The 62,478-nt window shown below is 36.0% G+C and overlaps 1 protein-coding gene across 2 annotated transcripts; it reads right to left on the reverse strand.

The window, feature by feature from the left end:
- Positions 1–24,304: 24,304 nt before the first annotated feature.
- Positions 24,305–57,099, reverse strand: LOC114685245 (probable alcohol sulfotransferase). Of its 2 annotated transcripts, none has more exons than XM_028859830.2 (6): positions 56,878–57,090; positions 55,603–55,811; positions 53,559–53,685; positions 37,849–37,943; positions 26,454–26,631; positions 24,305–24,440 (listed from the first exon to the last, which is right to left on the reverse strand). In XM_028859830.2, exons 1-6 carry the CDS (start codon positions 57,008–57,010, stop codon positions 24,328–24,330), a joined length of 855 nt encoding a protein of 284 aa, XP_028715663.1. In that variant the 5' UTR covers positions 57,011–57,090; the 3' UTR covers positions 24,305–24,327. The 2 variants fall into 2 exon arrangements, with proteins under 2 accessions (XP_028715663.1, XP_037057969.1); XM_037202074.1 differs by lacking the exon at positions 53,559–53,685 and adding an exon at positions 44,566–44,656 and having other exon boundaries at positions 24,315–24,440; positions 56,878–57,099.
- Positions 57,100–62,478: the final 5,379 nt, after the last annotated feature.

The following is a 62,478-nucleotide window of genomic DNA, read 5'->3' on the forward strand; positions in this document are numbered from 1 at the left end:
ATGTTACTTTTTTACATTACATTTGTTTAACTTTGGGAAGTTATGTTATGGTACCTGTCTAAACAACTGATGGTCTAATAAAGATCTGAAGCCAAAAGGGAGGCATGAAAAAGGACAGAAGGGGCTGGCAGGCAGAGGACATATAGAAGAATTCTGGGAGTAAAAAGGATCAATGAATGAGAGAGAAGTAGGAAGACGTCAGTGTCAGCCAACCAATACACAGCCAGTGCCAGAAGAAGTAAGAGTAAGACTAAGATTTACAGATGTAAGAGAATGGGAAAATCCCAGAGGCAAAAGGTAGATGAGTTAATTTAAGTTAAGGAAAGCTGGAAAGAAACAAGTCAAACTAAGGACAGGTATTTACAAGTAAGAATAAGCCTCCTTGTGTGATACATTTAGGAGCTGGGTGGTAGACTACCCAAAAGAGGAAAAATGAACAACAAAATTTTGTCCCAGAAGTTAAGCTAGCTCAAGTTATTTTAATCTTAATGTTGAGTGATATGACATGGGCCTCAGTGTGCATCATAGCCAAAACAAAGCTTTCAATGTGACTTACAGAGAGGATAAGATATTTTTGTTAAAACATTGAGAGAAAAAAACTGGGGAAACATTCTAAAGTTTAGAAAGGCACATAATTGAGTGAGGGACTCATTGAGGTCAAGAAAGAAGAAAAAAGCAGCCTAGATATTATTTGTAGATGGATCTTTCTTGTTAGGATGGTTTGGTAATCCAAGATGATGATTGATTCATTAATCCTTAAATCCTGATAATTAATTCAAAAACAGTGATTAATTAATGCCCATTTATGCCCTCTGCTTCCTGATATAAAAAAGCTACTGATGAGTGAATACACAATCTGAGTATTTAAAAGACAGAAGACTAGTTGTTTTTCATATATAATAATTTAGGTTTGTGATTCTTTTAAGATTGTTTATAAGATTATCGTTTGAGATAAGTAATAAAATCATTGATCCTTCTTTTATAACCACAAAAATCAGCCTGGCCAGTAAATTAATGGCTGAGAAATATATCTTACTTGCTTATATTCTGTTAATCTATACCAAGTTGCTTGTATATGCATGTATGTGGGTCCTTCCAATAATTTGTTTTACATCCATGACATGTAGGATGTTTAATCATTTGATGGAAATTGGAAATCCTGTTTTCTAACTATTTTCATTTTAATCATGCACTTGAAAAATAGAATGTAACCACATTGTAAGTTTTATAATGCCTGAGAGATTTTGTTCAGATATATAAACCTTAAGAGAAACACAGAGAAAATGATGGAGAAATATAAATTTTTGTACATGATTCCTCCTTTTTTGTTGGCCCCAGAGAGTTAAATTTTGTCCTCTCTCTGGCCCCAGTGAATTAACTTTTACACCCTCAGATAGAAAAGTCAAGTTAATTGATTAGTTTGCTGACTCCATGCCTTCCCCTTCAATTCTTGAGCTCCTGAAGGCTGGTCAACATTTCAATGATATCATTTGCCACACACACAGTTAGTAAGCAGATAAAATCCAGTTCATTAGTGAACTCATCACCTCACATATTTACTACTGATGCCATGAGGAGACATCCTATTGGCAAGTAGCAGTGGCAAAGGTATGAGATGGTAAAATGTGATCACAATAGCACAGGAAGCCAGAGGATTCTGAGCATTTCCAGCTTGGGACTTTTTATTACCATCATGTCTGCTGAACTCTATTAACCCTGTCTCAGGGAGATCTCTTCCCAGTAACATTCACCCCTCAAGTCCACAGCTTGTGGATAGTGACTCCTTAAGACAAAAGCACCAAAACATAGACAGCTAGAGATGCTCAAGGCATAGCCTTCCATATTCAGTCAAATGCTTCATTTACATTCCTAGTACTACTGTGATGTGTTTTCAATAGTCAGATAGTCCTAAATGATCCTGGTCTAGTTGTGCTGTCTCTTCATGCCTCTCCCTCCATTGCAGGCTTATATTGTTCCTCATTATCTCAAGAACCAGCTGAATCAATTCAGGAGAGAAGGTAAGACTTAAGCCAGTGCCAGAGAAGTAGGATACATGAATTCAATGAATCTAAGATTTGATTGAAACCTGGTAGTGATAAATGATCTACAGAGAATGTGTAGCAATAAAGTAAATTACATAATATATGAGAAAATTAAGTTACTTAAGGAGATTGAAAGCTTGGCTCATATGATAGCTCAATGGAAATCAGCTGCCTTGTATGTCACAAGACCTGAGTTTGGATCCTCAAAAAACCTTCAAACATGGTGATGCAGCCTGCTTTTTTTATGCCTAGTATACCTTCTATAACATGAGAGGTGGTGACAGGAGATTGCCTACAAGCTTAGGACCTGCCAATTTGCCACACACAGGGACACACAAGAAGAAGGAGATTGTCTCAAACAAGTTAAAAATCAAGGTTCAAAACCTGATATTATCATCTATCTTTAGCATAAGAACACATACATTCTCACATTTGCATGCACTTCATCGTAAACACAAATATATACATGCATAAAAGGAAAAGCTAGGAGCAAAGTGAAATGTTTTGTCACACCTATATAATGCCAAAATTAAGAAAGGAGAGCCAAAAGACCAGGGATTCAATGTAATTTTCAATTACATGATGAATTTCTTGTCAACTTGGGTTATAACAGATCCTGTCTCAAAACCAACAAAACCAAAAGCATGTTAGTGAGTGCACCAAAAATAAGTCAGTGAGAAATACTGATAATAATTAATATCAGTTCTACTTTGGGAGTTGTTTTAAAAGGTATTTGTTTGGGGACATGAATTACAAAGTGTATGTCAACAAGGCTGTAGTTGGAAGATTTCCTGTATTGACCTGCTGGCGGTAGAGACCCATCTCTCCCACTCACATCACCCAAGTAAACACACAGAAGCTTATATTAATTATAACTGCATGGTCATGGCTCAAACTTTTTGCTAGCTAATTTTTTATAACTTAAATTATCCCATAACTATTAATTTGTGTATCTCCACTGGTTCTGTGTCTTTAACTGCATCCCATTACATGTTGCTTCTTGGGTGGCTCACTGGCATCTCCTCCCTGTCTCTCTGTTTTAATTTCCAGCCTTCCTCTAAGCTGCTTTGTTATAGGGCAAATTGCTTTATTTATCAACCATTCAAAGCAACACATATTCTCAGCATACAGAATGACAGTTCTTCACTATTTCTCCTCTTCTGTCTCAAAAAAAGGAATGTTTTAACTTTAACCAATTAAATTTATGAATAACAAATGAGTTATCAAGCAATAATAACATTTATGATATCTAGTCTATTTGTATTTTGTAAAATTAAAAAATATATATTCTATCTGTCCTATAGTTGTGAGTCTACGGTTTCATATGTAATGTGTCTTTTATCATAAAAAAGAATGGAAGGAGAGATCAAGATCTGCAGTTAGTCTACTTGTTTCCTGATTAGACTGGCTAGTAAGTGCTTAGATAGTATCTTCTGGATTTCATCATTTGTTAGACAAAAAAATGAGTAGGGGGAAGAACTTTGGTTGTTAATATCTGTGTTATCTATGTGAGACAGGGACATATGTGGGTGGAAGGCTGCAGCAGGTGTTCCACATAGAGCTTGAAAGATAAGACTAGCAGATTGGACATGGAGATTCAAATGGAGAGGTGAAGATCTGAATTTAACCTGTGTCCTTTCCTAGGTTGTTTTGGATGTTTTTAGGGAATAGTTGATTGAGTTGAGGTATGGGGCAAATCCTTGCATTGTGGTAGGTATGTTAGCAGGGATATCAGACATCCACTAGAGATGTGGGTGGCTAAGGCAAGTACTCTGCTGCATAATGCATGTGCTCTTCTGCAGAGCTGGGGGTGAGACTGGGGGATTGGACTCAAAGGAATAAGGAGGAGTGAAGATCTGTATTTAGGTTAGCTCTTCTTTGGCACAGTAGTTGGTGGGTTCCCAAGGAGGCCACGTTGGAGTTAAAAGTTGAGACAGTACTCCGAGTTTGATTATTGAGTTTAGAAATTTTGTTGGATTCAACCTAGATGAGGGAGATACGACAGATTATTCTCTATCATAAATGAGGATGAGACAGGGGAAATGGAGCTGTAAAAGCACAGGAACAGGTAAAAATCTTCAGTCAGCCTATCTGCTTCCCTAGCAGGTATTCAAATTTTAAAAGGTCTCATTAAAGCGGGGCGGTGGTGGTATATGGCTTTATTCCCAGCACTTGGGAGGTAAAGGGAAGTTGATCTCTGTGAGTTCGAGGCTCGACTGGGTTACTGAATGAATTCCAAGAAGGGTGCAATTCTACAGAGAAACCGTGGCACAAAATTAAAAAAAAAATGTCTTATTAATAAAAATTCATTAGCCAGATAATGGGGTAAAAGCTGAAAGATCAGAGAAGCAGAGAAAGCCACAGCCAACTTCACCTCACCAACTCCTCAGCCAGTCCTGAAAGCCTCTGAGTCATAAATGTAAAGGCATAGGCCAAAAAGAGCCTCTAGTTCCTGTGTCCTTGTAACTTGAACTTTTTTCATCTTGACATAATATATCCTGGGATTAAAGGCATGTGTACTTCCTCACCTAAGGCATGAGATCTTAAGTGTTAGGATTAAAGGTGTGCACCATCATATCTGGCTCTGATTCCTCTCTGAGAATGAGTCAGTCTTCTGTAGTCGAAGGTGGCCTTGAGCTCACAGAGATGCAGATGAATCTCTGTGTACCTGGAGAGTTCTCCAGTCCTGCTTGGCCTAAGGTCAGGACAAATCTCCCTCACCTGCCAGTACTGCAGCTGCTTAGAAACAGCTGAGTAAGCACACAGAGACTTATATTGTTTACAAACTGTATGGCCGCAACAGGCCTTTTCTTATCTAGTTCTTATATCTTAAATTAACCCATTTCTATTAGTCTATAAGTTGCCATGTGGCTTGTGGCTTAGTGGTACCTTACATCTTGCTTGTCATGGTAGCAGCTGACTGTGTCTCTATGCATTAGCCTTTTAATTTTTAGAATTCTTCTCCCTCCTTTCCCCACCTATACTTCCTGCTTGGTTACTGGCCAATCATTGTTTTATTTATTAACCAATCCGAGCACACATTTAACATACAAAACATCTCACAGCATCTCTGCCTCCCAAGTGCTAGGATTAAAGGTGTGTGCCACTACTGCCGGATCTAGTGGATGGCTCTGCCCTCCGATCCTCAGGCAAGTTTTATTTGGTGATACAATATATCACCACATTTCCACATTTTCGTCTAAAGTAATAAAAGAAGATTATAACTAATATAAGAATACTATATTCAGTAAGTATAATAAGTATATACAATATATCCAGTCAAGAATTACATTAACATTGTCAAGTCCATTAACATTGGACAGATTCAGAGAAATTATTCCATTATTTATTCCATTTTGGTGAGTCCAGAATATTGTACCTAATTCACTTTCTATCCTAACTTTTACTACCAACTAAATATTCTCTTTCAATGCCTTTCAAACATATACACTTTATACCTTTTTAGTGAGTTTCTTTTCTCAATTAGTTAACAAGTAAAACTATAACTATCTAGTCTTGAATTCCCTCATAGACCCAAGAAGGAAGTAATATTCACTAAGTAAGCAGTAAGTGCAAGCAGGCAACTTCCAAAAAATGTGAGAAATGACAGAAACTGATGGCTGCCTGGACATTCACCCAAGGTTTCTCAGTTGTGGTATCCATCTTTGGCTCACAGGCCTAGTATTTAGGACAGAGTCATCCATGAAGCAGGATGTTCTAAAGGACTTTCTACCTTGTCTATGCAAGGTTCAGCAGTCCTGTCTTTGTGTCCTCCTTGTCCATTCAGACAGTCTGCTGTCAGCACTTGAGGCAAGGGCCCTTTCTTACCAAGTGGCTAACATTTTGAAACAAAGGAAGTAAACTCCATAAAGAGTTAATAAGTGCCCCTCATGTTCTCTGAAGTAGTTTAATGCTGCCAGGAGTGCACATGTCTCACCGACATGAAACAGAATATATGTTATTAAAACATCACAAATACAATATTCTGCAGATCTCTGATGTGTTTGAGATGACCTATCCAAAATATATTTCAGTTTGAATTTGAAAATGTACCTAATATAAATACAAGTTCAAATGTAACAGGTGACTAACAACTAACTTTTATATCTTTATATGCTAAATACATGGTAATAATAAATTTCAGGGACTAGCAATTTGCATTACATTTTAAAGGATTTGTATAGGTACAAAGCCTTGAACAAGATTAGAATACTTTGTACAATATGGTCTTGTAGACAAATTTCTAAAGGGTCTTATTAAATAAAAACAAGGAACCTAATATAGGGGTAAAGAGTTAGATCAGAGAAATAGGAAAAGCCAACAGCCAACCTCACCTCACCAACTCTGTGGTTTCCAAATGCAATCTACTTCCTGTCTACCCATGCCTCTTTATGCCTTGCTTTTCTGCCCTCTTATTGGCTCTTATACCAACTACCTCACTGCCTTGTCACTGTCTGTCTGTACAGACCTCCAGATGTCTATAGTTGGTAATGGGTTTAAAGGCATGTGTCAACACACTTGACTCTGTTCCCTAGTATGTCTTTGAAAACTCAAAGACTCTGCCTGCTAATTGATCAGATTAAGGGCATTGTGCTGCCTGACTTTGTTTACTTAAAATGGTTGGCCTTCCACCCTGATTTCCAGGAAAACTTCATTTCTAAAAGCACAAATAAAATATCTCAACACTTTGCCTATTCTTATCTAATAAAAATTTTCAAAATTAAAAATTTATAATTAATATAAGAAAAACTATATACTATAAGTACAATAACTACATACAATACATACAAGCAGTAAATATATCAATAATTTCTAGTCCATTTACATTGGACAAATTCAGAGAAAATGTTCATTTATCTATTCTATTTTGGTACATCCAAAATGTATCTTATTCACTTTTTATTCTAACGTATATTACCAAGAGAAAACTATCTTATGATGTCTTTCAGACTTATACAATTAACACTTCTTAGTGAGTTTCTTTTCTAAATTTCTTAAGTAGGAAATTTTTAACTACACCTATCTATTGTTTAACTCCCTCAGAGACCAAAGAAGTAAATAATATTATCTATGAAAACAGGAAATGTAAACAACAACTTCCAAAAAATTGAGAGTTTCCAGAAACTTTCAGCTGTGTGTACAGTCATCTGAGGTTTCTCTGCATGTTAGGGAATCATCTTCAGCCTATAAGCTTAGAGTATCTGACAGACTCATTTGTGAAATAGGATGTTTGCAAGGCCTACAGCTTAACATCATATTTGCTGCAAGTGTTCCATGTTCCATATAAACTTGAATTCCACTGGTGTCCTGTCCTGATTCAGGATTTTAAATTCTGGAAATTGTTGTTGTTGTTGGAATTTGGTTGTCCATTCTTCTCAACTAGTTGGTGGCTTCATCTCAGAATCCCATCATTCTTAGCTTATGGGTGGTTTCATCTCCTTTCTTCAATGCCATTCTATCTTTGAGAGGATGGATGCCATCAGCCTTGTTACTCCTTCGGGAAAAACTGTTTCATTTACTGTTTCACTGCCCACAAGAAGCCATCAGGCCACTGTTTGTTTGGTTGACTTGCAATAAAGGGCACTGTAGCTTTTCTGGATTGAAAAGCCACTTTGGTAATGGTACCACATTGTCCTTGTCTCAGAGGACATCTGTTGACAAAGCTGCAACTACACTTGTCTTGGCAAGAATTGGTCATCCTCTGTTTTGTGTACTATTTGTCCCTTTTGGACATAACACTGTCAGCAGTCAATGTGAGGTCACTTTTTTTGTCCAGTGACTAAGTGTTGCTACAAAATAGTTAACTCGCCGGGCAGTGGTGGCACATGCCTCTAATCCCAGCACTAGGGAGGCAGAGGCAGGCAGATCTCTGTGAGTTCCAGGGCAGCCTGGTCTCCAAAGTGAGTTCCAGGAAAGGCGCAAAGCTACACAGAGAAACCCTGTCTCAAAATACCCCAAAAAATAATAGTTAACTCTATATGCATTTCTTTCTTTGCCCATATCTTCTCTGAAGTAGATTGGTACTGCCAGGAACTGACATGTATAGGCAGCTAAATGAAGCCTTTTTCTAGAATAAGTTTGTACATTCTGACCATTAATATTATGACATAAGTTTAATATATATGTATATGTATATATATATGTATTTATACATATATATTAATCTTATAAATTTTGGCATAAAATGCATACCTTAAAAAAGTTTAAAGAATCAAAATAGAACCAAATAGTTGAGATCAATGGCAGTAGAAAAGTTCCTTAAATTTTTTTTTCTGTCCCATATCAGAAGATGGTTTTTTCTTCTGACACGATACAGAGAATTTCCAATGCCCTTTTTACAATATGCTTGGGTTTAGAGAAGGAAAGAACCATTCTCCCAGGTTTAATTTTTAATTGAACTGGGACTACATAAAGACCATTTGTGTTAAGTGTCTGTAGAGAAGAGTAAAAACAAACATTTAAGGAAGATTTATGAAATTTTACATGTGATATACCAATAGGCCAATTTTCTCTGTCCTATTTTTTCTGATGTCTCATTTGTCCAGTATTCTTCAGATCCCTTAGCCTTTATTCTTCTGAAAGTCAAAAACAAAAACCTTTCCCCTAGCCTTCCAGCTAGTTATATCTGATTAAATGAAAAATGAAATGAAAAGCATTTGTTACTTGACTAAGTTAGTTTTAAATTGGATGGTCATACTGGTTGATGAACTGTTCCCCCTTCTAATTAAGAGGTCTCTCCTGTTCAAATCAATCCTTCATTACTTTTAATGGTATCCATAGCTTTTCTTCTCCTGTAGAAACAAAGCAAAACATTATCCTCAATGTAACACATATCCTGGTTTCCATTTTGGGGTCATCATATCTTTAAACTATATAGGCTAATTTAATACTGTAGATTTTTCTATTATCCAATGTCTCTCCTGTAGATGTAACCATTGTGTTAAATAAGAAATACAGAGCCAATTGCAAAGTTAAAAAGCCCAAGAGGTCAGAGAAAATGCTAAGAGCTAAAAACCTTACCCTTCGTTGTTGCTGTTGTCCTCCTCTGCAAGAGACCCCCTTCCTGTTTTTTTTTGTCCTTTTTATTGACTTTCTATTCTGCCTTCTCATTTGTTGTAAACCCAACCACATGACCTCCTCATCACTGCCCATCTATACAGACCTCCAGATCTTCTATGGTTGGTAATGAGATTAAAGGTATGTGTCTCCATGCTGGCTGTATCCTTGAACAAACAGAGCTCTGTCTAGCTCTGCCTCCCAAGTGCTGGGGTTAAAGGTGTACACCACCACCACCAGGCTTCTGCTATGGCTTGCTATTAGCTCTGACCCCCAGGCTACTTTATTTCTTAAGTCATTTCAATACAAATAAAATATCCCCATACTCGCCACAGCTGTTGCTCCTTTCTTATTAGCACTGAGAAAATTCAGTGCTAATAGAGCATAATGTAATCTATTTATTGGGGTTGTGTTTCATTTTTTCTGTTTATTTAGCATATTCTTTAGAGTTGTATTTGATCTTAATGTGACTGCTTGGCTTGTAGGATTATGTGGTATACCTGTAATATGCTTTATCTTGTAATAAGCAAAACACTGTTTCATTTAGACATAGAGATATGTTGGAGCATTGTCAGGTTAATTTTGTATACGTGTACCCACAATAACCATCACTTCTAGCAAATGTGTGATTTCAGAACAACTTCACTTATTTTTTTTTATTTGTATCCTGCCTTTCCTTGTTTGTTTTCATCTGAATAAAATGCTTGTGCTTCATTATGAGTGTTTTCCTGAAAAATGTAAGGCAGAATCCAATCAGCTCTCTTAATAAGTTAAACTCTATCACTTTTGGGATATTTACTGTTAATCTCTCCCCAAAATTTACAGAAAGTTCTTTGCCAAGGTTCACTTTCTGCCCATAATTTGTCATTTTTCTTTAGTTAAAGGTACTACAATTTCTGCTGCATCTATTCATGCTAATTGACAAAGTCTGAATTTTCCTTTTAATATTAAGAGATCTTCTCCACATAAATTTTTATTTTTTTTTACCCATTTGCTTGGTAGAAATATTCATTCCAGTATATTATCTTCCCTCTTCACTAAAATTCCTGTAGGATAATGCTTAGACTGCAAAATAACCAAAATTGATCAAGTTTTGGATCCACACGATATACATGTCCTTCCTGTACTATCTATTAAAACAAGGCTAATTCTCTCAGCTTCGCCTGAAAATTCTCTTGGAGTATATAAATTCTTATCACCTTCTAAGGTTTTGAACAAATTACTCAGTTCATCATTTTTTTACCCCCAAAATAGTTTGTGGATGGGAAATTTTTCAAAATAAACTTTGAAATTTATTAAGAATCTATAATAGATCTCTCCTAATTTGTACCTATTGGGGTCTAATTTTTTGTAGACCTGTGTTATATTCTAAATACTTAATAGAATCTCCTCTTTGTATCTTTTCATGAAAAATTTTCAATACCCAATAAGGCAAAATTTTATTTACTTCTTCAAACATTTGTTCTAGATTATCTGCATTTGAATCAGAGAGTAAAATATTGTCCATGTAATGATAACTTATAGATTTGAGAAATTATGTATGTATTACTTCCAATGACTGTTGTACAAAATATTGGTACAGGGTTGGGCTATTCTACATTCCTTGTGGGATAACCCTCCATTGATATCTTGTAACCATCTGAGAATTATTATAACTAGGCAACATGAAGACAAATTTTCTCTGTCCTTTACTTGTAAGGGTATTGTACAGAAACAGTCTTTTAAATCAATACCTATAATAGGCTAGGTAACAGAGTAAGCAAAAGAATTCCAGATTGTAGAGATCCCATTGGCAGAATTACTTTGTTAATTGCCCTGAGGTCTGTTATCATTCTCCATTTACCAGATTCCTTTATAATACTACATACAGGAGAATGCCAAAGGCTGTTTTATTCTTTGATATGCTGAGATTCAACTGTTCTTGTATCAGGTTTTCTAAAGCCTGCAGTTTCTCTGTTGTGAAAGGTCATTGCTAAACCCATACATCTTATCTGTTAAGCATTTTAAAGGTAGACCTGTTGAGGTCTATGGAAGATCAACAGTTGTTGAGTCCTGTACTTGTACAATCTGGAAGACCAGTGATCTCTCTTTGTAATAATACCTCTTAATATTTCTCTCAGAAACATGTGTTAGTTTATGGTTTGCTTCTGAGGTTGGAGGAATGTTAATCTGAGTATTCCAATGTTGTAATAGATCATGTCCCAATAAATTCATAGATATATTAGTCACATATGGCTTTAATTTTCTTCTATGTTCTTTTGGACCTATACATTTTAGCCATCTAGAGCTCGGTTTCACTTGAGATAATGTTCCAGTCTCTAACAGCTGAACATTTACCTCCTGAAGAGGCAAATTTGGATGCCAAAATTCTGGTGCCGTTAGTGTAACATCCGTGCCTGTGTTTAACAAATCTTCCAAGAAAATGACATTTTTCATATTTTTAATTTGGTATTTGTTCCTTTATAGAATTTTGCTTAAAAAAATTGCTTTATGGTTTCTCCTGAAATTTCTGTTCTCTCTACTACAGCTGATCTGTTATTCTGAGTACCCTGGTTTATTCCAATAGGCATTTGGTTATTTAATTGCTCTGAGAAGGGGTTTCTTCTATGTTGACAGGAAAATTCTGAACTTAATTTGCTGTGGGTACCTTCATGAGACCGCTCTGGGAGTTTTCCAAGGGCAGATTAAAAGGATTACCTTGTCTGTTCATTGTTGATCTACATTTGTTGGTCCAATGTTTATTCTTACCACACTTTCTCCATAATCCAGAATGGAGGGCCATCTGTTGCTGCTGTTCCTTGAATTAACATTCTTTCTAGGAAAACCTTGTTTACACTCCCATTTAAAATGACTTTCTTTCTTAAAGCCAAAACAGCTCACATTATATTTCCTTTCTTATTCACTTCTCATCATGGTCATGAGACTCAATATTAATTGTATCCCTGATCCAATACTCCAAGGGTGCTGATATGGCTTTTTGTGGCCTGATTATTCTTTTCCACACTGCATTCTCATTCTCAAAAGCCAACTATTCAATTATTTTCTGTCTGTCTTGTGGATTTTGTATCAATCTATTTACAACTGAAGACAGCCTTTGTAACAAATCCATGAAGGTTTCTCTGGGGCCCTGTATAAATTTTGTAAATGATTCAATTTTCTTTCTTGGTTCCTCAGTTCTGTCCCATGCATTCATGGCTGCCACGTAACATAGAATTAAGGTTGGTTATCATATAAACATTCTCTTTGTATACCAGTGTATTTGCCTTCTCTACAAAGCTGATACTGGGAAATTTCCACACCTGCAGGCCTACATTGTTGCTATATTGTTTTAGCTTCCTCTTTGAATAACATTCTCCATTGTAATTGTGCCCCGGCTTTTATAACAGCTGCAACAAATACTTTCAGGTCCAGGGGGAAAATTCTGTTACAAGTTGACCAAAAAATTAACATATGCTTTACAAATGGAGAATGCATACGATATGAGACTATATATCTGCTTAAATCTGATATTTCCACTGTAGTCCAATTAGCTTGTACAGGCCCTTGAACAGGTATTTCTATAAGGTTACCAGTAGATTGAGTTTGTTTGTTTGAAAACAGGCTGTATCTCTGTAACCATATAACTCAATACTGAAATAATTTTACCTTTAAATTCTTCTGTCTGGCTCTAAATTTCTCTATAAGGCATTTAAACTGGTTTTTCTAAAGTCAATCGTAGATGTATTTCTAATCAGTCTTTTAAATAAGAAACACAGAGCCAAATGCAGGAGCAAAAGCTGAAGAGATTGGAGAAATATGAATAGCCACCAACTAACCTTAGATCACCATGCTGCTGTAGCCTCCAAAGTGAACCAGCTTCTTCCTCTCTAACCTGCACCTTTATTAACTTGATGTTCTTCCTTCTCATTGGCTTTTAGCACAGCCACCTCACATCCTCATCACTGCCTGTCTGTAAAGACCTCCAAGTCTCTATGTTTGGCATTGGGATTAAAAACTTGTCACCACACTTGGCTGTGTCATTGAACACACAGAGATTCTGCCTGCCAGGTGATCTGATTAGGAGTGTGTTGTACATTTTATACAGATGCCAACAAAGAAGGAAAGGCAGGTTACAAATCAGAAAATTTAAGTAAAGTGGTTCAAAGTCCACATAATTCAGTTCAAAAATCAGAATTGTATGCTACTCTGTTGGTATTAATGGATTTTTCAGAAACTCTCAACATAGTAACTGACTCTCAGTATGCTGAAAGAGTGGTGTTACATATTGAGACTGCAGAATTTATCCCTGATGCTTCAGAATTAACTTCACTATTTATTCAATTACAAGATACAATCAGGAAAAGGAATCATCCTTTATATATAACTCACATTCAATCCCATACTGGTCTGCCAGGCCCTCTAGCACAAGGCAATGATGAGATTGATAAATTATTGATAGGAAATGTGCTGGAGGCCTCAGAATTTCATAAAAAACATCACGTCAATAGTAAAGGTTTAAAAAAGGATTTTTCCATAACCTGGCAACAAGCCAAAGAAATAGTAAAGAAATGTCCTACTTGTTCCTTCTACAATCAAACGCCATTACCAGCAGGATGTAACCCAAAGGGTACTCAGAGAAATGAAATCTGGCAGATGGACGTGTTTCACTTTGCAGAATTTGGAAAACTGAAATATGTACACCACACTATCGATACTTATTCAGGATTTCAATGGGCAACTGCTTTGAGTTCTGAAAAAGCTGATTCTGTAATCACTCATTTGCTGGAAGTTATGGCCATCATGGGTATACCTGCACAAATCAAAACTGACAATGCTCCATCATATGTCTCTGTTAAAATGAAACAGTTTTTTGCTTATTACAATATAAAGCATATTACAGGCATACCACATAATCCTACAGGTCAAGCAGTTATAGAAAGATCAAACAGAACTCTAAAGGATATGCTAAATAAACAGAAATGGGTAACAAAACCCCCCAGAAATAGACTGCATAATGCTCTTCTAACTTTGAATTTTCTGAATGCCAATGAGAAAGGAACAACAGCTGCAGAGAGACATTGGATAATAGAAAAAACTACAGAATTAAATCAGCCTACATACTTTAAGGATGTGCTGACCTCAGAATGGAAACCAGGGTATGTATTACATTGGGGACGAGGTTTTGCTTTTGTTTCTACAGGAGAAGATAAGCTGTGGGTACCATCAAAATTGATAAAGGTTCGATTTGAACAAGAGAGACCTCTTAATTGAGGAGGTGATAGTTCATCAACCAGTATCAACATCCAATTTAAACTAACTTGTATCAATAACACATGCCTTTTCATTTAATCAGATAATAACTTGTCAAAAGGAAACATCCCCAAAATTAGTCTTGGGGAAAGGTTTTTGTTTTTGTCTTTTAGGAGAATGAAGGTTAAGGAATCTGAAGAACACTGGACAAATGAGACAACTGAAGAAAAGTGACAAATCATCTATCCCAAGAAACAGAGTGAAACGGTGTATGGGTATATATTATCTAAAAAAAAATTTTATGTCTTCCTAAATGTTTGTTTCTGCTTTTCTCTAAAGATTTAACACTATTGGTTTTCTAATAGTCCCAGTTCAATTAAAATTTAAAGCTGACTTTGGAGTTGGAGAATGGCTCTCTCCTTCTTTAAACTCAAGCATGTTGTTAAAAGGAAAATGCAAACTCCCTGTATCATGCCAGAATAAGAGCCATCTTCTGCTATGGTACAGGACAAAAGCAAAATTAATTAAGGGACTATTCTATTACTAATCTCAACTCTTTGATTCTATTCTGATTCTTTAAACTTTTCTTAAAGTATAAATTTTATATCAAAATTTACAAGATTAATATATATATATATATATATATATATATACATTTTAAACTTTGTTAAGATATGAATGGCCACATAGAGTACTAACTAATTCTAGAAAAAAGGCTAGCTGCATATATATGTTTTTGTGTTCGAGTCTCTTATCAGTTTTCTGCAGGAAATCACGGCCAGGCCTAACATCAACTGAAGTCTCCAGAAAGAAGATGGGGCCCCACAACAACAACAATTCCACGTGGACAATAATAATATCATTAAGCTGACAAACATCATCCACAGATCAGCTTTGAACTACAAGGTACTCAGAGCAATTTTGAGATGACTAGCTGAGATGATCCAGTCTCAAAGACTACTTGAATAAGGACTTGAGATAAACCCTGAACTTTGGCATTATACACAGACTGGATAATGAAGGATATAGTTACATCTCCTAGAATTTGACAATAAACCTAAAATTTTTCTTTCAGGATAAAGAAAACTTCGCCCATACCCAGCAGGAAACAATTTTAAGAATACGACGCCCACATTCCCAAAGAGGTGGTGTGGGGCGGGTGGTTTTTTGGTCTTTTTAATGGGTTTTGGGTCTGGGATAATTTTCAGTATTTAGGGGGGTTGGTTACAAGTTATTGTCAAGGGTTAGGAAAAAGGCTAAGCAAAGGAGATTAGATTTAAGGTTCTTGTTTAAAAAAAAGAGAGAGAAAGAAAGAAAAGAAAAAGACAATTACTAGTTTTAAATACTTTACATTGGATTGAATTGTTTTATATTGTATACAAATTTGAAACTGATATTGTTAGAAAATGCTATATGTATATTTCTAATTGCATTTATACCATCATTTAACAATGTAATGCAAATTTCTGATCCTTGAATGTTATTATTATCAACTATTAGGATATAAAGAAATGAAAGCTAGTAGTTCAGAGATGTTTTAGACAGGTCATCTTCAAACCCTTCAGAGATCTACAGAATATGGCATTTAAAATGTTTTAATAACTTTGAAAATTTTTCTTTTTTGAGACATGTCGGCTCCTGGCAGTACCAATCTACTTTAGAGAAAATATGGGCATTGAAGAAACTGCATATGGAGTCAACTTTCATTCTGGCAAAAGTTAGCCACTGGACAACAAAGTATCCTCGAATCAACAGGACAAAATGGACAGACAGATCACGAAACAAGGGACTACTGATTCTTGCCAAAACAAGTGTGGTTATGGCTTTATCAAAAGGCATCTTCTGAGGCCAGGACAATATGGCCCCATCCCTGAAGTGGCCTTCGCATCCGGAAAAGGTACAGTGCCCTTTTCTTCGAAGGCAGCTTAACAGGCAGAGGGCCGATGGATTCTGTTGTACAATGGAACAGCAGCTGAAAGCTCATGCCTCTCAAAAGTAGACTGGCATTTAATAGAGGGATGTGGAGAAGAAGGGGATGCTTAGCTGAAGCCATATATACACAGCCAAGAAGAATGGACAGCTGAATTTAAAAACTGTCAACAATTTCCAGAATTTAAAATCCTGAATCATGACAGGACACTGTGGAATTCAGGTGTTTCTGGTACGTGGACTGCTCTCACCCAATGTGAGGTTGAACTGTTGACCTTGCGTACATCCTACTTCACAAATGAGTCTGTCAGATACACTAAGCCTATAGGCTGAAGATGATGCCTCAACACTGCGGAGAAACCTCAGGTGACTGCACAGGCAGCTGGCTGTTTCTGTCAACTCACAAATTTTTTGGAAGTTGCTTGCATGCACTTCCTGTTTTTATTTTTGTTAGCTAATATTATTCCCTTCTTGAGTCTCTGAGGGAGTTGAAGATTAGTTAGTTATAGTTGAAGATTAGTTAGTTATAGTTGAAAATTAATTAGGATAGAAAGTACATTAGATACATTTTGGAATTACCAAAATAGGATAGATAATGGAATTATTTTCTCTGATTTGTCAAATACCTGTTTAGGTATTTATTACTTGTATATATTGTATATAGTTATTGTACTTTGTATATAGTTTTTCTTTTGTTAGTTATAACCTTTTGCTTTTTTTCTTTTTATTAAAATAGAAAAGGGGAAATGATGTTGATGTAACTAACCATCTTATTAAATAAGAAATACAGAAACAATGTAAAAGAGAAAGCCGAGAGGTCAGAGCTCAGAGCTGAAATCTCACCCTTCCTCCTGCTGTCCCAGCTTCGCGAAAAGAGACCTACTTCCTGTCGGTTCGTTTTTTTTATAGTATGTTGTTCTGCCTTCTCATTGGTTGTAAACCCAAACACATGACTGCCTCGTCACTGTCTGAATGTACAGCCCCCTAGGTCTTAAAGGCATATGTCTCCAATGCTGACTGTATCCCTGAACACACAGAGATCTTATGGGATTAAAGGCGTGTGCCACCACCGCCACACTCTTGCTATGGCTCTAATAGCTCTGACCCCCGGACAACTTTATTTATTAACATACAATCAAAATAATATTTCAGTACAATTAGATTACCACCACAGTGTGTGCTACCACTGCCTGACTTTTCTTTATGGCTAGCTATGTCCTCTGATCTCCAGGCAAACTTTACTTATTAACATACAAACAAAATATCACCACAGTCAATCCTGAGTTAGGTTCCCATTTTAATTCTCCTCTCTGGGTCTGACTTTATATGATTCATTTTAACAAGTTTTTCTAAAACTCTTATATTGGCACTTAAGTTGATCAAACATTTTAATACTATGATAAAGATGATTAAAAAAATAATATTCAAAATTGATGTTATGTGCATCTCATGAACATTAATTATCCTCTCATTTTAATTGTTCCATGTTCAGACTGCCTAATGTGTTATCAAACTGCAACCAAATTCCATCCCTTTTAAAAATATTTCCCATTTTTAATGTGGGAAAAATTTCTCTTTTAACTAATTTCATCCTATAAGATATCTTTATTGACTTACCAAATCTGTCTTTTGCATAGAACAGTAGAAGTCTGAGGAAATTTCAAAGCAGTTACCAAGTGTTGTGGCAGTACAAGATGGAAATCCAGAGAGAGACAGAGGTGATGGAAGTCTGCTACCCACAAGTAGAGAAAACACCAAAGAGATTCTGGCCACATGCTTGGGCCTGAGTCATGCAACTGTTGCTGGAGCCAGGGCCTCTGTAAGCCCAGAAGTAGTCTGGCAGCATGTAGCTCTGGCCACTTGCAGCTCCAGCTGAGGGCACTGCCCAGCTCTGGTGGAGCTGGGACCCTGCAATCCACAGGCAATTGGATTTTCTGTGAATTACTGCCCCACAGTTGGATGCAAATGTAGGTGACTGTCTAAATGGTCTTTTTTGTTTTGTTTGGTTTTTTTTTTTTGTTTTTCGAGACAGGATTTCTCTGTGTAGCTTTGTGCGTTTCCCGGAACTCACTTGGTAGCACAGGCTGGCCTCAAACTGACAGAGATCCACCTGCCTCTCAAAATGGTCTTCTTAAAATAAAAACATGAAACCAAATATAGGGGTGAGAGCCTGTATAACTTTAGCAAATGACGCATTTTTTCCTGTGTCTTCAGTTCTGTCCCAAACACTCAAGTCTGCCATTTGGCATAAAGCCAGGGTTTGGTCTTTATATAAAGTTTGGCTTTATATAACAGCATAATCACCTTCTCCAAGAAGTTTGTCTTCAGAAATTTCTACACCTCTAGTTCTATTTTGTTGTTCGATGGTCTTAGTCTCATCTTTCCACCGATTCTCCATAGTAATTGAATACAAGCCTCTAAACTGCTATAACCAAATTTCTCCAGTCTTGTGAGATAATTCTATTACAGGTTGATTATGGGTTGAATGTCGGCTTCATGAAAGATGAATGGATGCCATATGAGATGGTTGCTTCTAAGTATCTCCTGAAATTTAACATTTGCTCATGAGTCAAGTCAGTTCTTACAAAGTCTTGAGGATATCAAATCACTTGGCAGTTCCTGTAAGGTTTCTAGATAGATTAACATTGGCTGTTGAAAGACTTGGGCTGTTTCTCTCTTACTGTATAATGCAATATTGAGATTGGTTCTTTTTTAAAATCTTCTCTTTGGTCTGAATATCTCTACAATCTGTTTAAACATGTTTTCTAAAACTTTTGTCTTTGAAACATATTAACCAATTTTTTTAATAATAAAATAGAAATGATCAAAGAAATAACATTTATCAATGATGTTATGTAAATCCCATCAGCATTAATTATCATATTATTTTATTGTTCTATTTTTAGAGCATCAATTGCATTATCAAACAGAGACAAAAATTCCCCCATTGAAAAATGTTTCACATATTTAATATGGGAAGAGACCCTTCTATTAACTAATTTCTCCTTAAGAAATCCCAACTGTATCATCAAGACTGCTAACAATGAGATTCAGATGACTGTGTGGCAGCAGCCAGAAGAGTTTGCCAAGAGAAAGCCAAAACCTGCAAGGAGAGGAAAGAAGCAAAATATCCAGCCATCTGCATGGGTAAAGTGTTTGAAAGCGGCTAACTCCTGTCATTTTTGGAGTCAAAAATACCTATGGAATTTGCTGCAGAATGTCTGCAACAAAAACTTACCCAAAGGGTATAGAATCCAGCCCAACTAAGGTGAAGACTCTGGCCATGTTTAGATCAGGCCTGAGGAGGGGACTGCAAGACCACAGGCAAGTGACTTTTATGGGAATTCATGCTTCACAAGCTGTATGCCAGATGTTACTCAAATTCTAAAAGGTCTTTTAATAAAAACCTGGAGCCAGTAATTAGGGTAAATACTAAAAGTTCAGAGAGACAAAAGAACAAGCCACCTTTTACAACTAGGACTCCTCAGCCAGAAAAAATTTTCTCAATTGAAAGGTTTTAGATCCTGTTTTCTTAACCCCTGTAGATTTGTTTTGCTACACCATATTAATTCTTGGAGTAAAAGGCACTTTTGCTTCCCAAGCAAAGGAATGAGATCTAAAATTATGGGATTAAAAGTGTGTGCCACCACTGTCTGGCTCAATTTTTCTCTGAGATCAAGTCAAACTCATGTAGCCCAGGGTAACCTTGAGTTTACAAAGGTGCAGATGGATCTCTGCCTACTGAGAACAAGGTTTAAAGGTGTGTGCCACCACTGCCTGACTTCTATGTCTAATCTAGTAGCAGGCTCTTTCTTCTGATCTTTAGACAAGCTTTTTGATGGTACAGATTATATCACCACAGCCATGAGTAACAAAAGCAAATTTGTTTTTAATGACAAATATTAAGGAGAAATAAACACAGAAAAACTGGATCACTCAAAAGAAATTGATATTAATCTTATCATCAAGGAAAGAATGTTTCCATGGAAGTAGCAATACCAACAATTGTTTAGTCTATTATAAAACAGTGTACTTTCTCATTATAAAATTCAATATTCCCCAGGAAGCTTCCTTACACAGCTGTCTCTGTTGTTTTGTAGTGCATTTTCTCAAAGGTCCCCTGTGCAACCATTCAACACATTCTTTTCAGCTATTGCCATGGTTTTTTCCTTCCCAGGAAATAGTAACTTAACTTTTGATAAAATATGAAATAAAACTATTGAGCCAATAATAACTTGAGGACTCAGGACAAGGTCTAGAATTCAAATCAATTCAATAAGAGATAAAATACAGGCCTTAGAACAGGTGGTACAAGAAACGTTAAATTGCCAGCATATTGAAGAATCAATCAGCCCTTGGAATTCTCCTATATCTGTTATTTTAAAGATATCTGGTAGGTGAAGAATGGTAACAGATATAAGAGCTTATTAGAAGCTAATTAAGCCAGTGGGCTCTCTACAATCTGGAATACATTGCCTTCTCTGTTACATAAAGGGTGACCTCTTATAGTTATTGATTTAAAAAGCTGTTTCTTTTCACTGGACAATGAAACATCTAAAAGAAAAAGACAAAACATCCAAAAATGTCCCAAGAAAAAGAGTAATTGGCCTATTGGTATATGATATATCACATATTTAACAATATAAAATTTCATAAGTCTTCCTAAAAGTTTGTTTTAGCTGATCTCTATAAACATATAACACAAATAGTCTGTATGCAGTCCCAGTTCAATTAAAACTTACACCTATATTTGGAGGTAGAGCATGGCTCTTGCTTTTTTTTAAACCCAAGCATGTTTGTTAAAAGAAAATGAAAAATCTCTGTATCAAGTCATAAGAGCCTCTGGAAATTGGATAGCAAAAACAATAAGGGACTACTCTATTGCCACTAATCTCATAATTCCTTGGTTTTATTTTGACTCTTTAAAACTTTTCTTAATATATAACTTATATATATATATATATATATATATATATATATATATATATATATAAAACTTTTGTCATGGTATTAATGGTCATAGAGTATTATCTAACCCTAGAAAAAAGGCTTCATCTAGCTGCCTGTACATGATTTCAGGTTTGAGTCTCTATCAGTTTTTTGTAGCATACCATGACCATACATAACAGTGATTTTGAAGTCCAAAAATGATGATGGGGCCCCACAACAAAGATTCCATCAGAAAAATGATAATACCACTGAGATGATAAACAGCACCAAAAGATCAGCTTTGGACTACAAAGTGCTCAGGACAATTTCAAGTTGGCTAGCTGAGATGATCCAGCCTGAGAGTCTACTTAAACAATGACTGGAGAAATAAACTTTTAGTATTTTATACAAAAAGGGGAAATGTGGTTATACATTGTACACCCCAATAAAACTTATCTGGGGATCAGAGAACAGAGCCAGGCACTAGATTATGAATATAGACTAGACAGTGATGACACACACCCTTCACTATCACTCAGGATACACAGATCTGTCAGGTTTTCTGTGAGTTTAAGGCCACACTGGGAACAGAGTCAGATGTAGTGGAACATGTATTTAATCCCAACACTTGAAATCTCATATCTTTGCTTGGGAACTATACATGGCTTTAATCCCAGGAAGTAAGATGCCAGGGCAGAAAAAGGATATATAAGGCCTGAGTAAATAAGAAGTCTCTCTCTTGAAGCAGAGGATTTTGTACAAGTAAGAACATGGCTGTCTTGTTCTGTTTCTCTGATCTTTCAACTTTTACCTCAATATTTAGCTCTGTATTTTTTATTAATAAGACCATTTAGTAATTTGTGTTACACACCTGTTAACTGACTTTTCAACAGTGAAAATTTAAGTACAGATTATAAGCAGCAGCAATGATAACATATCCAAATATTTTTTGAGACAGGGTTTCTCTGTGTAGCTTTGCACCTTTCCTGGAACTCACTTTGGAGACCAAGCTGGCCTGGAACTCACATATATCCACCTGGCTCTGCCTCCCGAGTGCTGGGATTAAAGGTGTACGCAACCATTGACCAGTTAAATTTTCATTTCATTGTGCAAATTTAAGAAAATTTAAAATTTTCATCTCATTGTGTAAATTTTAGAAATTCATGTATGCTTCAATGATTAACATCTTGGATTTATCTGTCACAACTCATACTCTAGATAAGTACTTCTGTCAATAAACAGCAGAAATTTCCCTACTTACATACTATCAATTCCTAACATTGGGATCTATTTATCTAACTGTCTACCTCTGATACGCTTAGTCTTTAGCCTGCTTGCATACCCTATAGATCTGGAAATTTCAAGCATATACCCAAGAAAAAGTTTTTCCACTATGCTCATTAGCTTTATTTTTTCCTCCAGTCTATATCTCTCCCATCAGATTTCTAATTATTTAAAAACTATAAACTGCTCCAAATTAAAAACAGCTACCCCTACACTTGCTGTAAACCATATAAACTTGACATTTCTGATGGAATTCCAAACTGGCCTTAGCCTCTGGCTTTAACCAGAATTTTCATACTACTCTAAAGCTCTCTATATTTTGCCTGCCCCAGGTTGTCCCTATAAACCTGGATATCAAAACAGATGTCTCCAACCTTACCTCAACTCCTTCCTTCCAATCTTTGAGAAGCACTCCAAACATCCAAGGCCCTGACAACACCATCATAATTTCAGCCAAGAAGCAGTTACAGAACAGATTACATAGGCCTTCTCACCAAAAAACAGTATGGAATGTCAGGGTCAAAAAAATTCTTAGGACACATGGCTAAATTGGTGCCTGTTAGCATACCAAACTGTGGTGCTGGCCTCCATGCTCTCATGGCAAATACTGTTACATAGTTCACACAAATATCCAGTATCCTGACTCCTCTCTGCTCTTCTCACCCCAGTCCCTATCCTGAACTTATCCAGGTCATAGACTTCTATTCCCTAGCCTCTCATTTGTATATAAAACAGTCAATTTGACAATGTCCACTCTTGGTTCTCATGATCTTCTTGGCCACTCTCTTTCATCTTATTCTGTTTTAGTCTTGCTTTTTTGATCCCCACTTAGTGGCCTGACCTATTCTGCTGGCCATGTTCTGTCTACTACTTTCTCTCTCTGCTCTGGACTCTTCTAGATGCCCCTAGGTATATTCTCCATGATAGTTAAAATAAATAACTTCCCTGTAATCATAAAAAGGAAAGAAAATATTGCATCATTTTCTCCATTCTGAATATCCATATTTAAATATAAGTGTGTCTATAGGACCCCCAGGCAGAGAGGTGCTGTGTGGGAGGAGAAAGTACTAACATGAGAGAATGTATGGCACTTGGCAGTAGAGGAACAATACTGAGAAAATGTAAATGATGTGCATGTATGAAACAGTTATATAATGAAACCCATTATTGTATACACCCAGTACAAATTAAAAAAAGAAGGAAAAAACTGAAATACAAATACACAATTGTGAACAGAAATGTAAGTTTTAAAGATCTTCTACCATAGACTAGTTAAATTAGCGTTGGATGTCTATAAATACAATTTATGTATTTTTCACCCAAATGTCACAGAACAAAAATTGTCTACAAATTTTTGTAGAGTGTTTTGCATTTCAGACATTACAAGGGTTGTTTTAAGCTGCAATTCTGTGAAGCACATTGGACTTAATTGGCTATGTATAGCAAACAAACATTTCATGACTCAAGACTACAATATTTAGGGCTGGAGAATTGATTCAGAGGTTAAGAGAACTGTACTACCCTTACAAAAAACATGAATTTAGTTCCTAGGATGCAAAGAAAGGATGTTACAGCACACATGATGTCAACTTCATGGGAACCAATGCATTCTTCTTATCCCTAAAGGTACTACACAAAAATCTACATTCACACACACATGTATACACACACACACACACACACATACACACACACACACACACACACACACACACAAATACATATAAAACAACCACCACTACTATACTACTATGGCCACTAATATTACTGCTACTATTACTACTAATACATTTTAGGAAAAAAACTATACAATTCAATAAACACCAGTGTTCATGTAAGATTATGAAGTTTTAATGATTTATTTCCATGGAAACAGCCCTGGAGGGAAACCAGCCATTTTCTCCTGGAATACTTTATCAAAGGCTTCTGCTTGGGCTACTGTAAAGTGATTCTTCCAGTCCCCAGTTGTGCCTTGAAAATGTGAAACAGACACATAGATCGTTAAATGTTGATTGTACATATGCTCTTACTCCTTTAGTCACATGATTTTACCATCAGCTTAAGTAGGACTACACAGTCAATAAAGTAGAACTAACAGTTATTCTGTGGAGAACAATTCTTATGCTTTGAAAATATGCAAACAGTCTTGTACCTCTGTGTAAATAATGTCAACCATCTCCTATACCAACATATCCACTAAACAATCTAACAGCTTGACACTGGATCTACATTTTTTAATGTCCAGATTATTTCTCCTTCTCACTAGATATTCCTCAATCATTCTCAGAAAGATACAGCTTGCTGAGAGCAATCCAGTATGTCCGTTTTCAGTTAGTATGGAGTTTGGTGTTGCATAAAAATGATTTCATCCACGGTCTTTACCACCATATCTTGGTTCTCATAACCACATTATAGGAAGTCTTTAGATTTGGGCTTAGAGATCTCAAGTAGTCCAATTTTTCACATTGTATTATGTGTTCCTTCACCATGAAGTGCTGATGTGTTCCACATAGTCACTTCTTTTACTTTTGTATCATTATTTGTGTGACTTTATCCATCTCTTCCTATTTTCTTTCTCTATAGAATTCCACAGCCCCCATCCTTCGTGTATTTTATTTCACAGCTGGGTCACTTTATGCATTTCCTTTTTGTAAACATGGTTGAAATATACATCTAATACATTTGAGAAGTAAAATATTTCTTAAGTTCCCTAAGGTTTCATACACATACTCTTTCATCTCTGCCCAAATTTGATTCATTACAGGAAATCCAAGAATGGCCAATTTCTTTTCTTACTTGAGGTTCTCAGTTGTAGTACAGAGAACACTATGTCCACAGAACCTGGAGCACATGAGTTTGAGGTTATGGGTCAATGGCAGTGGATCCTCAGATAGGCCTCAGTCCTTAGTGTATAGATGACCATTTTCTTGAGTTGACATTTTTGTGTGCCCAAATCTGAGTATAATTTCCTCTTGTGAGGAAACCAGGAGTATTGAATTAAATGCAACCACTACTGACTTTAACTTACTTATCTCTATGTATATTCCTGATGTCTTACAGTCTTATGACCTGATCCTCACACTGTATGTTGGAGAGGGACTGAAGTTTAAGGCTGAAGCATGTAAAAAATGGAAGAGGAAAATTAAACCCATAACTCTCCACTTCTGCGTTTATACCCAGGTATTTAATCATCCCCAAATACCTCACATCTAACTCATTCCTTCTTCAACCTTGAGTCTCACCTCACTAATTATTCACTAATTCGGTGTGGTGTAGTCTGGCAGTCACTCCTCAACTGCACGGATATGAAACCACACCCACAATTTGCTCCTAGTATAAAGTGGTGGCACAGACATAGAGAAGATGGATATTCCTATTCCAAGAGAGACAATCCAGAACAAAGCCAGTAACTATGATCGTGAAGCAATCGAAATTTTGCTTGGCAAATGCCATCATATGTTAAACCTGGAGGACAATTTTCTTAATCCTTGTAAGGTCTGCTCTTTGCCTGTGGTGGATCAGCAGTTTTGACCTGTTGAACATCATTTTCAGCAGTGAAGGGAAGTGTATTTTGTGCTGATCATGCAATACATATATGTGTGTGTGTGTGTGTGTGTGTGTGTGTGTGTGTGTGTGTGTGTGTGTATCTTTAGTTCTTTTCATTAAATATTTTCTTTTGAGTTTAGGGCTATGCTACAGGGAGCCTAACCAAGCCTCACAAAACCATGTCTAATTTCTCAATTTCCATTGGGGATATTGGACACAACACTCTAAAATCCCAAGATCATCTGCCCAAAAAAATAAATATTTTGAGTTTCTGAAGTCCATGTCATCACCATGGAAAGATCCCCCTGGAAAGTCTGTGAAAAACTATGAGTAATGGGCAGTGACTGCTGACATATTCCCAATTTTTTTTAGAGTCTCATGTGAACAACAAACCCACCACAGATTCTGACATATTTTGGAACTAAAGAGTTTCTTCACCTTTTCTCATGTGGACCAAACCATTAGTAAGCACATCTTCTGGGTTAAGACTAAAATTAGACATTTTGATTTCTTTCATGGCTTGGAAGGAGCTGTACTTGAGGACCAGATCTAGCTCATCTGGTTCCAATTTCTTTCCTAGGAAGTCACAGATCTTCTCTATGGTTACCCTTGTATTCTAAAAGAAGAAAGAAAACAAAATGAGGTTAATAACTAGAGAGCTTAGAAAGAACAGATGCAGGGAAAGTAACTACAGATGGACGATGGAAAAAGAAACATGAAGAAAAAAATGGCACCACAAAATGAGAAAGTATAGAATGTGTTTTAGCAAACAAACAGGCCTTGTATGGAGGGCAAACGTCTCACACAACATTTGTATATTTAGTGGGTTGGAATGTGACTGATCTCTGGCCCCTAAAATACAGAGGCTGGGATTTCCTTTATGGGGGAGTTGATACTAGATGGGTCTCATATATCTTAGACTGTCCTCAAATTTACATTGTACTGAATGAGGACCTTAAACTTCTGATCATTTTGTCTTCATCTGTGTATTGCTATATTCACAGGTGTATGCCAACCCACCTCCTAACTACAATGGAATATTTTGTCCGGAGACAGAGTGTGCTATGTCCTATAGAGGGGGGACTCCTATGTGGTGTGATGTAAATTGCTGTGGAGACCAGAGGACCTCACACAGAAATACACATTTCCTCTTAAGAGTTAGCATTAAAGGTTTGCACCACCATACCCAACCTACCCTGTGATGTTTAAAAATACTTATAGAAATACTTCTAGAAGGCTTTCAAGGTGAATGAAGGCCATATGCACAAATAATTGAATGGAGGTTCATGTTTATGCCAAATGAAACATTTTCCTATGGGTAAATGAGAATTAGACAGTTTTAAAATACTTTCATAATAATGTTTTAAATAATTTTTAGTAAGGGTTACAGCCAAACTTTAATTTTGTTTTGAATTATGCTTTCATGCTGTTACTTAGATGGGCATTAAATACACAATCTGTTTACCTCAGACCCACGTAGACTGGGATTATAACTGTGCACTGCCACAGCTGGCTCACTTCTAGGGTTGTTCATAAGAACTCAAAGTTTTGGAATAAGGACGACTTTGCTTAGAATTCAAGCCCTACACATGGGCTCATAAAGGTTCTTTAAGCTCTAAACTTGTATCACAGATTCAGGTAACTTTTAATTGAAAGTAAACAACCATGCCAATAACTGAAAAGAATGTGTTGAATGGTTGGAAGGGAGACTTATGGGAAACTGAATAAGCATACGGCAGAGGTGAGTAATGAAGCTACCTGGGGAAAATTGAATATATAATGAAAAATTAAAATATTTTTCAAAAGGCAAGGAATCTGATGGATGGCTTTGCTTCTTACATGGAAACTTTCTATCCCTGGAAAATAAAATGAAGAGAGCAAATTATTTTTGGAATAATTCAATTTCTCTGTTTTTGGTAATCCTTAATTGTTTTTCTGACTCCTGCCAAGGAAGTAGGTAGACTGACCACATTTTTTTCACTTTTTCCACTCTTCTTCCAGATCCAATCCCAAAGTCTGATCCAAATTTCTGCTGCAAAATATCTGTGTCATCCCTCACCCCCATCAAGAGTAGATCCCAACGAGCTTCTCCTCCTATCCTGCTCTTCCAACTCATAGCATTATCCCCACGCCCTACTTCAACTAGCCCTCCTTGGGAACCCACAGATTGTTCTGGCCAGGGAAAAATAAGCTAACTATATATTTTTGGCTTAATCTCCATTCCTTTGAGTCCCATCCACAAGTATTATCCACAGCTCTGCATCAAAACACCTACATCAGCCACCTTCATCTCTAGTGAATCTCAGAGATACCCTTAAACATCTGTACCATAATCTTTGCTTTGTCCAACACCTCAACTCCATCAAGCATTTCCCAATAATCCACAGGCAATGGTGGGCTTGAAAGCAGTAGGCTCAATAAAGAGCTTTACCTCTCCAATTTTTTCCTTGAAGTCTAGTCTCCTAGTTTCATCATCTCTCTAAAGAACACCTGCTATTGTATCTCCCCAAAATTCTCCAATATAATGTGTATAACATAGGTCTATTCTCAAAAGTTCCCTCTACATACACATTGCTTTCCTGTACACTGTATAAATTATGCCCAGATTGATTTAATGAAAAAGCTGACTGACCAATAGCAAAGCAAGATATGGTTAGGCAATAAAACCAAATTATGGATGAGGAAATGAAGGGCAGAGTGGGAGTGAGCCACTGAAGAAGCAAGATGTTATAGGCAGGTGAAACCACAGGACATGTGGCAATTCAGAGATTAATAAATATGGATTAATTTAAATGTAAGATCTAGTTAGTAACAAGCTTGAGCTATTTGCAGAGCATTGTGTAAATAATAGAAGCCTCTGAGTGTTAATTTTAGAACTGGCATGTGGGAGAGAAATATCCATTTACATATGGCACACACTGTGAGTCCCACAGTGTGAGAGGCCTTAAAAAGGCTTCTAGACACACAAAAACAGAGCCAAATCCAGCATTATCATTCATGCTTCTCATGTGTGTCACTATACAGAGACACATCCCCTGGGTGTGACATGTGGGCTTGAGCTGCAGCATGGCAAGTTATCACATTCTCACACAGGATGAGGTACATAGAGGCAACTCCCAGCCACATGGTAGGTGGCAAATTAAGGGTTTTTGATCATAAAGACAGGAAAGGTTAGAGATACACAGTAAGGAGAAATTTATACATAAATTCCTCTAAGTGGATCACACCATGTTTGAAAAATGTGTGTAGGCTTGGGAGAGGAAGAGAAAGAATAGAAACAGTCATAGATTTAAACTATTTTAAAATTAATTAAATAAAATCCCTAAAAATGAATAGGAATAATAAAATTTATGCTAAGCCATATACAGATAAAAATACACATATCGTCTAGATTCTATATTATGCAGTATGTTGTGTTTAGATTGTTTGACTGTTTATTTGTGGATCATAACATCTGAGAGACAATTGATTGTGAAAGGTATTAAATTAATCCAATCTATATAATTTAAAATTATCTTGATTTCAAAATTTAAGTCAATAGCTATGTATATGCTTTTGTTTCCACAGAAAATAAGAGTCTATGGATTCATCCTGAGTCAATGAAAATCAGGTTTGAACAAAAAAGATCCCCTAAATTCCTGACTACAGACATGAGAAAACAAACCTAAATACAAGAAAAATGGTGTTTATTTTACCGATCCAACATAAAACAAAAAAAAAATTATTTTTGGCTAGTGTGTGTATAATGCACAGTTTATATTTTTAATAAAGGTATATATATATATATATATATATATATATATATATATATATATGTATGTATATACACATACATACACCTTTAAAAGGTTACATATTTTCAGACCAAGGGAACAAAACACCAATAAAATGTGGAGGGTGATCCAACATCCAAAATAATTTTAATATTGCCTGCTGTGGTGATCTAGCCTCACAAAATATTCAAGCCAAAACTTAGCAATTATCCTCATTTTCTCTGAGTTCTGGAAAGTTTACCAGCACCCACCAAACAGCAGGAAGTAGTCTAGAAATCTAGACCTACAATCCCAAAATATTGGTTATAAATGTTTGCTTTCATTTAAGAAGAGTTGGTTACAAATTGAATTTGGTCATAATCTCTTTCTAAAAAAAGAAAGGGGATATGATATAGAAATGATGGAAAACAGTTACGTTATTATGATGGGGAAAAAGAGCAAATTATGTAATAATTAATCTCCATAAACAATTGTTAAACCCTAAATATTTTATATTGGAATGAATTTTCCTTTATTTATACAAATTTAAAGTTACTTTTGTTATAATGTATGTATACTACTACTATTGCTTAAGGTAACTTTTGTGCAACTCAATAATAAATGTATAATTAAGCAATGCAGATCAGTAGTCATCTATAATAGTCAAATTTATAGTCTTGTTAGTTAGATGTTCTAGGCATACCAACAGGTATTTTAAATAGATAGGCAATCTTCAAAACATTGAAAGAACAACAATATATGACATTTTAAATGTTTTAATAATTAAAGCTTTTCATGAATGTGAGATATGTCTGTCCTGGCAGCACTAATCTACTTCAGAATAGATGGTGAACATCAAAGAAACTCTATGGAGTTTTTTTTTTTCTTTTTTCTTTTTAATGACTAAAGCTAGCAATGTGGGCAAAGCAACGGCCTTTGCTTCCATTTCTGACAGTCACTGTAAAAACTAGATCAGGAGAATGCAACAAGTGGTTACTGCCAATCTTTGCCAAGACAACATAGGAAGTCTTTCAGAATTCTCTGCTCACAATAAAGTTTGTAGGATATTCCAGGCCTGTATGGGAAAGATGGATGCCCCATCATTGCAGAGGATCTTTGGGTGACTGTTGATATAGCCTGATGTTCCTGTCATTGAGTAATATTTCATCTTTCTGGGATTTGATGGAGTTGAAAAATAAATAGTTATAAATGAATATTCCTTAGTTATAACGGAAAGTAAATTAGATATAAAACTTTAGACTAAGATAAGTTACATAATTATTTTCTCTACTTTTGCTAAACACAAATGGATTGGGTATTGGTACTGTAATTCTTAATAACTTTTTCAATTTTATATAGCTTTACTATGTTAATGCTAAAACCTTCCTATTAATTTAGACAAAAGAGAGGAAAATGTTTTTGAATATTTCTATACCCTGTGTAACTATGTTCTGATTGGTTAATAAAGAAGCATTTTGACCAGTACCGTGGCTGGATGAGGTTAGGTGGAAAAACTAAACTGAAGAGGGGAAGAAGAAGGGCACAGTGGAGAGACACAGCTGAGATGCCCAAGGAGCAAGGTGCTCGAGGACAGGTAAAGTCACAGGACTTGTGACAATAAGAAGATTAATAATGATGGGTTAATTTAAATGTAAAGGTGAGAAATCAAACCAAAATTATTCAAAAAAGAATTTGGAGGATATTTTATACTTATTAAGGTAAATATCCACCACGATGACATTTCAATTCTTAACATTTATTCTCCAATGCAATGGCACCCATATTTGTAAGAGAAACATGAGTAACACTTAAATCAAAAGCCAAATCCCAAACATTTATACCAGGACACTCAGCTGCTCATTCCTACAAATGGACATGCCATCGAGAAGGAAATTAAATGGATAAATAATGGAATTATCAAATATTAATGTGCAAATGACCACAGGACATAAATCTATAGTACATTTCACCCAAACACAAAAGGTTATACTTGTTTCTCATTCCCTCATGGAACCTTCTCCAAAATTGATCATATACTCAGTTACAAATCAAGTATCCACAGATTAAAACAATTGAAATAACCCACTATATACTATGAGACCACTGTGAGTAAAATTTGCATTTGAAAATAACAGAAACTATAGAAAGCCTAAAAAATCATGACAACTGAAAAACTCCCAACTGAAATGACAATGAGTCAAGAAAGAAATAAAGTTATTGAACACTTCTTAGAATTCAATTAAAATAACTCCATGACCTACCAAAACTAATGGGACACAATTAAAGCTGTGTTAAGAGAGGGCTCATAGCACTAAGAACCTGAAAGCAGAATTTAGAGAATTCTCATACCAGAGAATTTACAGCACAATTAAAAGCTCGAGAACAATAAGAAGCAGACACAAATACTACAAAGAATTCAGGAAATAATCAAATAGAGGATGAAAATCAATACAATAGAAACAAAGAGAACAATGCAAACAATCAATGAAATTTCAAGTTGGTTCTTTGAGGAAAAACAACAAGGTAGACAAACATTTATCCAAACTTACTAAAAGGCAGAGAGAGAATATCCAAATTAACAAAATCAGAAATGAAAAGAGAGACATAACAAGTGACACCTAGGATATTAAGGAAATCATGGGGTCATACTTCACAAATGTTTACACTGCAAACTTGGAAAATCTAAAAGAAGTGAACAACCTTTGTGTTAGATATCACTTACTGAAGTTATATGAAGTTCAAATCAATTTATATAGATGCATAATCCCCAAGGAAATAGAAGCAGTTATTAAAAGTCTCCCAACGAATAGTAGCCAGGACTAGATTGTTTTAGTGCATAATTCTACCAGACATTCAAAGAAGTGCTAGTAAGCATTCCCCTCAAATTATTCCACAAGATAGAAATAGATGGAATATTGGCAAATTATTTTATGAGGCCACAGTTACCCTGATATCTGAACCACACAACATCCTTCACAATAGCCAAAGTAAGATAAAATATCTTGGTGTAACTGTAAGAAATCAAGTGAAAAACTGGTATGACAGAAACCTAAAGATTCTGAAGGAAGAAATTGGAGAAGATTTCAAGGCATGGAAATGTCTCCCATATTCATTGATCATCAGGTTTAACATAGTAAAACTGGTCAGCTTATCAACAGCAATCTACAGATTCAATGCAATACCCATCAAAATACTAACACAATTCTTTACAGATCAGAAAATAACAATGCTCAACTTTGTATGAAAAAATAAAAAGAAAAGCAGGATAGCTGAAGCAATCTCGGACGAGAAAATAACAACACTATCCCTGATTTAAAGCTATACCACAAAATACTAGTAATAAAACTCATATGCTTTTGTCATTAAAAACAGAAATATTGTTCTTTTGATAAGATCAAGGACCCAGAATTAAATACATACTCCTGTAGACATGTGATTTTTGACAGAGAAGCCAAAATTACACAATAGAAAAAACAACATTTCCAACAAATGGCACTGGTAAAAGTGGATGTTTGCATGTATAAGAATGCAAATAAATGCATATCTATCATTGTACAAAAATCAAGTCCAAGAATATCAAAGACATCAACATAAATCCAGATACACTTAACTTGATAAAGGAGAAAGTGGGATATAGCCTTGAACACATTGAAACAAGAGACAACTTTCTGAGCAGAATACTAACTGAGCAGGCAATAACACTGACAATTAACAAATGGGATGTTATAAAACTGAGACACTTGTGTAAGGCAAAGGAAACTGTCAATAGGCCAAAAGGCCATTAACAGAATGGGAAAAGATTTTAACCAGTTCTATATTGGACATAGGTGCAATGCCTAAAACATATAAAGAACACAAGAAACTAGATAACATTAAAATAAACAATCCAATTTAAAAATGAAGTACAGATCTGCACAGAGAATTCTCAGCAGGGGTGTATCAAATGGCTGCGAAATAGTCAAAGAAATATTCAAATCCTTAGGCATCAGGGAAATGCAATAAAAAACAACACTGAAATTTTATCTTACCCCTGTCAGAGTGGCTAAGATCAAAATTACCATTGACAGATTTATGATGAAGAGCACATAGAAAAAGGGGAATGTTCCTCCACTGCTGGTGGGAGTGCAAACTTATATAGCCACTTTGGAAATAAATATGGCAGTTTCCAAGAAATTTGGGAATTGATCTACCTCAAGACTCAGTTATACCATACCACTCTGGCCATATGCCTAAAGAACAATCCATACCACAGGACCATTGTTCAACTATGTTTATAGAATCTTTATTTGTAATATCAAAAACTGTAAACAAACTCAATAGAATAATAGATACAGAAAATCTGGTTTATTTATATAATGGAGTATTACTCAGCTCTTAAAAACAATGACATCATTAAATTTGAAAGGCAAACTGATGGATGTAGAAAAGATAGTCATGATTAAGGCAATTCTGACACAGAAATACAAGAATGGTATGTACTCAATCATAAGTGACTATTACATAGGAATTAAAGGAGAACCAAGCTACAACTGACAGACCAAGAGAAACTAAATAATTTGGTATGCCCAAGGGGGGGGTTATGCATGAATGTCACTGTGAGGAAGTAAAATGGACATTGCTAGTGGATAGGGGAGAGTCTTTGAAGGGATATGGGAACAGGAGGGATCATGTGGGTGGAGGATGGTTTGAGAGAGAATTAGGAGAGACAATGGAATATGGGGGCATCACTGGGATGAGATGAAAACCTAGAGCAGTAGAAACACCCTCAGGAATCAATGAGGGTGACCTAGTAACATAGAGTATGGCAGCTGAACTAGACATCTCCTCTAACCAGGCAAGATTTCCTGTGGGAGGACTGGGACACCAGGCCAGCCACAAAGCCTTCAACCTACAATCTGTAATGCTGAGAAAATTTGTTGGGTAAAGATGTGGCAGCATTTGGGGGAATGAACAAGTAATGACCAGCAGAGCACAGACCCATATCCTGAGAGGGGCTCCCATCTGAGGGCCAGCACCCAGAGGCAGTATACCCCATAGATTTAGGATAGCAAAAATATGAATGGCAAAGGAAGTAAATGAAATGATATTCTATTTTCTCATAGACTAATATCTAGTATTACTGTCATCACATAAGCCTCACCACAAAGCAACTGATGGAAAAATATGCAGAGACTACAGCCAAACATTAGGTGGAGCTCACAAATACACTTCAGAACAGGGCAAGGCTGGACTGTAGGGGCCAGTGATATCAAAAATACAAAAAGAAAATCCATAAAATCAACTAACCTGGGCTCTAAGAGTCTAAGAGCCAGAGAGGAGGGAGGACATATAGAAACAAGGCCCTCCACATCAGCATGAGAAAAACACATATGAAGCCACATTCTGAAGCATGCTGCATTGTGCTCCATGTCTAAATCAGTTCTCTACTTATAAATTAGAGTTTCTAGTTTCATGATTTTTTTTGGCTTCCCATGTGATCAAACATTGAGATCTCTGATTTTTGTGCCATTTCTTGAGATACTTTTGTTCTGTTGATTTGTCTTGTCTAACTCTAAGGTGATAGTATTGATGCATCATATTGTACTTTATTTTGTTATAATTTCTAAAAATGAATGAATGAGTGAATGAATGAATGAAAATCTAGCCACTGAGGTAAAGGTTAACACCTAAACTGTCATTTATACCTGCTGAGAGAGGGAAAATCAGGTTTCTGCAGTGCAGTGACCCTGTATATATCAATCACTCCAGGGCAGGGTTCATGTGCAGGATTAATTAACCAACATATAATAGACTCCATAGTTTTGGTTTTTGTGTGTGTGTGGGGGTGGGTGCTCACAGTTAGTTACACTTAGGTGTTTTTCTTTTCCTCCTTTTTTATTAGTATTAGAAATTTTCTATTCATTTTACATCCTGACCACAGATCCCCTTCCCCACCTTCCTCTGACCACCATATCCTTCCCCCTGAACCCATACCTCCATTCCCATCTTCTCCAACACAAGACCTATGATGGGGAGTCAGCAGAGCCTAATACACTCAGTTGAGCCAGGTCCAAGCCCCTACTCTGCTGGGGTTATCACTCTGTATAAAATAAACACTGATTGGCCAGTGGCCAGGCAGGAAGGATAGGCGGGACTAACAGAGAGGAGAAAAGAGGAAACAGGAAGGCACATGAGAGACTGCATGTAGCCATTCCAGGACAAGGGAGATGTAAAGTAGCTTTAAGCCATGAGCCAAGTGGCAAAGTAAATATTAATAGAAATGGGTTAAATATAAGTGTAAGACCTAGACAATGATAGGCCTGAGGTAATGGCCAAGCAGTTTAAATAATGTAAGAGTCTGTGTGTTTATTGTATAAATGGGCTCTGGGATTGGCAGGACTTGGCAGCGGGAGCTGGAGAGATATTCTCCAACAACACTACTCCTGCACCAGGGTTGTTTAAGTTGTCCCACGCTAGGATGTGTGAACTCTCAAAAGCCTGCTATACACCAAGGATGGTTCCTGATCCCACTGTCAGGGGGCCCATTAAGTAGAGCAAACTAATCAACTGTCTTGCCAATGCAGAGGGCCTAGTCCAGTCTCATGGTGTTTTTCTCTTTTGCTATTGTTTTCATTTGGGGATTTTTTTAACAAGTAATTTGAAGTTGGGTGTGTAAGGATGGGGAGATGATTTGGAAAGAAATGTGTGAGGGAAGAATCTGATGAAAATATACTTAAATTGCCATGTGTGGTGGTGCTTACCTTTAATCCCAGCACTCAGGAGGCAGAGGCAGGCAGATTTCTGTGTTCAAGGCAAGGCTGGGCTACAAACTGAGTTCCAGGACAGGCTCCAAAATAATATATAATTAATATTTGTTTTAAAAAATAAAAAATATAATAAGAGAACATAAAAGCAACAAAAAAGTTACAACTATTAGCAGCCTTTTCATCACCAGAGTCTACTTCTATAAGGTTAGCATTGTCTGTAAGATTGCTTCTCCTTAACTAAATTTTTGAAGAATTCTAATGGTGGACAAGTATTTTTTTCTGACAGACTGTTTGCTCAGGACAATTTCGTTTTGCTCAGTAAAAAGTACAATTGATATCTTTATCATTGATTATAAATGTGTAAATAATGGTTGCATTTCACATGTAACTTTCAAACTACTTAAATTTTTGAGTTGCTGATCAAATGATAATACTTTTTTGCTTATATGCTTGGTTTCATTATTATGTGCCCAACATTATAGGGACGATTTTTTTCTATGTACATGACAATAAATTAGGCAAATGAACTTCAAAATTATTTTCCTTAGTAGTCTTTTGAAACAAGGTCTCTTATACCCAAGGTTGGCCTCAAACACACCAGACAACCAAGGATGGCCTGTGGTTCTGAGTCAGTCTCTAACTCTCAGTGCAAGGTTGACAATCGTGTGACACCCTGCCAGGATTTTTTTTAATTTTTAAAGTAAGAGATATTTGTGACAAGCACATATTACTTAAACATATTTATGACTTTCAGTGGGACATTTCAATGAAATGAAACCTGCAAAATAACATAAGGTTATGGCCTATCAGAGTATTTAGATATATTTCATTACTTAGTGTTGAAACATTTTGGATATTCTCTTCTAAAAGGATTGAAATTTTCAGTGTCTTCTAGCTCACCATGCAGAAACCCTCAGTACTTCAGAGCACAGGAAACCCTCCTCCTGAAAGATTGCATGCCATTGTCCCTCTTCTTTTCACCAAGGGGAGATGGCATACATTTCAGCACACCAGTGGTATGACACTGTTTACCCCTTCCCCACTACCACTGGGTTATCAGCTGTATCAAAATTATTGCATAGACAGAATTGAAACACCACTAGGACAAGTTTGAGCTGCCCCAATCTACTTCAGGGTCAAGTAGGGTGGACTAGGAGGCTGGAGAGTAAAGACAAACCACCTTGATAAAGGAAATAGGGTATAATCTCACATTTAGTGACTCTTCATGATCCTACCAGTGATAGTATAGTTGGAATAGAGATATTGAACAATGTGGGGTACTGCATGAGGTGAATTGCTAAAGAATTTTGTGATTGCTATAAGAATGACAGTTACCTTTTTCATGTCTTCATAGCTTATTAACAGGAAGTTGTCATTTTCTCTCATAGACAGCCAGTTACGGGTGTGCTCAAACCATGATCCACATGGCACTGTATGAAAGGGGAAGGATATTATTGATTACAAAGAATAAAATTGAGGTCTGACTATTATTATTCACTTTCTGCAAATGGCAGACAACTTTACTAAGAAAAACAAAACCAGTATTTACAGCATTTAATGTGATATTTTATGTAGCCATATCAGAGGAACAGTACATGGCAACTGAAGATCAGTAGGTTGGTCCACCATGGAGGAAAGTTCTAATGGGTTAATCTCAGATAGGTAATGCCCCAAGGCTTTGGCCCTAAAATGTCTTTTGCTAATGTTGCACCTTTAAATTTTTGCCACTGGTATTTTCCTATGTTATCTAGCATGACTCGAATGCATGGGGGACAATTCCCACTTTCATTAATTTATTATGACTATTTCTGGGAAATATCCCATTTTACTGGGCATTTTTATTTGTGGATTATTATAAAAATGATTTCCTCCTAAGCTATTCTGTTAAAGCAATGATTTTATCCAAAATAATTGTGTTGGTTTAAATGGGATTTTGGTGATTTGGGTTCTTTAATAAATGTAGTAATTGATTATGATAGAGTTAAGTTTAGTGGGGAAACTAATAAAGTCAAAAACAAGATATGGTGTTTCCCCTGCCCATGATAAAGCATGGGATTCAGAGGATAGAAAACCAGAACAAGGAAATTTCACATCCTAGTTTTATTGAGGATCCATATGGATTGTGGTTTAGATTAATGATTAAGGAAAAAAATTGTGTTGTAGAAATTTTTAAAGTATGTTACTTTTTTACATTGCATTTGTTTAACTTTTGGAAGTTGTGTTATGGTACCTGTCTAAACAACTGATGGTCTAATAAAGATCTGAAGTCAATAGGGAGGCATGAAAAAGGTCAGAAGGGGCTGGCAGGCAGAGGACATATAGAAGAATTCTGGGAGTAAAAAGGATCAATGAATGAGAGAGAAGTAGGAAGACATCAGAGTCAGCTGACCAGATACACAGCCAGTGCCAGAAGAAGTAAGAGTAAGACTAAGATTTACAGATGTAAGAGAATGGGAAAATCCCAGAGGCAAAATGTAGATGAGTTAATTTAAGTTAAGGAAAGCTAGAAAGAAACAAGTCAAACTAAGGACAGGTATTTACAAGTAAGAATAAGCCTCCTTGTGTGATACATTTAGGAGCTGGGTGGTAGACTACCCAAAAGAGGAAAAATGAACAACAATTTTGTCCCAGAAGTTAAGCTAGCTCAAGTTATTTTAATCTTAATGTTGAGTGATGTGACATGGGCCTCAGTGTGCATCATAGCTAAAACAAAGCTTTCAATGTGCCTTACAGAAAGGATAATATATTTTTGTTAAAACTTTGAGAGAAAAATCCTGGGGAAACCATCTAAAGTTTGGAAAGGCACTTAGTTGAGTGAGGGACTCATTGAGGTCAAGAAACAAGAAAAAAGCAGCCTAGTTATTATTTGTAGATGGATTTTTCTTGTTAGGATGTTTTGGCAATCCAAGTTGATGATTGATTCATTAAGCCTAAATCCTGATAATTAATTCAAAAACAGTGATTAATTAATGCCCATTTATGCCCTCTGCTTCCTGATATAAAAAAAGCTACTGATGAGTGAATACACAATCTGAGTATTTAAAAGACAGAAGACTAGTTGTTTTTCATATATAATAATTTAGGTTTGTGATTCTTTTAAGATTGTTTATAAGATTATCATTTGAGATAAGTAATAAAATCATTGGCCCTTCTTTTGTAATCACAAAAATCAGCCTGGCAGTAATGAATGGCTGAGAAATAATCTTACTTGATTATATTCTGTTAATCTATACCAAGTTGCTTGTATATGCGTGTATGTGGGTTCTTCCAATAATTTGTTTTACATCCATGATATGTAGGATGTTTAATCATTTGAGGGAAATTGGAAATCATGTTTTCTAACTATTTTCATTTTAATCATGCACTTGAAAAATAGTATGTAACCACATTGTAAGTTTTATAATGCCTGAGATATTTTGTTCAGATATATAAGCCTTAAGAGAAACACAGAGAAAATGATGGAGAAATATAAATTTTTGTGCATGTTTCCTCCTTTTTTTTGGCCTCAGAGAGTTAAATTTTGTCCTCTCTCTGACCCCAGCCAATTAACTTTTAGACCTTTAGATAGAAAAGTCAAGTTAACTGATTAGTTTGCTGACTCCATGCCTTCGCCTTCAATCCTTGAGCTCCTGAAGACTGGTCAACATTTCAATGATATCATTTGCCACACACACACAGTTAGTAAGCAGATAAAATCCAGTTCATTAGTGAACTCATCACCTCACAGATTTACTACTGATGCCTTGAGGAGACATCCTATGGGCAAGTAGCAGTGTCAAAGGCATGAGTTGGTAAAATGTGATCACAATAGTACAGGAAGCCAGAGGATTCTGAGCATTTCCAGTTTGGGACTTTTTATTACCATCATGTCTGCTGAACTCTATTAACCCCTTCTCAGGGAGATTTCTTCCCAGTAACATTCACCCCTCAGGTCCACAACTTGTGGATAGTGACTCCTTAAGACCAAAGCACCAAAACATAGACAGCTAGAGATGCTCAAGGCATAGCCTTCCATATTCAGTCAAATGCTTCATTTACATTCCTAGTACTACTTTGATGTGTTTTCAATAGTCATAGTGTCCTAAATGTTCCTGGTCTAGTTGTGCTGTCTCTTCATGCCTCATCCTCCATTGCAGGCTTGTATTGTTCCTCATTATCTCAAGAACCAACTGAATCAATTCAGGAGAGAAGGTAAGACTTAAGCCAGTGCCAGAGAAGTAGGATACATGAATTCAATGAATCTAAGATTTGATTGAAACCTGGTAGTGATAATTGATCTACAGAGAATGTGTAGCAATAAAGTAAATTATATAATATATGAGAAAATTAAGTCACTTAAGGAGATTGAAAGCTTGGCTCATATGATAGCTCAATGGAAATCAGTCGCCTTGTATGTCACAAGACCTGAGTTTGGATCCTCAAAAAACCTTCAAATATAGTGATGCAGCCTGCTTTTTTATGCCTAGTATACCTTCTATGACATGAGAGGTGGTGACAGGAGATTGCCTACAAGCTTAGGACCTGCCAATTTGCCACACACAGGGACATACAAGAAGAAGGAGATTGTCTCAAACAAGTTAAAAATTAAGGTTCAACACCTGATATTATCATCTATCTTTAGCATAAGAACACATACATTCTCACATTTGCATGGACTTCATCATAAACACAAATACATACATGCATAAACGGAAAAGCTAGAAGCCAAGTGAAATGTTTTGATACACATATGTAATACCAAAATTAAGAAGTGACAGCCAAAAGACCAGGGATTCAATGTAATTTTCAATTACATGATGAATTTCCTGTCAACTTGGGATACAACAAATCTTGTCTCAAAACCAACAAAACCAAAAGCATGTTAGTGAGTGCACCAAAAATAAGTCAGTGAGAAATACTGATAATAATTAATATCAGTTCTACTTTGGGAGTTGTTTTAAAAGGTATTTGTTTGGGGACATGAATTACAAAGTGTATATCAACAAGGCTGTAGTTGGAAGATTTCCTGTATTGACCTGCTGGCGGTATGGACACATCTCTCCCACTCACATACCCAAGTTAACACACAGAAGCTTATATTAATTATAACTGCATGGTCATGGCTCAAACTTTTTGCTAGCTATTTTTTATATCTTAAATTATCCCATAACTATTAATTTGTGTATCTCCACTGGTTCTGTGTCTTTAACTGCATCCCATTGCATGTTGCTCCTTGGGTGGCTCACTGGCATCTCTTCCCTCCTTCTCCCTGTCTCTCTCTTTTAATTTCCAGCCTGCCTCTAAGCTGCTTTGTTATAGGGCAAATGGCTTTATTTATCAAACATTCAAAGCAACACATATTCTCAGCATACAGAATGACAGTTCTTCACTATTTCCTCTCTTCTGTCTCAACAAAAGGAATGTTTTAACTTTAACCTATTAAATTTATGAATAACAAATGAGTTATCGAGCAATAATAACATTTATGATATCTAGTCTATTTGTATTTTGTAAAATTAAAGAAAATATTCTATCTGTCCTATAGTTGTGAGTCTACAGTTTCATATGTAATGTGTCTTTTATCTTAAAAAAAAAATTATAATTAGAACTATCTAGTCTTCAATTGCACCAAAGACCACAGAAGGATATATTACTTAAGTAAACAAGAAATACATTGTATGCAGCTTCCAAAAATCTAGAATGACAGAGAGAGCTGGCTACCTGGATAGTTACCATTAGGGCATCCTTATTTAGTCTAAGAGCCTAGTGTCTCTCAGTTGCTTCTCTCTTTGTCCTGTTGAAGGCCTGACTGTCTCATCTGTTAAGTAGAAACCTAAAAAACCATCTTATCTTGCAAAGTTCAGTGGTCACCTTTTATGGTTCCTGATGTCCACTTTATACAACATATTTTCAAGCAGTCCAGGCAAGGGCAATTTTTTTTTGTACAGTGGCTAACTTTTGTAGCAAAGAAATCAAATTTCATAATGAGTTTCTTCAATGACTATTATCTTTTCTGAATTAGATTGGTGCTGCCAGGAGCAGACATGTCTCAATGTCCAGAAAGTCAAATATCTTAAAAGATTTTAAATGCCATATTCTGTAGTTCTATGAACTGTTTGAGGATTACATACATAATTGAAATATATCTATGTGTATCTAAACAACTTAACTAAAATGACTACAATTTTGATATCATAGATGATTAACTATAAATATGCATTTCTTTATGATACATTACAACATTAAATGAGTTGCACAAACAAAATACTTCCAAAAATTGTATAAATATACATACAGCATAAAAAATTAACTTTAAATTTATATCAATAAACTAAAATCCACAGCAATGTAAAACATTTTTAAACAATCTACCCTTTCACCCTATCATATCTATAACATTCCCTTTTCCTGTTTAGAAAGAAATTGCATTCATAACAATGTGCTTTAAACAAAAATAAACATTTATAAACAATATTTTGGGAATTTGGGAGTAGCTTCTTATACTACCCATGCTAGTTGAGGGTGCTGGTAATCTTAGGGGAATCCTGAGTAAATTTGAGAAAATGTTCAAGTCCTGGGAAGCCTAGTTATAACCTTTCTTCATAGCTACCATCTGTTAAAGTTCAGGATGTCTGGCTTGATCAATTATGAACCATCTTAACATGGAACAAATCCATAGCCTCTTGCTTTCTGTGGAAACAAAAGCAAAGCCTCATTTCCAAAGCAATATATCCTTAGTCCAAATTTTGAAGTCAAAATACCTTTAAAACACATATATTGATTTAACATAGCTACCCATATAATCAAATGTCTTTCTGCATTAAAAATCCCAATAACAATATAATCCAGATTCTGTGTATGATTTCCATCTTTATGTGGCTCACTTTTTATATTACTTTTACTGTCTCTTTAAAGACTTTACTCTTTAAAACTTTTTATTTTTTATAACTCTCTATATTCCTTTCCTCTCTCTTCCAAGCCTATGTTTATTTTTACACACACTGTAAACTCTTTAAAGTTTATCCCATTTGAATTTGTCTCATTGTGAATTTATTGCTTTAAACTGAAGTGGTTAGTACTGAAGGGAGAGTCTTGGGTGCTGACTCTGCCCACCTCAGCTTTTCAACATGGTGGAGATAATTCATCACTGTCTCTGGGAGCCATGCTGTCCACTGACTCCAGGGGGCCGTAGGTCTGTGCTTCCATCTAGAAGTGTGTAACCCAAAGCATCTTCCTTTTTCTCCTTGTGTCTACTAGCAAAAGCTAAATCCACCATGCAGCATGGAGATGCCTCTGTATATCTGGAGGGAATCTGCCATGCTACTGATCAAGACAAATGCCACAAACCTGCCATACTCAAGCGCCCAGCCTGCTGTTGGCCTGACAGACACACTAGGAAGCTGTTGTTAGCCCCTTTTTAGAATCTTTTTTTTAAAGCTCTTTCAAATTTTGGATGGAAACTCTTGCTACATGTTGGGCACCAAATGTAGGTTGAAGCTTTCCTGTGTCCTGTCTAGCCCACAGCTGCTCAGACCAAATTTAAACACACAGAAGATTATATTAATTATAACTACAAGGTCATGGCTCAAGCTTTTTTCTAGGTAGATAATCTTAAATTATCCCATCAACATTAATTTATGTACCTTTACATGTTCTGTAGATTTACCAGCATCCCAATACATGTTGCTCCTTGGATGGATGGCTGGCATCTCTTCCTGTCTCTCTCTTTGAACTTCCCGCCTGCATCTAAACTGCCTTGCCATAGGCCATATAGCTTTATTCATCAACCAATCAGAGCAACACATATTCACAGCATACAGAAAGACATTTCCCCATCACAAGGCTGTCCTTAATCTTGGTATGTAAACAAAGATGGCCTTGAATTTTTGATCTATTCATCTCCCTCCAATTATTACCTTCATCATCCCACTCAGTCTGTAAATTTATTATTTGTTACATTTGAATAGATAGGTATCAATTTTGAGACCTAGTGGCTGTATCCACAACAAACAACCACAAAATTTTAGTGTCATTGCTGAGTAATATTCAGTAAGCTGTCAAGTATGTACTTGCCACGTGGAGAACTTCTGGAGGAAGTCTGAAAGCTCCAGTTAGAAATATGTAAAGCATGGCATAATATGAAGATTCCCATCAATAAAGCAACCTGTTGAGTGAAATCAAATGAAGGTATGTATCAAGGTTTTATGACCACATTAATAAGTATATTAATGACCAGAGTGAGGTATGTAAGTCAACTGGTAGGGAGAAAAGGGTGTGGGGGAGGAAGAAGAGAGAGAGCAGTAAAAGGAGAGAGAGAGACTGGGGATTGTAAACATGTATTTTTGGAGAATATACAAATTTCTAGAAACTTGTAGTTAAAGACATAAATTGTAAACGGTTTATTGTATTTTTATTTTTGTATGTTTATGTGTTCTTATGTGAGTACAAGTCTGTGTGTGTGTCTACAGAGGTGAGAGTGTTGGTTTCCCCCGAAGCTAGAGTTACAGGAAGTAGAGAGCCACTCTGTGAGGATGCTGGGAAACAAAGCACCTTCTTCTAAAAAGCATTAAGTTCTTTTGGTCAGAGCCATCTGTCAAACTCCTATGATAATATAATTTTAAAGAATAATTTATACTGTACAATGAAAAGTATAAAGTATCCCGAAATGATCTCCACAACAAATACATTGTAAATAAATTAAATAGTGATACAAAAAGGAATGGTGGGATAATGATATGACAATGGGTAAAATGCTTATTAGATAAACCTCATGACCAAACCTCGGTCTCTTGTAAACCATATAAATTAGAATGGAAAACTGACTCCACAAGGTTTTTCTCAGGTTCTTCCAAATGTTCTGTGAGAGGTGTGTACTCACACAGACCCTTATGCACACATGTACACTAGATCAAAAAAAAGAAAGAAAAAATTAAAGGAAAAACATATCACGGTGTGAAGTCAAGGTGAAAGATGTGGGACAATTCAACAAAGATAATATAAGAAGAAGATATGAGTGGGATTTCCATGATATTTGTCACTCTATGGGAAAAAAATCTAAGAGGTGTTACATTAAAATTACCTACTGTTAACTTGTCAAAACCTATAACTGCTTTGGAACAGATTTTTAATGAGGAATTATATAGATCACGTAAGCCTGTGGGTATATCAATGAAAGATTGTCCTGATTGTTAACTGATGACGTAAAGGTGAAGAATTATTGTGGCAGCCCCTATTCTCTACTCGGCTGTATTCAGGAAAGCATAAGGTAAGAGAATACTAACTGAGGGCAAGAAAGCAAGAGCAAACATATTTATTGTCTCTCTACTCCTGTCTGTGAACTCACTGTCTTAATTACTTGCCTAGGCTTCTCATCAAAAATAAACTGTAACTTGGAGTTGTAAAAAATATTAACCTTTTTCCCCCTCTAGGTTGCTTTTTGTTAGAACAGATGTCAGTTAAGATAAAGGAGAAATTTAGAACACCATATATACAAGACCACAAAATATATTTACCTCATAAAATTATAATTTAAAAAAGTACATTGAAACTGGCAAAAGAGAAATACCAAATCAAATGTAAAGGAGGGTCTGTCAGAATAACAGATTTTTCAACTGAAATTTTAAAATGCAGGAGGGCCTGGAAAGCTGTATTTCAAATTCTAAGACAACCAATGACAACTCAGTATACTGTACCCATCAAAACTGCTTCTCATAAATGAAGGAGAAAAAATTATGCTAAAAATATGCAAAATGCATTTATGACCATCAAATCAGCTCTACAAAATATACTTACAGGAATTTTTTCCAGTAAAGAGAAAAAAATGAATCCATAAGTCTGCAACAAAGCAAACATTAACTTCCATGTTCAAGTTGATTCAGCCTAGAATTATCTGAGAGAGTCTCATTCAAGAGTTTGAACAGATCAGATTGGCTGGTGACAAAGTATTTGAGTTGTTGTCCTGATTGATTATTGGTGTGTTAGGTACTACAGCATAGGTAGCTGTGACTGGATTTTATGAGAAAGACAACTCAGCATAAGACTGTAGATGTAACCAACCATCTTATTAAATAAGAAACACAGAACCAATGAAAAGAAGAAAGCCAAGAGGTCAGAGCTAAGAGCTAAAACCGTACCCTTCCTTCTGCGGTGGTCCTACCTCTCCAAACCAGAGCTACTTCCTATGTGTCAGTCTTTTTATAGTGTTTCTGTTCTGCCTTCTCATTGGTTGTAAACCCAACCACATGACCGCCTCATCATGGCCTGACTGTATAGACCTCTAGATTTTCTATGATTGGTATTGAGATTAAAGGCATGCGAATCTAATATTGGCTGTATCCCTGAATACACAAGGACTTATCTAGCTCTGCCTACCAAGTGCTGGGATTACAAGCGTACGCCACCATTGCCCTGCTTTCCTATGGCTTGCTAATAGCTCTGACTCCCAGGGAACTTTATTTATTAACATACAAATATCATTTTAATACAAATAAAATATCACCATATAAGACACTGAAACAAGTTAACATGCAGATTAGTAAAATGGTTTCGAATTCAGTTCCTTCTGGAAATACTGCTCTGACTTCTCCCATAGATAATTGCAATCTGAAAGTTTAAGCCAGATAAATAATTTCTTCCCATACATTGCTTCTGGCAAGTGTGTTTTTTATCACAGAGACAATAAAGCAAACTAGACCAATAGTTAAATAAGAAAACTACTCAATCACCTTAGTAAAATCATCAAAATGAGAGGAATCAACAATCATCTTTCACTAGTGTAGCTGAAGTGCTCTGGGATGTCCTGTATTCTGTGAAAATATGTTGCTAGGTTTGATTGATAAATAAAACACTGATTGACCAGTAGCCAGGCAGGAAGGATAATGTAGGTGGGACAAAGAGAGAGGAGAATGCTGGGTGGAAGTAGGCTGAGTCAGAGAGATGCTGCCAGCCTGTCATGGGGAGCAGGATGTAAAGTACTGGTAAGACACAAGCCACATGGCAAGGTATAGATTTATATAAATGGGTTAATTTAATATATAAGTACAGGTAGCAAAAAGCCTCAACCACTAGGCCATAGAGTTTGTAAATAATATAAGTCTCTGTGTTTTAACTTGGGGGACCCTTGTGGGAGAGATCTGCCCTGAGTACTGGCAGGACGGGGCACAAGAAAGCACCAGGTACACACTAGTAACTGAATATTAATAGTACCACTTCCTTAATCAAAAGACACAGTGTAGGACATTGGATTAAAGTACTAGGATGTTTATGTTTGTTGTAGTCCATCATATAAGACAGCTATAACTTTACAACAAAATAATGGAAAGAAGAGATTCTGGGAAAATGGAGCTAAAAAACACGGATATGTTGCTTATCTAATCTGACATAATAGACTTGAAATCTATTGAGCAGCGATATACATTATTTCCTACCATGTAAGGGAACAATTCATGGGGAGAACTGTATAACTACAAAGACAGGTTCATCCAGTTATGCACAGAAAATACTACTAGATGTAAAGACATAGGCAAGCATCACAGTACTTTCATTTCCAATAGTTAACACTTCGTTCCAATAGAAAATAAATAGAATTAACTGACATCACAGGTAAAATGGTCTTAAAGGACATCTATAGAATATTGTATCCAAACACTGAAGAATACATTATGTTCTCAGAAGTCCATGGAATTTCTGTAAAATAGACATATACAAGGTCAGAAAGAACATTTTAAAAGCATAGGGGAAATGAAATAATTCCTTATGTTCCACACAGAACTATAAAATGAATATAAATAAATAAGAAAAACTCCAGAATATAAACAAACTCATGGAGAGTACACAATTCACAACTTGATGAATGAGTCCTTGATGAAATCAAGAAAGGAAAGATTATCACAGTGAAATGAAACAAAAATACTACAATATTCTTTAACCTATGGGATGCAAAGAAAAATGCCCCAAGAGGGATGTTTAAAGTTCAAATTAACTACATTATAATGTTAAAGAGATTTCTAATAAATTCACTAATAAATCACCTTAGGGCTTTGGAAAGGAAATATATCAAACATCAATATTAGTAGCTGGAAAGAAAGCACTGGTGTTAACAAAAGTTAGTGAAATGAAAAGAGCAGCAATACCAAACAAATCCAGAGAGTCAATGAAATAGTTTGCTCTTTCAACATATAAATAATATTGGCAAAACTTTAGATAAATGTAGATGAATTTCTAAATGGTCATATGAAAGAAAAAAGACACGAAGCCAAATATAGGGGTGAAAGCCTTAGAGAGGTCAGGCAACTAGGGAAAGCCACCAGCCAACCTTAACTCACCAAATCTGCAGCTTCCATAGAGAGTGACTTCCTATCTACCCAGTCTTATATGACTTGCTCTTTGCCCTCTGAATGGTCTCTTAGCCTACACAGCTCAGTCATTTTCTGTCTCTCTGTACAGACCTCCAGGCCTCTATGGTTGGTAATGGATTTAAAGGCGTGTGTCACCATTCTTGTTTTATCTGAATCTGTCTTATTGTGTAACTATTGCTTTAAACTGCAGTGGTTGTAAGACTGAAAGGGCTGCTGTGGCTGCTGGCTCTGCCCACCTCAGCTTTCCAACATGGCAATGGTAGGTTTTCCACCAGCTATGGGAGAGATCAACTCTCAGAAACAGTGGATCTCTGTTTTTATCATAGCAGCATGTAGCCCAGGAACATTTTTTTTTTAGCAAAGGCTAAATCCAACATTCAGCATAATGTGTCGCTTGAAGATGCCTCATTTCCACCATACTGCTGGTGAAATGTGCATGCCAGGAACCCACAAACTTGAGAGAGACAACTAGTAATTTGTTTTTAGCTCCATTTTGAATTGGTTATTAAATATTTAAGGTGGAAACTCCAGCAGTTTGGTGCCATTTGTAGTTGGAGATTTCTCTCAGGTTCCTGCCAAGTCCCAGCAGTCCAACAGCCTACTTACATCCCCCTTGTCATGGAGGCAGCTGGCAGTGTCTCTCAGCATCAACCTCCCACTTCCCAGAATTCTCTTCTCTACTTGTCCCGCCTATAATTCCTGCCTGGCTACTGGCCAATCGGTGTTATATTAATAAGCAATCACAGCAAAACATTTGACATACAGAACATCCCACAACAGAGAAGGGATGGAAAATGCTGACATATGGTCATGACATAATAAGTGTACTCATGATCTTAAAGCAACTGAAGCAGCTACAAAGATCCTGCATAAGAATAGCCCAAAAATGAGGTATCATGGACTGAAGTGGATACTCATTGGACACTACAACTCCATAATGAAATTATGAATACTGAGTGATTCTGGGTGGTAGGAAGTCACTATCCTCAGTTGTGTCACCAGTGAGGTGCCAACTAGGTTTCCATTGGTAGTTCAAACCCCACATTCCCACGGAAGATAAAAATCATGGTTAAATTGAATGGGTCACCAATAAAAAGATGTAAGTTATAATAGAGAACTGTAGGGAATGGGGGTTACTAAATGTGAGAGGGATATTAGAGAGGGAAAAGGGTTTCAATAAGCAGAATATAATGTATACATCTTTGTAATTTCTAAAGAACTAGTTCAATAATAAATTCATACAAAAGCACAAACAATTGCAGATAATCAAAGCAACCTTGGACAAAGATAGTACCTTATTTCAGGTTATACTAGAGAGATAGAGTAATGAATACAGCAAAACATTGAATCAAAACAAACATGTGGAATAGAAAACCAAGACATAAACAACTGCAGGCACTGTATTTTTGACAAAATATCAAGAACATGCATTGGAAGAAAGATGGTATCTTCGGTACATGGTATTTGGGGAACTAGATCGATATGTGTACAAGAATGAATTTCGATTTTTTTTTTTTTTTTGGTTTTTTGACGCAGGGTTTCTCTGCATAGCTTTGCGCCTTTCCTGGAACTCACTTGGCAGTCCAGGCTGGTCTCAAACTCATAGAGATCCGCTTGGCTCTGCCTCCAAGTGCTGGGATTAAAGGCGTGTGCCACCACCGCCTGGCTTTGAATTTTGATCTTAATCTTTCATCATACACACACACAAACACAAACACACATTCACACCAATTGTAAATGTATCAAGACCCTCAACAGAAGACACAAACCTCTGACATAGTTGAGGAAAATACAGGAAGTGCACTTTGAGAGGTAATCACAGGTAAGGACCTTCTAAATGCTACTCATCTCACTCATAAAATAAGGCAAATACTCAACAAGTGGGACCTCTTGATATTAAAAGATTTCTATCCACCAAAGAAAAACATTAATCATGTGAATGTTCAGACAATAAAAGGGAAGGAAGCTTGGCCAGTTATATGCTTCCAGATAATGAGTATCTAGTATCTAAAAAGAATTAAAGATAATAAAATATTCAATATAAAGAAAGAAATGGATCAAAATCTGTGCTATGGAACTAAATTGTATACCGTAAAAGAAAGAAAATGCCTCATATGAATTTTGAAAGTGTTCATCAACGTTAGCTATCAAGGAAATATAAATAAAAATTAAAACTACTTAGGAGTCCATCTTATCTATGTCAGAATGGTCACCATTATATATATATATATGTGCCAGAGCTATAACATAGAGAAAATGTGTCTCAGAAACAAAAACAAAAAGACAAAAAAACAAGTAAATGTTTGAAATGTATGTTGGAAATGTTTGAAAAGAGAAAATAATTTAAATATACAGGGATGAGAAGGGAGTAGATGTAAGTAATGGACAAGACTGTTGAATGAGAATATAGGCTAATGTTTTTCTTGTTCTAAATTTCTCATGGATTTGGGAGTTTTATGGTCCAAAATTGGGTGAAATATAAGCAGTATTGAAAGTATAACATTTAATATGAAGTTTCCCAGCTTCTCTTTTGGATACCAATTCTAAGTGTATATAAATTCATTACATTGTATAGACTTTGAGTCTCAATAAATTTGGTGAATCTGGTTTTTATTTATGTGCAAATTGCTTTGTAATAAAATTTAGTTTTCATTATTTTTAATTTTCAAAAAAATGTGGGGAAAGAAAAACACCATTGGGACTGAAAACTGCACAGCCATTATTTAAATCACTGTAAGCAGCATTAACAAAGCTAAAAACTGAAATTCCATATGACTCAGCATTCAAATCTTAGGTATATACTCAAATATGTCAGTATATACTACTATAGACTTATATTTACACAACTACATAGGTACTTGACATTTGTGCTAACTGCAGCTCTATTCACAACAGCTACAGAACAGGTTTAGCCTAGATGCCCATCAACTGAAAATATATGAGATTGTGATATGTACACACTATAAAATTTCCTTCAGCTTTAAAGATGAAATTACAAAATTCACAGTAAAATTATTTGGAACTTGAAAATATACTTAATGAGTTAACACACACACAGATAGACAAACACTGCATCTTTTTCTCATATTTGGAACCTAGACATGTTCTTAGCATGATTACCTTGATCTATATAAAGGAGAGGAAGGCAGAAAGAAGCCATTAGAGGAGTAGCAAGAAAAAAGAGACCTTAAAGAGAGAGAAGCACCAGGACACATATGGTATCAATATGAAGGAAGGGAATATGAGACTGATTGTGTGGATGCAAAGATGGGGTGGGTAAATTAGGGATAGAATTAACCAAAACCCAGAATATATTAAAATGCCATTAGTTTGTAAGCTCATTTAAAAATTTATTAAAGAGTTTAAATCAAGGCAGCATTCATGAGCAGATACTAATGCTCCCAGAAGTTACTGGTTATAAAATAAAAGCTGTAATGCTATTATTGGGATACCACCCTAGGAGTTGTTGCCTGAAATGGGCCTGAGGATCCAAATAATGTAGGCAATTGTCACTATTGTCAATTGCCCACAAAAACTGGTTGGTAAGACACTATTTCTTTCTTTCTTTCTTTCTTTCTTTCTTTCTTTCTTTCTTTCTTTCTTTCTTTCTTTCTTTCTTTCTTTCTTTTCTTCTCTCTCTCTCTCTCTCTCTCTCTCTCTTTCTTTCTTTCTTTATTCCTTTCCTTGTTGGTTTGTTTGTTTCTTTCTTTCTTATTATTTTCTTTTTCTTTTTGTCTTTCAAGACAGGGTTTCTCTGTGTAATTTTGGTGCCTATCCTGGATCTCGCTCTGTAGACCAGGCTGGCCTTGAACTCACAGAGATCCACCTGGCTCTGCCTCCTGAGTGCTGGGATTAAAGATGTGTACCACCACTGTCTGGCTAAGACCCTATTCCTAAAGTCAATCTCATAGTCTTGTCACACAACATAAGGAAAGAAAACTGGGAATGAGCTGAAACGTGCTTTTCTGCTGAATTGCCTTCATTGTAGCAGAAGGTTTTATATAGGATTCTTATGGGAGATTCTTGTCGATAATATTACTCAGTTATGGAAACTGATATCTATACTTCAGCCATCCATACAAATACACCCACTGGTGCAATAAGTGCAATTGTGTTATCACAGTAATCAATCATTTTCTGATTGAGAAGACATCACATCTGATACAGTTACCATGGTCAAATATCCATGATGGGGAGGGAATAGGTCCTAGTGTTGTTGCTATCACTGTTGTTTGGTTAACCACAAGGTATAACATCTTCCTTAGTACTAGAAAGACTAGATACTCCAATTATTGCCAGGACGGTTAGTCATAGGTCAAGCTGTAGCTGTGCCATTAGGTAGTGGCTTGTGGGAACAGGTAGACTTCACAATTAGGTTTGTAATGGTAATGAACCTTGTACCAACAGGTTGGTAGAGTGTAGAGCGATAAGATAGAGTGAAGAGAAAATTACAGAATATACTAAAGGCTAGAGTTGTAACTAAGTTAGATAACAAAAATGACTTGGAGGTTGAGCCCCAGTATTAAATAAACAGAATATAGAACTGACTGCTTATAGTCTTAGAACTCAAGAAGTACAGGGAGGAGGGGCAGAACATCAAGGTAACCCCTATCTGCATAGAGAATTCAAGGCAGCCTAAGCTATATCACACCTTGTCTTCATAAATGTAACTGAGCCTCCCTCAACCCCTATATTTAACAGGACACTCACCATTTCCTTTGAGGAACAATTCAAAGTAAGTTCCTAGTGACTCTGGATTATCAATAAGTTTTATTTTATGACGGAAAAAATAAGCAGACACAAGAACATCTCTGGGATTTCTGATGATATAGATCACCTTAAATGGAAAAACATGTAAGTGTAGGTCAATATAGTCATAAAACAATTTGATCTCGCATAGTTATTTGAAAAGCCAATTAAATATCAGTGAGGTTTATAAAAATAATTATTATTTTCATTTGAACAAAATATGAACAGACATGCAAAATATCTATATTTTCAGAATCTTCTTTTATAATTTTATTTGATTTACAAAAATGTAACAGCAAAATGACTGAGGTCACTAATATTGTAAAAAAAACAGCAACAAGAAAAAGACAAGATTGATTCAATACTTGTAAAGATCAATATCTTAAAGGGTGAAAGACTATCCATCCACTGTGAAAGAATGGTTTATATACACAGAATAATACATACAATCTAAATATATCTGAAAAATGACAAAATAATTGGTTTCTGTAACTGTAACTATAAAAGAATCATGATGCAGTGTATAATGCCAATGTTTCATTGCAAAATGTTGAACTCAAAGACCCATGAGCACCTAAAAAATGCTGAGACAGAAAGAAATAGACTTCCCAGGGAAAAGCATAGCAATTGGTTATGCCATACCAGTTTTTTAGCCTTGAAAACATACATACACTAACATTGTACATACTGAGCAGATTTTACCAAGGGACTTAGGAACAAACACACACACACACACACACACACACACACACACACACACACACACAACACACACACACTATATATATATATATATATATATATATATATATATATATATATGTATATACAGATGTAACAAAAAATAGTGGAAAACCCCACAAATTTGAAAGAGAGAAAAGGCTGATGGTAGTGGCACATGCCTTGAATCCCAGCACTTGGGGGACAGAGGAAGGTGGATCTTTGTGAGTTCGAAGCCAACCTGGTCTACAGAGAGAGATCCAGGAAAGGCACAAAGCTACATAGAGAAACCCTGTCTTGAAACCCCCCACCAAAAAAAAAAGAAAGAGAGAAAAGAGGGTTATAATGGTAAGCCTGGAGAGAGGAAGAGAGAATAATGTATGTAATTATAGTACAATCTCAAAATAGAAGAAATAATTTCAAAAAAATTAATATCAAATAATTAAAGAGATTAATATTTTGTCCCAATACTCATTGTGATATTATCATATAAATCATCTTTTAGGCCTTAATTTCTCCATACACAAGTTTTCCAAATCTTGTTGGAAAAACACACATATATGGTTTATGATCACAACTTCACTGTGATAGTTTCAAGAGAGATTATTTTCTACATTTGTCTTTGTGTTTAAGCATAAATACTTATAGGTTCTAAGGTATGGGGACTTCCACAAAACTTTCTTACTAACCATGAGCAATGATATGTCAGAACCTGTATATTTCTGATTCCTTTTGGGGATCCCCTATCAGTGATGTCGGTGATTTTTGTGGCTACTGAGCTCAGTGCACAGCTAGAAACAGCAAGACACATTGGATACAGATAAGTCATGATTGTTGAACAATCTCCCAGATTACAGCATTCGTGCCTGTTCAGGCTGCGTCCCCTATGAACAACACTGCTTGGGTGATTCATCCATTATGTATGGGCTATATTTAGAATCAATTTTAGCTAAATGACTTTGATGACAATGAAAAAATTACATCCACTGTACACTAGAATTTGAGCTCTACTTGACCTGTATGTGTAGTCCCTGAATGCCCTACTGTGATAACACAGTTTTTTGCAATATATCTGCCCAGGATCACTGAGAGGTGGTTGATGTTCTGTTATTCTGATATAGTCTGAGGAGGGGACAGATTAGCATCATCACCTAGTGAATGAGAATCCCATATTCCCTCTTCAAATCGACAAAGAATGCATTTCAGGCAGAGGTCCAGGGCCCAACACAGTAAAATAAGTTCAATGAGCATTTGGCCAAAGATTTCTCAACCACTGGACACTGACCTTGGCCTTGGATCTGAAGAAAGACTTGGGGAAAAGATGGAAAGGGAGGTGGGAGGACATGAGGCGTGGTCCTTCCTTATTGATTAATATTGGAAATCCCTTTTTAGTCTCTATCCAGGGTGAGCGTTGCCAGACAGGCACAGATTGGATCCATTTGGGATTTCCCTTGGTCTGAATCAAGCAGACAGTCTCAATCAGCCAGTTAGTTCCTGAAAAAGAAGAAAAAGGTATTGTCACTCATTTCAAGAGCACCTCCGAAAAGCCTTAAATAGAATATACAACCATAACATTTACATTTTAGCTGTTTCCAATCACAAAAGCATGTGGTATTTGCAATATCCACATTGTGTAAGTACAAAATATATTCTTCCAGAAGATTTAAAATGCTTCACCTAACAAAACTGAGAATCTTTACTCAGTAAACCCAACCTGACTATTGAACATTCCCTTCAGTCAAGAAGGATTCTGTTTTGGTAAATTCAACTATTCCACATATTTGTCAGGGATGCAGTCATGGAATCTGTCCTTGAGAATGGAGCCTTTTATTTAGTACAATGTCATTAAGATGCATCCATCCTGCACTGTATGTATGGGTACTGCTTCTCTTTAGCTTAAATAAAATCCCTGTGTCTATTTACCATACACACGTGTATTTGTGATTACATGCTCAATTGTCAATGAGTGTTTCTCTAACATTATTCTCTGAGCTATTATCTGAATTCTTTTCCTGCATTCCACTGTCCTTAGATTTTCCATGTTATTGCCCTTTGATGTTAGCAACCTAATACTTAACCAAAGTTTACTGCTTCTGCCACCCACCACACTAATCCCCCAAATGACCATGATGCCTTTCTTGGTTACTTGAGTTTTGAGACTCTTTTTTCTACATGAAGAAAGTCCATGGTAATTCTTTTACCTGACCTTGTTCTCTCCTCCACATATTCTTACATTCATGCCTTTTTTCTTGATGCTATTTTATCTGTTTATTCTCATCTTTATCTCTCTTCCAGACAGAAAAAGTAATGACACAATCTGCTTTAGAAGACACTGCTATTGCTCCCAAGGGTCAGCTCAGGCAAGTGCTCTGACTACATTGCTTAGGTTAGAGTTCTTCCTTTGAGTGATAATGTTCTCAGATAAAGCTCTCCAAGACCACAAACAACCATTTGAACACATGAGATATATAAAGCATTCCATTCACCACCTAAATGAAAGATGATCAAAGCCCAAAAGTTCCACAGACAGTTCAGGATCATTCTCATTGATGATCATTACCTGATTTAGGATAACTCAGTATGACTGTGTCTTCATCTCTGATCACAAATTTATCACGGCTTTCTTCAATAATTTCTCTTTTATGCACCATAGCATGGAAAGATATTCCCTCAAACCAAAAGTAGGCTGACATCCCAAAAAAACTATTTCTTGGTGTTGTGAAAATCCCAGCATTGATCACCTGTTCCGCTTATGGCAAATGCTGAGAGGTAAAATTTATAGTGCAGTCAAAAAATCATTAACATCCCAAAGTTTGTACAAAATTAGCTGCTGATAGGGAGAAATACAGATTGCAGAAACCAGTCAAAGGTTGCTGTATTAAGCAACTGTGAACTTAATAAGAAATTGTTCTAGAAAATTGTGAGCCTGAGGTCACAAACCAGAAACTCAATAACAAGTACTTAGACATAGAAATGAGGCGTAGTTAAAATATTTCCTAGTACAATTAAGCATTCCTAATGGTTTTAAATGTTCCAAAAATTTACAGAGACCATAAAAAATGTTGCCCTGAAAAACAGTTGTCATGTACAATCATCTTTTTAAAAGTAGGGATTGTTTTGGTTAAATATAGTGCCTTTGATACACCTCAGCCTCATTTTCCCCTCCATTGCCTTTTTTCCTTTCCCGTATTCATGATCCCTTCTTTAATTTTCACTGCTTTGTTGATATGATCACACATTTATATAACATACAGAGTCCATTTAATTCTGTTTGTATGTGAATATATTCTTAGATGAGCACTAGGACCTGAACAACCAAAATGGGATTCCCCCTCCTGAGGCAGTTGATTCTACCTTCATTGACCTGTTTTGTTGTGTTTGTTTTTTTTCCTCTATGGATAAGACAATGTAAAATTTCCCCTATCATTATTTGGGTAAAAACTGTGCCATTATTGTGGTTCATTTGTATAAATATACTGGTGAGTGTTCAAAGATGAATTGCTCCTCTGTCATGTCTGTAGGATATATCCTATCAACAGATATCCTCAAGCTCTGTGTTTTTCACAAGCCTTAGGTAGACTGGATTCATTGTAGAAAAGTTTTGAAACTCTGAGGGTTAGGTCCTGGTTTTGGGCACCAAAATGTAAGTAAGTTTTGCAACCCTGTGGTTTTGGTCTCATGTTTTGGCACCAAATTATAAATTTTGCAACTCTGGGTGAAAGGTATCTTAACTATTTGGAGAGTCAGATAACAACTAGGACAGCCCTGACAGCAGGAGCTGCAATAAGAAAGCTCAGCCCTAGAGGGTGAGGTATCTTGGATACCTCAAGCTGACAGGATAGCTCAGCCCTGGAGGTATCCCAAATACCTTGACTTGCTTAGGACAGATCATCCCTGGAGGGGAAGGATTCCCAGATATCTTGAGCTGCTAGGACAGTTCTAATGGCTGGATCTGCAATGACACAGCTCAGCCCTGTAAGGGAAGGTATTCTCACTGCTCAGTAGAGTCAGGCCTGGAGCTTCTAGGACAGCTCAGCATGAAAGGGTGAATTAAGATCTTCACACCTAAAACTCTTGAGAAAGAAATTTATATGGGAAGGAGGAGTCCAGGAGAGTGGCTGCCTCTAACAGGTTTAGAGAATATCCCACAATTGAACATGCAGGGTACATTATATAGAATATCTTGGGCATGGTGTCAACCAAATATTGGTTAGTTTTTTTTCTCCTCAGTGATTGGTTATTTCTGTGGGTTAGGGTCAGAGTTGGCCTTGATCTCAGAGCCAAACTGTGTTTCTTTTATTGGCCTTTCTTGGCTTTTTGACACTAATTCTAAGGCTAGGGCATATTTCTTTGTCTGACTCTGATTCTAGGGACCAAGAGTGTTTCTTTGGTACTGGTTTCGGAGTCAGGGCTTGTTTCTTAGGTTCTGGGTCTGGGGATAATTTTCCTTTCTCTGGCTCAGTTCCCAGACTCAGACTGTGATTCTTTCCCTGGTTCTGGGCTCTAGGGTCAGGTTGGGTTACTTTACCCAGCCCCTTTTACCTATATTCATTGCAGATGTGTCAACTGGAGTTGGGTACTTTACCGTGAATTATTTGTGGAACTTTGTGAAAGTCTCCATATATTGCAAAAAGGAGCACATTTGATGAGGGGTGAGAACTGTATTTACCTGTGTGTATAAATATAGGTATTAAGAAAACAGCTAGAAAGTATGCTGGTTAGTTAAACTGGCAGTGGCAGGTTCACCTCTTGGATCTATTCCCTCTCCATGCCTAACTGGTTGTCTATGTTTACAGTACCACACATGGCTTACCTCTTGTTGAGTGAGCTTTAAGTCCATTTAGAAAACCCTTGAAACCTCCAAGATGAAAGTTCCACTATTTCACCATTGTGAATGTCTTGCTAGTCCAGTTATTGTTGTGGCTCCCAGATATCTAGGGATTGATCCTTTCCCTTTGAAGCTTTTCACTTTTGAAACCAATTTTCAGGAAAGAGGTTCCAGGTGAGGTTCAGTTCAATTCTCCAATTTCTGTGTCTGAAGTGTATCGAGACTTTAGCAAAAGAGTTAAATTTTCAAATTCTGAGACAATCAAGGGCAGCATTAGCTGATACGGTTTTGGAAGTCTCATGGATTATCCTGAACAATAACTTCAAAGGATATTTCTCATACATAGTACTTTAGTACTTGATTATATATATATATATATATATATATATATATATATATATATATATATATATATAAAAAACAGCCTTTGGGGGAATATAATCACTATTAATGGCATAATTTTTTAAAAAAATACATGGTAATACTTGCATATTATATGTGATTTTAGATAAATATGGAAAATTAAGATTATCTCTGTCATTTTAAACATGCCTAACAGTATGTGTCCCTCCTTCCACTCTGTCAATCTGTATTGTACTCTCTGACTCTTTATCAGTTAAAGCCCCCATCCATTTATTCCATTTCTCCCTTTGAAGTACCTGCATGCTATTCTAGTATTGAGAGATCCTTTAACAATTGATCCCATTTTGCTTTCTTGGTTCTGAAGTTGCTTGAGGTTATAAACTTGTATCTACAGGTTCCAAGCGAGAAAACACAAATAAGAGAGAACACTTAATATTTGTGTTTCTGTGTCTGTGTTACCACATTCAGTATAATACTTTTAGTTAAACACATTTACATGAAAATTTCATTAATTCATTTTTCTCCATTTTTGAATAGATATCCATTGTATGCATGTATCATGTTTTCATTAGCAGTTCATTGGTTGAAGGACATTTAGGTTCTTTTTCTTTCTTATCTATTATGAACAGGGAGTAATGAACATGGCCAAGAAATTATTAGTGAAATATGATATCAAGTTCTTTAAAAGAGTCCAAGGAATAGTGTGTTGGGGCTTTGTGATAAATTTTCCACACTGATTTCCAGAGTGGTTCAACTGATCTCTAGAGATTCCTATCACACTAAAAGTATATAAGCATTCCCCATTCCCCACACCTTCTCCAGCATTTATTCTCACAAGCATTTGTTGTTTATGCTTTTTGGAATGATGATCATTCTTGCTGAGTAAGAAGAAATCTCAAAGTAGTTTCAATTATCATTTTCTAAAGTTTAAATATTGACCAATTTAAAAGATATTTCTTAGCCATAGACATTTTACTTTCTTTTCTTGAGAACTTTCTGGCCAGAGATTTCTCCCAGTTTTTAATATAGCCAAGATTTTAAATAGATCATCTCTTTCATGGGACAGTTCTGTATTCCTTAAAATTTTTTCTTATATTTTTATTTAAAATATTTGCACGTAATATATTTTTATCATAATTTACACCATACTACAAAGCCTTTCAGATTATACACAGTCAACTTTATTCCTCTCAGTTAAAACAAAAACAAATAAAAATACAAACAAACAAAAAATGAAACCAAATGAAAATAAAATAACATATTCTCCTAGACATACCAGATGGAATCTGTTTTGTGTTGGCCATATATAGCTGAGTAAGAGGGCTTACATGGAATATGGCTGATAAACCCAATGACACTCCATTGGAGATAACTTAATTTCATTTCCTAGAAGGTATCAATTGCATATTGGTGTAGATGTAACTAACCTTGGTTCTTGGTTAGGAGCGAGAATTTCTGTCCAAATGTCTTTTTTCTGTGCTGAAATTTTGCCTCATGTAAGATGTGTAACTTGTGCATGCTATTAGTCTGCATGGAAAGTTCTAAACTTGAATTTATCCAACAATTATGGCTCTTACAATCTATCCATCTCATGTTCTTCATGGATCCCAGCACAATGAGTCGTTGAGTTTTATGAAGATATCTGATTTTGGAATGATTGATCCACGTTTCTTACTTTCTGCACTTTATCCAGTTGTGATCTCTGTGTTAATTAAAATCTACTGCAAAAAATTACCTTCTCTGATAACAGTGGTGTTATGCCCTGATCTATGAGTATAGCAATATATCATCAGGACTTATTTTATTGCTGTTTTATTTAGCACAATAATATTTATAGATTTTTCCCATAAATCCATGACCAATCTAGGATAAAGTTTTGGCCTCATTGTCAGTGTCAGATGTGGGTTACATCTGATAGAATTGGATTTAAATCCAGTAATAATGGTTTTGAATATGCCCATAATAATTTTTCCATTAAAATACCAATAAATCTGGAAGGTAGGTCACTTGTATAGTCACAGGATAGGTAGACATATGATATTTATGATTGCTTTTCTCCTCCTGTAGTGTGCAGAGTACCTTCCAGTACTGTTAATGATAATCATTAGAGATGAAGCTTCTTGTTAGACGCCAACTCAGTTTCTCCATGGTAAATAATATAAGTTAACTTCTGTCTTCAGGAATAGGGACTTATCATCAGGCTGTAGAAGGTAACCAATAACATTGACAACAGCCTATAACATTGGGGGGTGTCTAAGGGACCCTTTTGGCCAACTATTCAAAAGATGAAAACCAATTCCTAATACTATAGATTTTACTTGACAGCATATAAATTCTAGTTGGAACATGATCATCCCTATATGTCATAATACAATTTGAATTATTTTATTTACTTTAGAAAGCATCTAAATTAGTGGGTTTCCATATGGCTTTTCAAAATATATTTAGTATCAATTTACAAAACTTTAGCCCCCTCAATTTGACCTTGCCTATAATTTTGATATTGCTACCATTAATTTATTGATCTCATCATTACCTTGTGGTAGAGGGCCTGACAGACCTGTATGGGATCAGATGTGAGGTACATATGAAGGATGCTTCTTCTTCCTGATTATATCTTGTAACTGAATAAATAACAAAGATAATTCTGACTCATTATGTATAAATTCTGCATTCTCAATATGTAAAACAACCATTTTAGCATACTAAGATTCAGGTACTATGTTGAGAGGTTCAGAAAAACCCATTAATGCTAACAGAAGAGCATAAAATAATGATTTTTTTAACTGAATTACATGGACTGTGAACCACTTTACTTATTTTTTTATTTGTATCCTGCCTTTCCTTTTCTTTTTCATCTGTATAAAATGCATGGGCTTCAGATATGGGTGTTTCCTGAACAATTCAAAGCAGAATCCAATCAGATCTCTTTATAAGTTGAATTCTATCACTTTGGCATATTTATTGTTA

This window comes from Peromyscus leucopus, chromosome 1 (genome assembly GCF_004664715.2).
Source record: "Peromyscus leucopus breed LL Stock chromosome 1, UCI_PerLeu_2.1, whole genome shotgun sequence".
NCBI lineage: Eukaryota > Metazoa > Chordata > Mammalia > Rodentia > Cricetidae > Peromyscus > Peromyscus leucopus.

Bases quoted from the DNA above. Each gene is read 5' to 3' on its own strand.
- LOC114685245 (XM_028859830.2), bottom strand. From the start codon at position 57,010: ATGTCAGCCTACTTTTGGTTTGAGGGAATATCTTTCCATGCTATGGTG. The intron at 55,812-56,877 runs GTAATGATCATC...CTTCTTTTTCAG, and splicing joins ACTGAGTTATCCTAAATCAG to GAACTAACTGGCTGATTGAG. The intron at 24,441-26,453 runs GTGAAGAAACTC...CACATTTTCAAG, and splicing joins TTTGGTCCACATGAGAAAAG to GCACAACTGGGGACTGGAAG.